Below are 60,948 nucleotides of genomic sequence, written 5' to 3'. Positions count from 1 at the left end.
TCCCTCCTGTGCTTGGCTCCAGCCAATTTACAAGCCAGGAACTGGCCCTGTGACTCCCAGAGCAGGTATATCAGTCTCACAGCAGCAGCTCAGTCTGCTCAACATGACTCCAGGGCCAGGACTTACTACTGCCTGACATTGGCAACAGTCTTAGCCTGCTCCAGCCCTGCTCCTCATCCTATTCCAGCCCTGGTCTCCCTCCAGCCTTGCTCCACCCACGCCCTGGCCTCCTGAGTCCAGCTCCAACCACTAGGCATGACCGCCTCCATCCCCTTTGCTGACACCATCACTTCCAGAGGGAATGGCACTGAGGTTGTTGGGGGAAGAGGCATTCTCAGGTTGCCAGGAGCCATTGTTCTATTTACCAGGACAGTCCCCCTGAGCGCTGGAGAGGACTAGAGCTGCATTAGGACACCTGAAGTGCAGCTGCTGGAGAGTCAGCAGCATCGCCCAGTGACAGCCACACTTGCCTCCCAGCCCGGGAAGCCCAGAGTGTAGACGTCTCTCAGAGCATCTCTGCTGGCAGGAGACACTGGGTGAGAAATGGAGCCCCTCCTGCCCAGGAGACCCCGCGTGGGGGGAATTGGGCTGTGTCTGTACAATGTCTAACACCATGGGGCCCTGATCTGGGACTGAGGCCTCTGGGCACTACAGAAATAATAAGGGGAACAGCAGGGCTGGAGGATTTACAGGCGCCATTTTAGGAGGGCTGGTTGGTTTGAGCCAGCAGTGAGTCCCATATAACACAGAGCTGCGGTAGTGATGGAAGATCTGTTTCGTCTTCCCTACCTAGCACAGTTCACAGCTTAGCCCTGACCAGCTGCAAGGATCTTGGCGGGCCCTGGTATGGTTGTAGCAGCAAACTCAATGTTTGGGAAAAGTGAGATTTGTGCAATAGGCAACGTAGTTCCATCTGGGCACCAGCCAGCTCCTCTGCCCCAGAGAGCTCTCACAGCTCACACTGAACGAGGGACGAAGGGGCAGGAGGTTGGAAGAGAAGGTGCCAGCCTGGGACCCACGAGACCCATGGTCATTTCCCAGCTCTGCCACAGATGCTCTGCGTGGCCTCGGGCAAGTCCCTCTTTCCTGTCTGTACAGTGGGGGTAGCAGCCAGGTCCTGCCCCGCAGGGGGTGGTTAGAATAAATGCAATCGAGGTTAGTCAGTGCTCAGATGCAAGGGGGAGGAGGATCAGGCTAGTGCCTAAGACAGACCGAAAGCAAGGAGGAGCTACAGAGCCGGTGGTGACAGGGGTTTGGCCTTTGACAATCTGCTCTGGGTTCCTGGGCTGTCAGACCCCAGCCAGCCACTGGCATTGCCTGACCTCCCTGATCTATGGTGGTGCTGCTCTCCCTGCGTCGAGAAGTTACTGCCTCCTTCTGGGCCGAGACCCGCACAGCAATCATCTCCTGTGGCTGCTGTGGCACTGAGCAGCGAGCAAGGCCTAAGACTCAGTTGTGCGGGGGGGCTGCTATTAAAGCAGCTTCTGCATAGTTGCAGCGGTGGGAGAGGAAGCAGAGACGGGACCGTTTTACATCCCACAGCCAAGGCACCCAGCAGCTTGGGCAGGTGCAAAGAGCCGCCCGCGTGGGCTGGGAGGTGAGGGTGGGAGAGTTTGTGAATCCCCATTCTGCACTGTAGCGAGAAGGAGGAGCCGGGATGGAACTTATTCTCCCATTTGGGGGTCTGGAGACCCCCTGGCTACCCCAAGCGCTAATCCTGGCTCATTCCCAGGAAGCTGGGAGTGTGAGTAGTGGAGCTGCCAGCTCTGGGAATCTTCCTTCCCAGCATGAGATTGCCTTGGTGGGGAAAGCCCACCCCAGGAGCCGGCATTTGTTGGCCTCTTCCACAGAGCGCTGGAGTCTCAGCCGCTCCAGATCTGGGAGAGGGACCAGCTGTGAATTTGGAGCCAGATCTGGGTTTGGATCTGAATCCACCAGCGCTGGCGAGTGTACGGATGTGGGGAGCTAGCTCCCGCCTGTGCCAGGTCACACAATGCCACTCCTGCCTCCCCAATTTCCTCCTGGTGTTGCACCTCGCCCCCTGCACCTGGCATGTCAGTACCCAGCGAGGCCAGGAGCCAAGCACCCCCTGGAGCCATCTGTAAGGTGCTGAGTCCCTCCTGTGCTTGGCTCCAGCCAAATTACAAGCCAGGAACTGGCCCTGTGCCTCCTAGAGCAGGTATATCAGTCTCACAGCAGCAGCTCAGTCTGCTCAACATGACTCCAGGGCCAGGAACTCACTCCTGCCTGACATTGGCAACAGTCTTAGCCTGCTCCAGCCCTGCTCCTCAGCCTGCTCCAGCCCTGGTCTCCCTCCAGCCTTGCTCCACCCACGCCCTGGCCTCCTGAATCCAGCTCCAACCACTAGGCCTGACCACCTCCATCCCCTTTGCTGACACCATCCCTTCCAGAGGGAATGGCACTGAGGTTGCCGGGGGAAGAGGCATTCTCAGGTTGCCAGGAGCCATTGTTCTATTTACCAGGACAGTCCCCCTGAGCGCTGGAGGGGGCGAGAGCTGCATTAGGACACCTGCCGTGGAGCTGCTGGAGAGTCAGCAGGAGACATTGGGTGAGGAATGGAGGCCCCCAGGGCAGGGGCCATTCAGGAGACCCAGTGTGGGGGAAATCAGGCCTGGGATTCTCTGCAGCGGCTGCTGCCACACAGGCCTTGGAGCGATGAGCTGCGAAACCCCCACAAAGCGCGGCCCCTGCCACAGAGCTCTGTAGCACTGGGACCCCGTACGCGTGAGCTGCAATCCAGCAGGGCCTTGGGCCAGCCCCCCCCCTCCCATTGCCCCCCTCCGGGAGGCCAGGGCACGGTTCACAATTTAGCACTGACCAGCTGCAAGGATCCTGGCGGGCCCTGGTAGGGTTGTAGCAGCATTTTCAATGTTTGGGAAAAACGAGATCTGTGCAATAAGCAACATCGTTCCATCTGGGCACCAGCCAGCTCCTGTGGCCCAGAGAGTTCCCACAGCTCACAGTGAACCAGGGACGAAGGGGGCAGGAGGTTGGAAGAGAAGGTACCAGCCTGCCTGTGGCTCTCCTGCCTTCTGCTCCTTCCCCTTCACAGTGGTGTCTGAGCAACTCCTGCTGCTCACAAGCCCGCCCCCAGCTCCCCCACCCCGCAGGCCTCCCCCACCTGGACCTGCCATGACCCCAATATTCCTGGGAGAAGGGGTCAGGGTAATTTCCCTGGGTGGGAAGAATCCTGAGTGGTTGGATTCAGCCTGTCTGCTGTGCAGCTTGTGAACCAGCAGAAGGAGAGGCGGGAGTGACCCAGGGGAGGCCGTTTGGCCTGCGGGATGGGGTGCTGGCCTGGGAGTCCAGAGACCTAGGTTCTAATCCTGCCTGTACTGCTGGCTGACTGGGTGACGCTGAGCACATCCATTCCCTTGTTTCCCTGCTGGCTGCCTTGGCTAGTTCGAGTCTGAGCCCTGCGGCCCAGGGATTGTCTGCAGCACCTGGTGCAACAGGGCCCTTATCTCAGCTGGCATCTGTAGGCGCTGGTGGAACAGAAATAACTGGGCTGGCCCTGATGCTGAACAGGGCAGTCGCCTCTCATCACTCACAAGCAATGCCTTGTCCTGGCTTCTTGCAGGATGGCTGAGGAAGTCCCCAAGGGCCCCTCCAAGCCCATCCGAGCCTGGGAGGGGACGAAACTTCCCCCAGGGAAGTAAGCGGAAGAGCCCGCAGCAGCAGGAGAGGGGTGTGTGCCTCAGCCCTTCTGTGCTGGTGAGTGGTGCCTCCTGGGTCGGTGGGTAGAGGGGGCTGTAAAAATGGCAGGGGTCATTGCCCTGCATTGCAGTGGGGCTTGGCCCCTCTGGGGGTTGGGGTTGTAAGACCAGGGTGTCACTGGGGGAAAAGACTCCATAGACCTTGTACTACTCTGGGCTGCCACGGGATGGAGACAGCCAAACCCAGGCAGAGGGGTAATGGCTCCTCCTGGTGGCAGCAACTCTGCAGCCTCTACAGCTGAGGGGGGCATTAGGGGCGGCAGCAGAAGCATCAGGTGGAGACTGACTGAATTGCCCACCCCGATCCGTCACTCTGCAGGGTGGGAGGATGTTTTCCACCAGTCGAAGGGGATGCTCGGTGCATGGTGGGTTGTTAAGTCTAAGATTGCAGGGCGCCAGTCAGAGCATGAGATGACCCCTGATGTTGCAGCCCCATCTGCTGGCTCCTTTGCAGGGGGGCCACGCATGTCGCAGCACAGGGCGTTTGGGGGGTGGTTGATGATGGGAGCCCAGGGCCTGCCCAGATTACACCTGGTGGCTCTGGCTGGCTGTCGATGGCAGGAGAGGCAGTTGGAACAGGCAGGCCGTGGGTCCCCGTATCCCATACAGACTGGGCAGCTCTTCCCTCTCCCGCAGCGGGGAGTAGACTGATTTGCTGCCAGTTCCTCTGCCCCCTCCAGCAATGGCCCGGAGAGCGGGGACACCACTCATAGCCTGACATCATCCTTCCTTCCAAGTGTGGCTCTCCCCCAAACCCCAGGCTGAGTCTGCATGCTGGGCGGGGAAGTGAGGTGGCCGCTGGGAACCAGGGCTGTGACTGGATCTTGGCTGGGCTGGGCTGGGCAGCAATGAGGTGGGGAAACCAGGGATCGCTGTGCCAGACCCTGTTGTGCCTCAGGGCTGTTACCCTGCTGGGGCGGGAGTGGGGGGCAAGGGTTTCCTCTAAGATCTCTGTCACCCAGCCTGCAGCTTGGCAGCCCCAGGTATTACCACTGCTCTGTCTTTGATCAGATTCACCATCACCTGCTAACACCTCCAGCTTTTTGGGGCCAGACTCGGAGGAGAAAGAGGCCCTGAACTGCATCGACGGCTTTCTCAAGGGCAATGAACAGGTACTGAGAGCCCTCCTCTGATCTGTCAGCTTGTGCCCTGTCCACATGCACCATCCACCCTTCTCCGGATGATACATGGTCTCTAAGGCCTGACGGGACCACTCCTCCTGAATAACACAGGCCAGAGACCTGCCCCCAAATAATTCCTGTTTAAACTAGAGCATCTTATAAATGTCCCATCTAGAGTTACAGAAGATCACACACCATGCCCCTTGCTCAGTTGTTCCAATGGTCTATTACTTTCTCTGTTAAAAATGTATATTTCCAGTTTCAATGTGTCTTGCTTCAATTTCCAGCCCCTTGTGGACTTGTGCACACTGGATTTGGCCAGTCCCCAGTGCGATGGGTTGCCCCCCTTTGAGGTGCCACCTGATGTACTGGAATACCACTGAGCCAGCCTGTTCTGTCAGCCTGGGCCCCCTTTACCTTGTCTTGCTGGGCTAGGCTCACAAGCTTCTTCCAGCCATGCACACAGGCAGGGCCACGCCCAGCTGCAGAAAGACACAGACCCTGAGATCAGCTGTGGGAAGACTCAGCTGAAGGGGCTTGTCCCAGTATTGTGCTGCCCACCTCCTCTGGAGTACAGACCCAAAGGTTTCATGAAATTCACCCCCTCCCTCGATGTGGAGAGAGGTATGAACAACTCTTCGCCCTTCTCCACCGGTTACTAATTGCACTAACTGGGTTGTGGTATAAAGAAGAAATAAGATTATTAACTTCAAGAGGTAGATTTGAAGTGGTTATAAGAGATAGCAAACAGAACAAAGCAGATTACCTTAGTAAATAAACAAACCACGCAAACGAAGCTTTACACACTAGATAGATAGGATATACATTTGCAGATTCTCCCCCTGAGTGATAAACAGGTTGGCAGATACTTAAGGCACAAGCTGTCTTGGCTTTGCAGCTTGGATTTCCGAGGTTTTCTTACACAGGCTAGGAATCTCTCTCCAACCTGGGACCACCACTTCTCATAGTTCAATCTTTGTCCCTTAGGTGTTTCCAGGTATCTTATTGCAGGGAGTGTGAGGTTCCCCCCGCCCCACAGATGTCATTGTTCCCCTTTTATCTCCTCTTCCCACCTGCTGGAAAACTCTTTTGCTGTGACCTGGGTCCAACAGGTCCCATTGTGTCGCGTTATCTCGGAGAGGTTTCTATTGGGGTAACCCTAGTGCTTGTGTGCATTTCCTCAATAAGCCAGTGTTTGGCTTTTTTACTGTTGTACCTGAAAGGCTGTTTTGAACCTCACAATGTGTTTCAGGAATGCATACATAGCTGAAGTTCATAACGTCACATACAACGATAGCACATACAATCCAATGAGACATTAATGTCTAGGAGATCAAGACTTTTAGAATGATATGTCACAAGACATCCCTTGTACCAAACGTATCCTAATTACATGACAGTGGCAAATATTGGGGTGTCAGGGTATCACACCCAGATGTTCCTCCCACACTATCACGCCCCCAGTAAGGCTCTCTGGCTGCTTAGCCCCCATGTTGCAGTTCCTCTTTGGACACCTACCCCTGAGATCTGCTCCCTCTCTGGTCTGGTATCACACAGCACTGCCCTGCCCTCCCCAGATAGTCACTTCTCTTGCCAGATGAATGGCCTTCTGGCATTCGGCATATTAAAGCCTGAGCAGTGCTAGGGGGGAGGCTTTCTGACATCTCTCCCACTGACAGCTCCTTTCCATGCTAACCTTCGTGTTTGTGTCTAATCTCTGCGGGGCATAAGACGAGGCCAAGAAACTTAAGTTCTTGGATTGCGTCAGCACCTTCAGCAGAGCCGTCCTCACTAGGAGCCCAGAGAGAAACCTGGCTGCTTTTCTCAGCAAAGCCCTCCTTGTGGAGAAGATAAAGGTGAGTAAAACACACACTGGGGCTGTGTTACTTGGCGTGTTTAGTGATTGGCCTGGAGATCTCTGCAGATTTGTCTAACTTCAACTGCCAATCATTGGATCGTGTTAGACGTTCGTCTGTTAGACTGACGAGCCCATTATCAAGTATTTGCTCCCCGTGAGGTACTTACTGTCATCAAGTCACCCTGTAAGCTTCTCTTCATTAAGCTGAACTGATTGAGCTCCTTGAGTCTCTCACTATAAGGGGGGTTTCCCAGTCCTTCAATCACTCTTGTGGCTCTTCTCTGACCCCTCTCCAATTTATCAACATTCTCCTTGACTTGTGGGCACCAGACCTGGACACAGGATCCCAGCAGCAGTCGCACCAGTGCCAAACAGAGAGAAAATAACCTCTCTAACAACTGGAGATTGCCCTGTTTATACATCCCAGGATGACATTATCCCTTTTGGCCCCAGCGTCGCACTGGGTGCTCACGTGCAGCTGATTACCATGACTGCCAAGTCTTTTCCAGAGTCACTGCTTCCCAGGTTAGAGCCCCCCATGCTGTGAGTGTGGCCTGCATTCCTTATTCCTAAACATAGAACTGTATCGAAACATGTATTGTTCCCTTGCACCCAGCTTCCCAAGTCACCAGGTTGCTCTGTATACGCCAGTCTCCCTGCACAGAGCCCCAACACTGCGCAGTCAGTGCCCACTAGGGAACTAGCAACAGATCTGCTCTGGAGATTTGGAAAGTCTTTGCTGACCAGCGCTATAAAGTTTTTTCAGAGCTTACCTCCCTTCCCTGAACGTGGGACAGCGTGGGCTGGTGGGTGGTCCAATGGGCTGGGGCTCGGTTCTGTAGTGAGAACTTGGGCAAGTCACTTCCCACTCTGTGCCTCAGTTTCCCTCCCATGCCTAGTCTTGTCAAGTTAGCTTGTGAGTTCTCTGGGGCAGGGACTGGCTCTCACTCTGTGTGTGTGTGCAGCACCTGGCACAAGGGGGCCTGATCTCAGGTGGAGTCCCTGGGTGCTAATGCTGATGGAGCCTTTGCAGTGCACTGGTGCATGACGCTGGGGCACTGACCACAGGCCCTGCACTGCGCTCCCCGGCTGGAGCCCTGCACACCATCAAGTCCACAGTAGGACGACCTGGCTGTCGAGCCCACGTGTTGCAGGCCCTGCACTTTGCTCCCCAGTCGGAGCCTGGCAGGAGCTCGGAGCCCGGCTGGCATTTCCTCACGTTGTCTCTCCAGGAGCTAATTGATCACGAGTCCGTCGACTCCGTGACCGGCGTGGTGCGTCAGCAAGTGATGCTCGCCATCATGGAGCTGAGGTACCCGGCCTGCCCTCCCAGCCCCAGCCAGTGCTGTGTGCAGCCAGACACGCCAGCCTCTTGGCATGGCCAGTTCTCCAGGGCGTTCTCCCCTCTGCTCCTCCCCCATCTTTTGATTCCCCCGGGCACGTGGCACCAGGTGATGGGGCTGGTGCATGGGCGCTGGCAGAAGTGGGTTGGTGGTGGAGGACCCTTCGGTGCCTGGCGACCTCTCCAAGTGGCCTTATGAAGATGTGGGGGAGGGAGTGAGGGGGTTCGGACTGGTCCCCTCTGGGACCCCGCAGGCGATGGCTCTGTGGGGAGAGGGACAGTTGGGCACTGCTGAAGCGGAGCGACTGGAATCGCCGCCAGCTGTGCCAGCTGCGTCACACCGGCAGCTCAGCAACTCCCTGTGGCTGAGAGGCTGGGCAGGCTGAGCCCTGGCACGTGGCACTGTCTGTGCCATGGGGGGCTGTCTCTCAGTGCCACTGGCATCCTGCTCTGAACTTCCCAGAAGCCTGCCCATCAGGCATCCGGAGGGTGGCGGATGCTGCGGGCTGGAGCTCAGCTCTCGCAGTTGGCTCAATAGGTTCCCCAGGAATGGGAAGGGGAGGCGGGGCAGGCGCTGGAGTGGCTCTCCCCACTGGGCACGGGCTTCCTGAGGTCAGGGCAGGTGACAGCATTGGCCATGATCCCGTCTCTGCTGGGGTCAACGGGGGTGGTGGTGATTTGTGTCAGCAGTGGGCCTAGCTGTTCCTCACTGGCTGCCGCCCGCCATGAGAGGCGTGGCTGTGTCCTGCAGGGGGCAGCTCGAGTAGTCACCTGGCACCTCATTGCATGTGCTGGGGTCATGCTCTGGCAGTGGGGGTGAAGGGGTTAATGCCGTCTGGGTGGTCCCCACCTTCCTGTCTCCCTGTGCCCTGTCCACCATGCTGAGAGTAATGGGCAGGGGCAGGTCTTGGATCCCTGCCTGGATTCTGCTCTGCTGAGGGCTGATGCAGCATCTCTCTGCTGGCCCAGACTGTGCAGCCGCAGTCCAGACAGCTGTGGAGGGAGGGTCCCTTGCCCGCAGCGGGGCAGGACTGGCAGACTCCTTTGCACTGTGGCCGCTGGGTTCAGAGGCGCTTTGGTGCCAGTAGATTCTAGTCTCCCATCCATGCCGTTTGTGGGATGCTGTTTTATGGCAAAACACAGTGATCTCCACCTCAGCCTGCTGGTATGAGAGAAGGCAGCACCAGCTTCCTCCACCGCCCCCTGGCCTATTCTCATCTGCCACCCCACAGTTGGAGCCCCCGCAGGTGTTTCCATGTCCTGGGAGCCTGAGGCCAAAGTTCGCGCATCAGTCTCGCCTCAGCCCTCCAATCCGCACGTGTCTCTTCTCTTAGCAAAGTGAAGCCACTGCTATGGGGAATGGAACAATCCAGCTTGCTCACCACCTGATTCTCCAGCATCTTCTCCCTGCCTCCAGCAGAGACCATCCAGGGCATGGAGGCTGCTCTGAACACCAAGGTAAGCCCCAAACCGGCTGTGAGGAGCTGCCCCAAACCGAGTGGGAATCCTGCCAGTCGCTCGTGTACCTGTCCCCTGTTACCTGGCACTGGCATAAGAGTGTAATGATCACAGCTCCTCGGCAGGACTTCAGCTCAGGAACTGCGGCAGGAAGGCACAGGCCCCACGGCCGCAGAAAAATGAGTAACTCCCTCATGGGGTAGCAGTGGTAGGCATTTATCCTTCATATGCACCGGCAATCAGTGGGGAACAGACACTCCCTTCACAAGCACATTCATCCCCAGTGCGTGCCTGGGGGCACAGGCCTGAGATCGGCTACTTCAGACCCACACAGGCCAGGGGAACTGAAGCTTGGCTGGAAATCTTCCCTCTCCCTCCAAATCTGGAATCCTTTCGGACTCTTCCAGTGGGTTAGACTGTGTGCAGTGGCCTTCCTGGGAACAGGAAAGGCAGGTGGGGTCCTGTTGCCAGGAGGAGTTTGCAGTAGGTCCCCTGCGGGTACAAGTGAGTGCGTGAGCTGGAATACCAGGGGCTGCCATGGCCTGGGGCGTGTCACACGCCAGGGCATTGGTTCCTCGCCTGGCTGGGTAACGCCACTTGCTCTGGTTTCTCCTCTGCTCTGCACGCAGACTCTGAAAGCCATGGATGAGATGCGAAAGGCCTTGGTGTGCGAGGATCAGAAGCCCAACCTTGTGGTGCTGCAGAACATCTTGGAGGTCTGGAGGCATGGGGGCAGGAAGGGGGCTAGACTTGTAGCTGGGGTGGGGCTCGGGGACCAAGGCTCCTTTTAATCCCAAGCATGGGGCACCCCCGTGCCTTTTGTTCCTCAGAGTACTTTCTATACAAAGGTTCTTGGGCTGGAGAACCAAGTGCCCCTGCTATATCTGAGAGATGTCTGCATGGAGGGTGGGGGGTGGAGGGGTGTGGGATCTGCTGTGATCTCCACTGAGCCCCCATCTGACCCTGGCATTCGTGCCCTGCCCTTGGCTGTACACAGGGCCTTGCCTCCAGAGCTCATCAACACCACAGCTGAGCTGCCTGGGGGCGGGGTGGGGTTGCAGAGTGACGGCAAATCTCTTGCAGCCCTTCTCAGCAATCACACTGGGATCCCTGGGCTGTGGGTCTGGAGCATCATTCATGGACCCACCCACTGGCCAGAGCCCAGAACTAGATTTCCCCCAACATTCTAGTTCTGGGGCCACAGGAAGTAGATTCTGTGGGTGGTTTGTGGTCCAAAAAGAGGGAAATGTTCTTGGCAGAGACTTGGTCTCCTCGATCCTGGAACCTGGGAAGAGGGAATCACAGAAGGCCCGGGCTGGAAGGGATCTCAAGAGGTCATCTACTCCACCCCCTGCACTGAGGCAGGGCCAAGCATTCCTAGACCATCCCTGAGGAGTGTTTGTCCAGCCTGTTTTTTAAAACCTCCATGATGAGGAGTCCACCACTTCCCCCACTGATTTAGTTGGGGATTGGTCCTGTTTTGAACCAGGGGTTGGACTACGTGACTTCCTGAGGTCCCTTCCAACGCTGAGATTCTATGATTCCCTAGATCGCCTATTCCAGTGCTCAGCCACCCTTAGAGTTTTTCCTAATATCTAACCTAAATCTCCCTTGCTGCAGATTAAGCCCGTTACTTTTTGTCCTACCTTCAGGGGACATGGAGAACAATTGGTCACCATCCTCTGTGTAACAGCCCTTAACATATTTGAAGACTGTTACAGGTGCCCCCTCTGTCTTCTCAAGAGGAAACATGCCCAAATCGTTCAACCTTTCTTCATAGGTCATGTTTTCTAAACCACTGATCATTTTTGCTGCTCTCCTCTGAACTGGCTCCAGTTTGTTCACATCTTTTTTAAAGCGTGGTGCCCAGAATTGGACACAGTGCTCCAAGCTAATACACCTCAGAATGACATTTCCCTTTTTCACAACAGCATCACACTGTTGATTCCTATTCAGTGTGAGACCCATGATAACCCCCAGATCCTTTTCTGCAGTAGTGCCACCTAGCCGGTTATCCCCCACTTTGTTTCTATGCATTTGATTTTTCCTTCCCACGTGCGTTACGTCACATTTGTTTTGACTGAAGTTCATCTTGTTGACTTCAGACCAACTCTCCAATTTAGCAAGCTTATTTTGAATTCTAATCTGTCCTCCAAAGTGCTTGCAACCCCTCCCAGCTTGGTGTCATCCGCGAACTTTAAAAACATACTCTCCTCTCCGTTAACCAAGTTGTTAATGAAACTATTGACTAGTACTGGATCCGGCACACCCCTGGGGGAGCCCACTTGAGACACCCTCCCAGGTTGCAAGTGACTCAGTGATAACTCCTCTTTGAGTACGGTCTTTCAATAAGTTGTGCGCCCACCTTATAGTAATCTCATCTGAATCATATTGGCTTAGTTTGCTTATGAGACTGTCTGGTGGAACTGTGTCAAAAGCCTTACTGAACTTCACATCCATCATCATATACTGCCTCCCTGCATCCACTAGGCAAGTAACCCTGTCAAAGAAGGAAATTAGATTTGTTTGGTATGGCTTGTTCTGTACAGATCCTGGGTGGCTATTCCTTATCACCCTATTATCTTCTCTAGGTTCTTACAAACTGTTTAATAATTTGTTCAGTATCTTTCTGGGTACCAAAGTTAGGCTGACTGGTCTCTAATTCCTTGGGGCCTCCTTTCTGAAGATAGGTTCTGGGTCTGCCCTTTTCCAGTCCTCTGGGACCACAGCCCTCCTAAAGGTTCAGACATTACTTAGCCTAGTTACATCTAGGGTGAATATCATGAGGCTCTGGCAACTTAAATACATCTAACTGACCTAAATTGTCTTTTACCTGTTCTCTCCCTAGTCTGGCCTGTATTCCTCCCCCCTTGTTGTTAAGCATCTTGTCGCCATTAACCTGTTTAGCAAAAACTGAAGCAAAAAAGGCATTAAACACCTTGGCTTTGTCTGTGTCATCCATTATTTGCTCTCCTTCCCTGCTGAGTAGTGGCCCCACACTTTCCTTTGTCTTTCTCTTGCTCCTAATGCATTTATAGAGCTGCTTCTGATTGCCTTTTATTTTCCTTGCCAGATAGAACTCATTTTTGCCTTAGCCTTTCTGATTTTCACCCTATGTGCTTGTGCTATTTTTTTGGTATGTCTCCTTAGCAATTTGTCCCAATTTGTTTCTCTCAGTTCCTGCTCCCAGGGACCACGTCCAAGGACGTGCATGGGCAGCTGAGGGCAGTGGTAAGGATCAGCTGGCTGATCAAACTCATCGCTGGGCATCACAAATTCAAGGTGAGCAGCCTTTGACCCTGGCCGCCTCCTAACTGCATTGAGCAGCCTCATGGTGCAGCGCTTCCTGGCAGGGAAAACCCGGGTCTAGAATAGTGACTCAGCAAGATCCTCGGTAGGAGTCCAGTCTAACAAGCACTGATGTCGACGGGTCTGTCCTCTGACTCCAGTGTGCTTTGGGTTGAGTCCCATAATTCTATCTCCAAGGACTCTCTCCGCTGTTCCCCTAGGACCAAAGTCTGCTCCACAGGGCCAGTGCATTTACACAGGATTGCCCTGAGAGCACCCTCTGAAACCAGGTGTCTGTTCACCCCCTTTGTCAGTTGTCCCCAAGATACTTTGGCATCAGCTCCTGCCAGGCTGCTAGATGAATGCCCCCTGCTCTGGGTGCTCCATCCCCTCTGTGGCAGGGCCTCCCCTCTGGCAGCTGGAAGGGGGCGCTTGGATGACGTGCCCCCAGAGGCTGGGGCAGCGGAACAGAAGGAGGGAGGTGGGAGGGGACAGAGTGAAAGGGATGGGGGGGCCAAAGCAGCCAGATCAATGGGGAGTGGGTGTGGGGAGGCTGTGCAGACAGCAAGAGAGGAGCACAAGGGGCTTGGTGCGATGTGGGGAAGAGCAGGGAGCCAGCGCAGGGGCTACAGGAGGGGCAAGGGAAGGTCTGGCAGGAGGGGGAGATGAGAGGACAAGGCTGCAGGAGAGAGCCAGCAGGAGAGAGCCAGCAGGCTGGGCACGGTGCAGAAAGTGTGGGCTTTGGGGAGCTTCAGGATGGAGTGAGAGAGGCGGGATGCAGAGCAGAGGAGTCCAAGGTGACCCCAAGCTCCTGGGCCTGAGGTCAGTGGAGGGAGGAGGGTGGCAGAAGGGGCTGGGATGAGGAGCTTGCCCTTGAGATGGTGACTGGATGTTAGTTCATTCGTTACCAGGGTTCTCACTTGGGGGCAACGTTTGTTGACTTTGCTACCCAGATTTCCCGTCCCTGCTGAGCTTTCCTCAGCCCCTGGTGTTGGGCCCCATGGCTCCTCCTGCTCTCATTGTCCCCAGTGTGTCTACGCTGGGCTCTGCCTCCCCTGGTTCTAACCCATTGCTAGTGCAATGGCAGGGGGACACACTGCACCGGCCCTACAGGAACAAGTGACTCCCTTTGCTCCCTCTCTCTCCATCAGGGAGTGGAGGAGTTCAGAGTCCTGGGCCAGCTGGTGGGGTGTCCCACTCTGTGCTGTGCTGAGCAGGAGCAGGAGATCTTCCAATGGGTTGTGGATGGACTTCACCACCTCTACTCCTTCATGCTGCAGCAAAAATGTAAGAGCACTGGAGACCCTTGTCCTTTCTAAATACACTGACATGGGGTTTCCAAAGAGAGAAAACATATTAAAGGAACACTTCCGCCTTTACTGCATCCTTTTAAGCAGTCTCCATCTAGTAATGAGCCTACACCATTGCTAGGATTTCTTTTGTTCCTAATACATTTAAAAAAAAACCCCTCCTTATTATCCTTAGTCCTACAAGCCATGGAGTTCCCCCTAATGTCTTTAGCTTCCCTTATCCATATTCTACTCTTCATAACTTACATAAGAATGGACATACTGAGTCAGACCAATGGTTCATCTTGCCCAGTACTGTGTCTTCTGATAGTGGCCAGTGTGCCTCATGCTCCAGAGGGAAAGAACTGAACAGGGAAATTTTGAATGATCCATCCCCTGTCATCCAGTCCCAGCTTCTGTTAGTTGGAGGTTTAGGGACATGCAGAGTATGTGGTTGCAGGCTCTGATCATCTTGGTGATATAAAACTTGGTAGCTGTAAATTGTAAAAAAAACTATTGAAAAGGGCTTTGTGACTATCTGTGTTTCTGTTTGAAGGTCTCAGTGGCCCTTAAGTGAGCTAAAAGTTTTAAAGGAGCATCTTGGTTTGTTTTCAAGGAGCTGTATGTCTGTTAATAAAAAAAAAATAGTTTGTGAGAACCTAGCTCTTATGTCTTTGTGTAAAAGAGACCCATTTACAGCAAAAAACTGAAATGTATGTTGTAGAATCATGTGGGGGGAAAAAAACCCTAAAAATGTGTTTACAATTAAAAAAAAACCAGGGATGGTTCAGACATGTGTTTGAGTACAATAAAGCTGACCCATGCTGTTGAACTGAATGGTTTTAACCACACCCCCACTGAATAGCCAGGGTGACTGACATTACCCAGCCTTGTTGCCATCAGGGTTAATCGTATTAGTAATAAGAAATTAAATTTGACAAGGGTACACCCACAGTAAGGGAGGTGGGTGGGTGAGGATGGCGAGATTTAATATGAAAGGATATAAAACCTCAGGAGTTGGTAGACGCTATTAGAGAGTTAAAAATATGACCCCAGGAGTTGGTAAAATTCTATTGGACAGTTTAAATATAACCCAGGAGTTGGTTGAAAGCTATGGGTCACTCTTTCTAGCAACTCAAAGTAATTAAAATAATATATTTACAAAAATAAACAAGGGTCTAACCCAAAACTGAAATGTTTCAAGGGTTCACAAACCTCCACCATCCTTTAGAACAAACATTTGCGCTAAAGACAATCAAACCTTTAAAAGCTCTGGGTATTTGTAGGGTGCTTACTATGGTTGTGATACACCCATTTCATTTCAAAAACAACCCCCAGACTTTAAGCATGAAAGAAACATGTTTAAAAAACAAACAAACAAGCCCCAACACTTTCATTGATATCTTAAAGAGGCGCAACACTTGGGTACAGTAACGTTAAGGATTGTTGTGTACGATGATTCACTGTTTAATATGGTAAGAAGGCCCCAAAGAAAAATGTATTTTAACTAAAAAAAAAAAAAAAAAAAAAAATTAGCCAAAAGCAGCCCAGTTGTACAGACAACTTAATTCCCCCACCCCAGATCACAAAAGGGAATGTTGGGGGGGGTCCTAAAGTCCTTAAGCATCTATTAATTCAGAGTTGTGGTATCGAATCAACCTGCTAACTACAGCCTTTTGAAATCTGTTTGAAACCAAGAGTTAGGATGGTATAAACCTCAGTGCTCTTTCAACAGAAACGATCTTGAATTGAATTGTTGCTGGCCTGCAAGAGGAGGTATGCTCCCTGTTTTTAACTCGAAAATATATATTATAGAATGTCACTTTTTGGCCATGCTGTCCTTACTAAGTAATGGTACCTATCTTTATTGCAGTGTGATCTGTTGTCTTTGTGTAAAAGAGACCCATTTACAGTAAAAAAGCTGAAATGTATGTTGTAGAATCATGGGGGGGGAACCCCCCCCCCAAAAAAAAGATCTGTTTACAATTAAAAAAACCAGGGATGGTTCAGACATGTGTTTTGAGTATAATAGAGCTGACCCACCCTGTTGAACTGAATGAATAGCCAGGGAGACTGAGATTACCCACCCTTGTTGCCATCAGGCTTAATCGTATTAGTGATCAGTAATTACATTTGACAGGGGTACACCCACAGTAAAGGAGGTGGGTGGGTGAGGATGGTGAGCTCTGATTAATATGAAAGGAAATAAAACCTCAGGAGTTTGCAGAAGCTATTAGACAGTTTAAATATAACCCCAGGAGTTGGTTGAACGCTATGGGTCACTCTTTCTAGCAACTCAAAGTCATTAAAATAATATATTTATAAAACTAAAAATGGGTCTAACCCAAAACTGAAATGTTTCAAGGGTTCACAAACCTCCACCATACTTTAGAACAAACATTTGCGCTAAAGACAATCAAACCTTTAAAAGCTCTGGGTATTTGTAGGGTGCTTACTATGGTTGTGGTACACCCATTTTATTTCAAAAACAACCCCCAGACTTTAAGCATGAAAGAAACATGTTTAAAAAACAAACAGACAAGCCCCAAGACATTCACTGATATCTGCAAGGGGCTCCACACGTGGGAATGGGTACAGTAACGTTAAGGATTGTTGTGTATGGTGATTTACTGCTTAATACTGTAACAAGGCCCCAAAGAAAAATGTATTTTAACTAAAAGAAAAAAAAATAGCCAAAAGGAACCCAGTTGTACAGACAACTTAATTCCATCACCCCAGATCACAAAAGGGAATGTTAGGGGAGGGGGGCCTAAAATGGTTTTTAAAAGTTGATTTTTAAAAGCAGTTTGGTTTTTATTCTGGAAAAAAAAAAGTTTGTTTTTAAAATGGGGTTGTTTGTCTTCTTAAAAGAGTTGGCTTTAATGATTAAATTGTTAGTAATTCAGGGGCCTAAGCTAGACATAAGTGTGGGTGTTTAAAAGAGTATTTTGTTGCAAACTGTTGGTTTGGTGTTTTAAACTGCTGGTGTGTGTGTGTTAAAAAAAATATATTGCTGGGTTTTTTAAAAGAAAAGTTTCGGGCTGCAAACTATTGGTTTGGTGTGTTTCAAACTAACAGGTGTTTCTGGGAAAAATGTGTTTTAAAATGGATTTTAAAAGTTGGTTTTCAAGCAGTTTGGTTTTTATTTTGCAAAATGAGATGTGTTTTTAAAAATGTTTCTGGGGTTGTTATTTTTTTAAAGTGGTAGAAATAAACTCAAAATCTGTGTTCGTTGTACAGCCTGAAATGGATTATTTTGTTTTAAAGCTATGACTTTTTAAAAAGGAAAAACACCCTAATGAGTATTTTATTTTTCAAGTTTACAAGACCGTTTCATCATAATAATGTTTTCTGCTCCACAGTACGATCAGAACATGAGAGATCCTCAGGCCAGAGGGTAAACAAGCAAAAAATAAAAAGGGAAGAGACAGCTGAAAAGGAAAATTCACCAGCCTCAACGGCGGATGGATGGATGAAGCCCAGTAAATAATATTTCGCTTTTTGGTTTGGTTATTTGATGAGGTTGTGTATTTTAAGTAAATACATAGGTGTGGGTGAGAAAGATGGTAAAATGTAAGCATCCTGGTCGGAAAGCCAAGCTGTTACCTGTCTTCTGTTTAAAGTTTTACTATGCTTTTTGGCCACTTGAAAAAGAGGGTTCACCCAGCCAAAGCTCCCAGCTTCCCCAGGGTGTAATATCTTTTCTTTAACAGAGCCGTCTGCGTAGACATGACATGACTGTTACTGTTACTGGGACCAAAGTCTGCTCTGCAAGGTCAGTGCATTTACACAGGATCGCGCTGAGAGCAGCCTTTGAACCCAGGTTTTTGCTCACCCCCTTTGTCAGTCACCCATGGGATGCTTTGGCATCAGCTCCTGCCAGGCTGCCAGATGAACGCCCCCTGCTCTGGGTGCTGAGTGCCATTTAGTTGCTCCAGCTGCTCCATCCCCCCCATGTCAGGGCCTCCCCTCCGGCAGCTGGAGGGGGGCACTTGGACGATGTGCCCCCAGGGGCTGGGGCAGGAGATAGGCCTTGAGTTATATTGGCCCGTGGTGCTCCTGCTCCTTGAATATTCATGAGGGTGGGCCCGGCTCCACCAATGTTGGGGCCCCGTGCTCTGGGGGGCCCCGCGCCATGGCTTGGCAACGTGGGGCCCTCTCACCTCGGGGGCGGCTCCTCCCCTCCCCCCCAGCTCCCCGCGTGCTGTGGAGAGTCTGGGCCCAGGCAGGGCAGCTCCGCATGTTGCCTCCGTCCCCGCCCAGCACTGACCCTGCTCCCAGCCCAATGGCCGGGAACCACAGCCAATGGGAGCTGCGGGGGGGCGGCACCGGAGCTGCCTGGCCACACCTCCACACCAGGGCAGGGGAGAGAGGTGCAGCGCAGAGAGCAGCAGGAGTCTGTCACTGTCAGACAGTGATGGGCACCCTGGGGCTGGCATTAAATGCAAAGTACAGAGGGGCTTCCTGGGGGGACTATAGCAAGCCCCCACAGAGCAGACCCAGGCTGCAGCTCACTCTGTCCGTCAATCCCCGCACCACACAGAGACCCACACAACCCTGTGCGCCGCCCCCCCCCCCCCCCCCCCCACCAGCCCCTGTGCACCCACCACCCGTCTCTGGACAACCCCCTCTTTGTGCCTCCAGAGACAGCTCCTCTCCCCACCATCCCGCTCCCTACAATCTCCCCCTTTGCCTCCCCCTCCCTTCCAAGCCCATTGGCCGGGAGGCTCCCAACCTGTTGGCCACCATGGCTAATGGGAGCTGCACCTGACTCAGGGTGCCTGCTTGCAGATGCAGACCTGCCTGGCTGGGCCTCCACAGCATGGGAGGGAGAGCCACAGGTGAGGAAGCCCTGGTCATCATCATCACAGGCCCAGCAATTCTCTGGGTATTTAATTTCACTTAGGCAAGTAATTCAGTCTACTCTTCCTTTCCAGACAGTTTGTGGCTTTTCCTGGGAGAAAACTTACAATTTCTTTGCAAAGAAGTCCATTGATAGTTTTTCACTTGAGAAGTATATTTTCTGGTTGTTCATAAGCTCATTTATTTTGTTAACTCAGTTTCATAGGCAATTTTAAAAGTCACTTGAATTGTACCTGGTTTTTTCCATTGGTCCAAAACCACATGGAAGATGTGTAGATTTTTATTTCTGTGGGCCAAACACCCTATGTAGAAATGTAAATGTCAAAGCTAGAAAAGAAGGGGAAGGGTGTCTTCAGGTCATTCATTCTTCTGGGCATTCCATTCTATTGTTCCCTCCTATGGTGATAGAGATCAGTGTTTCCCCCCACAGGGGAGATGCAGAAGACTGGGTCAACCCTGCAGCAATTCTGCCTCTATCCCTGTTCTCTGTTCGTTCCCTCTACCAGCCCCTTTGGCCTCCCTAGGATTCCCCCCCTACCGTTACTCTCTCTGTCTTCTTTCTCTGGAGCTTCTCATGAAGTAAAGTCTGTCATTACAGGTTCTTATCTCTGTTATGTATTTAATTTAGATGTATTTATTAAGTGTTAATTAATGCACTGTGGGAGTCCCCCTTCAGCCCTCTGTGTAAATTGATCCCCTTCTTTCCATATGTTTTGACCATAGGGTTTTCTGCAGCCCTAGGGCAGCCAGCAATAACCTCTGTACCTTTGCAATGGGGTGAGGGAAGGGGACTATGGGTTCCCTATTCATGGGATTTGCAAGAAGTGTTATCATTACTCAGGGTACCAAATGTGTTTAAATGATAAAGTGCCTTGTAAACTCCCAAAGCAAGCTCATTTTCATTTCTCATGTAATAATTCATATACAGTATACACACATTTTTCATTAATTATGAGATTAATTTGTTGTTATTAATTATTATTATTATTAGCTAGATTACTGTTTTTATTTTCAGTGTGGAAAATTGTGTGCTATTTTATGGGTTGAATGACTGAATGACATAATACCCTCCCCCCCCAGTGTTTGTCACTAAGTCCGGTAATTTGTCAAGTATCCATCATGCAACATGGTGGCTACCCCTGCCCCATGCTTCAGAGCCCTGGGGGGATAGCAGGGGGCTTGGTGTCCCCCTGAAGCGTGGGGCCCCCCAAAGCAAAGAGCCAGGTGCAGTTGCCCCGGTCCGTCCTATGCACAGGACGGCTCTGCTTGGGCACCAACAAAAATTATACAAACCTGTTGCCCATGAAAGAAGGAGGAAGGTGCGAGGGGACAAAGTGAAAGGGATGGGAGGGGTCAAAGGAGCCAGAGCAATGGGGAGTGAGTGGGGGTGGGTGGAGGCTGCGCAAGCCGCAGGAGAGGAGGTCAAGGGGCTTGGTGCTACTTAGGGAAGAGCAGGGAGCCAGTGCAGGGGCTGCAGGAGGGGCAAGGGAAGCTGTAAATAAAAAAAAAAATCTATTGAAAAGGGCTTTGTGACTATTTGTGTTTCTGTTAGAAGGTCTCAGTGCCCTTAAGTGAGCTAAAAGTTTTAAAGGGGCATCTTGGTTTGTTTTCAAGGAGCTGTATGTCTTTTACATCAAATAAAATAGTTTGTGAGAACCTAGCTCTTGTCTTTGTGTAAAAGAGACGCATTTACAGCAAAAAGCTGAAATGTACATTGAAGAATCTTGGGGGGGAACCCCCCCTAAAAATGTGTTTAAAATTAAAAAAAAAACAGGGATGGTTCAGACACGTTTTTGAGTACAATAAAGCTGACCCACGCTGTTGAACTGAATGGTTTTAACCACACCCCCACTGAATAGCCAGGGTGACTGACATTACCACCCTTGTTGCCATCAGGGTTAATCGTATTAGTAATAAGAAATTAAATTTGACAGGGGTACACCCACAGTAAGGGAGGTGGGTGGGTGAGGATGGTGAGATTTGGTTAATATGAAATTAAATAAAACCTCAGGAGTTTGCAGCCACTATTGGACAGTTTAAATATGACCCCAGGAGTTGGTTGAACGCTATGTGTCACTCTTTCTAGCAACTCAAAATCATTAAAATAATATATTTACAAAACTAAAAATGGGTCTAACCCAAAACTGAAATGTTTCAAGGGTTCACAAACCTCCACCATACTTTAGAACAAACATTTGCGCTAAAGACAATCAAACCTTTAAAAGCTCTGGGTATTTGTAGGGTGCTTACTATGGTTGTGGTACACCCATTTTATTTCAAAAACAACCCCCAGACTTTAAGCATGAAAGAAACATGTTTAAAAAACAAACAGACAAGCCCCAAGACATTCACTGATATCTGCAAGGGGCTCCACACGTGGGAATGGGTACAGTAACATTAAGGATTGTTGTGTATGGTGATTTACTGCTTAATACTGTAAGAAGTCCCCAAAGAAAAATGTATTTTAACTTAAAAAAAAAAAAAAAAAAAAAAAAAAAGCCAAAAGCAGCCCTGTTGTGCAGACAACTTAATTCCCTCACCCCAGATCACAAAAGGGAATGTTAGGGGAGGGGGCCCTAAAATGGTTTTTAAAAGCAGTTTGGTTTTTATTCTGCAAAAAAAAAAAAATTTTTTTTTTAAAAAGGGGTTGTTTGTCTTCTTAAAAGAGTTGGCTTTAATGTTTTAATTTGTTAGTGATTCAGGGGCCTAAGCTAGATATAAGTGTGGGTGTTTAAAGTATTTTGTTGCAAACTGTTGCTTTGGTGTTTTAAACTGCTGGGGGGGGGGTGTGTGTGTGTGTGTGCGCACGCATGCAAAACATAGGTGTGGTTTTTTTTAAAAAAGTATAGGTTTGGTGCGTTTCAAACTAAAATGGATTTTAAAAGTTGGTTTTAAAGCAGTTTGGTTTTTATTATTTTCTATAAAATTAATTTATTGTCCTAGCAGAAATATTCATCCTCCACATTTATTGCTACTGGGGAATTCTTTTCACTCTTTGTTTAATTTCAGGTGTGAATTATGAGGGAGAATTTCTCATTTATCTCCTTGGATTCAATGAAGGTTACAAATCTGAATTAGGTTTAGGAACAACCTTGTTGCTCATCTCAGAATGTTCTCTTGCTGGTTTTCCGCTTTTACCACATGCCTGATAGAACATTCAGTGTAAACCCCCTCACCATCAAAGAGCCGGCCATACCCAGAGTTGGCCCTCCCTTGTCTCTTGGTTGTTTGTATCTCAGCCTCTCCCTGTGATGAACCCTGGAAACTGCACAATTCATCTGGCAAGAAAAACTTCCACTATGGGGAAGACTTTCAGAAAGGATTTAATATGAAAAAGGCAAAATTCAAGATGAAGACATTTATAGGCATAAAAAAGCAGGAAAATTCAACCCCCTTCAAATGGTGGAAAATTACACAAAGAAAGTTTATGAACCTTTTCCAACTCCCACTAGTATTTCCTGCAACTTCACACAAATCTTATAAAAACACCTGCTTTGTCTGTCTGTCAGGCAGGGACTGTCTCTAGGCATCATAGCGGATGGAGCATTTCTGAGAGAAAAAGGCCAAGCATTTATATCATCACAAGGTTATTTTTTTCCCAGAGTCACCATGTTCCACATCATCATAACCTGTGTCTCCAGGAAGCGGGAATGGGGTTTCTCTGTCCATCCCAGAGACAACTTCACTCCTTAGCGAGAGCAGACTCCACCTGAGAATACCAAGGGAGACACATACAGTCAGTGGATCCACTCTATGGTGATGGGCAGCAGCAGAGCAAGGCGGAGTTTACAGCAGTGGTTCTCAAACTTATTTGATCACCCCCCTTTTTTGTGTCCATTATAGTTGATGCCCCCCACCCCCACCACACAAGTACATACACTGATTTAAAAAAAATCAACGTGCAACTCTCACTAAATGTGAAAAGCAGTCGGGCATTGAGTCACAGAGAGCCATTTAAGTACATAGCTCCCTGGCTGCCGAGCTCTGGAGGCAGCACTACCGCCAGCAGCAGCGGAGAAGTAAGAGTGGCAACACCATACACTGCCATCCTTACTTCTGCACTGCTGCTGGTGGTGGCGCTGCCTTCGAAGCTGGGTGCCCGGAAAGGAGCCGCCGCTCTCTGCTCTGGCTTCTCATGCCGTCCCAGAATATATTTCATGCACCACAGCTGAGAATCTCTGCTCTACAGTAATGGTTAGGAATTGTTCCCCCTTCAGTCTTCTGGCGGGTCTATGACAAGTTCTAATCCATCATCTCTGTAAATAGTCTGGAAATTAAAACCTTTGGTTTCCAGACCAGCTAACACTGCCAAGTGAGAACTCTATTTACCTGTTACTTCATGTAGAAAACCCAAGCACTTATCAGCCAGGAGCGCTTAGTTAAGAAGATCATAACTCACTCTGCCCTAACAATGAACATAAGCACATTCCTCTTATCAAGTACTAAGCAATGCACATCTCATCACCACTGCACCTCTTCTGGGGTGGCCGATGGTCTCCTTGCTCATGGAAAAATCGGGAGGGGAGGGGAGATTTTCGCCAAGGACAATAGGCAAAGCCCAACTTTTACGCTCTTTAACATTTGTGTAGCAGTAACAGGACTTTGGCTCATAGGATTCTGCCCAAAAGATACACACGCAGTGAAGTGGTGGGAATCCAGCACATCCAGGGCGTGGCAGCCACACAAGGATTGGAACCTAGAGGCAGAAGGATCCTAGGTATCTTGCTGGTTTGACCACGAAGTACCACCCAGCAGGGACCCTGCTGTTCCTCCCCCCATGGCAGGCACTGAAGCCTCTGCTCTCAGGGAATGGAGAGATGAGAGAAGGTGAGATTTTCTCACAGGCATTGATTTGTCCAGAGCTGTTCCCTTGCTGTGTACCCCACATTCCCAGCCCTCCCACCTGCAGAGACAGTGCGAAGTGTAAATAGTTCTCCACTCACCTGTCTGTGAATCCCTGTGTCTGTCACTCGCCCCAGTGCCTTGCTCATCATTCTGCCCTGAAGCAGGGTCACCTTCAGAGTCAGACACTTCTCTGGCATCATCGTAAACAGCCCCTGGGACATCTCCAGGCAGGGCAGGGGCATCTGACGTGAAGATGTGAACTAATTAAGAGAATAGTCACAGTGGAGATGGAGTTAAACTACAAGCTGCAGATGCACTAGCCTCACTGGTCCCTGGGGATCTCTCAGGGCAGTAAGAGGAGCCCTCTCTGGAACCCTCCGACGGGGCATTTAACGTATCACATTGATTTGATACATTTCAAGAGCCAGTTGAGAGGATCCTAGAGCTCCCAGATGAGGAGGGGGAGTTCTAGAAAGAGGTGACTGGGATCTAGCCATGGGCCTTTGCGTGTAAAATCTGCATGTCCCACCCATCCCCCTGTCACAGTCAGGGCTGGCCTTACCATGAGGCCAACTGAGACGGCCACCTCAGGTGCCAGACTGTGGGGGGCGCCAGTAGGACCCAGAGTGTAGAAAATTGTGTCTGCTGCTGGTGCGTATGTATTCTCTCTGCTCTAGATGCACAGAGATGGTGGAGTGCTGTGCTGGAGGAAGGAGGGCACAAGAGACATAACAGGCAGGCAGGAGAAAAGGGGAGAGGGAATAACAGAAAGCAGCAGGAGCTGCAGGGAGAGAGAGAAGGAGGAGCCTCTTATGTACCTCTCTAGTACCCCCAGGAGCCTGGACTGATTAACACCAGCTTCTCAGGGAGCTTCCTGTTTCCTGCTGCTTCCCTGAATCCACTGGAGGAGAACAGGCAGTCAACTGAAGTAGTAGGAGCCAGTTAGGCCCTTAAGACGCTGATATCTTCCCACACTCAGGCCCTGCTACCAGCCTGCTTATTTGTCCCCTTCAATTGAGTGTTGAGAGCCACTATATCTGGCATAGAACAGCAATCATGAGTGAAAGAAGAAAATGCCCCTCTGGGGCAGCATTCAGAAAAAGAAAGAAAGCAAAGGAAGCTTTTCTATCTAAGCCAGAAAGAGCTCTCCTGAGATACATAGACACAAATGTTCAGGGTGAGCCTTCCGGCCCCAGTGAGGATGTGAGTGGTGAGGAGATGCCTGATCTTCCAGTTAGTCAGAGTGCAGGTGACCTGGCAGCTACTGCAGCACCCATATCTCCATCTCAAATGGATGTAACCGTGCACATTCCTGAAGAAAAGTGTAGATCAGAGTGTGATGGAGGCACAAGAAACAGCTGCTGCTGAGTTTAGTTCCTAAAGTCTAGATGATCCAGGACTGTGGACCCACTTGAGCAGTAGCCTGAGGGACTTCCTTGTACTGCATGGGCCACAGCAAGTGAAAAACTTCATGTTCCCCAAAGACAATGAAAATAGAAGTTTCCATCCAACACATTGCTAGCATGAAATCCCCAATGGTGACAAAGTGGAGAGGCCATGGCTTATGTACTCAAAAACCCAGAATGCTGCATACTGTTTTTGTTGCAAACGCTTCCAGTCTAATGTTCCAGCCACACTGGGTTCTACAGGAACAAAGGACTGGAAAAATCTGGCTAGAAATCTGGCATGCCATGAGAAGGCAGCAAATCACCAGAGAGCATTCCACAGGTGGAAAGAGCTTGAGATGAGACTAAGGTTTAAGGCCACAATAGAGAATCAGCATCAAGAGAAGATTGCATCAGAGTCTCTTTACTGGCAAAATGTTCTGAAAAAGCTCATTGCTACTGTGAGAATGCTTGCTACCGAAAACCTAGCACTTCAGATCAGCTGTACGTGCCAAACAATGGAAACTTCCCTCAAATTGTGGAGCTGATGGCTGAGTTTGATGCTGTACTCCAGGAGCATCAAAGAAGAGTCACCACCCAAGAAATGGACACTCCCTTGGAAAAACAATTCCAAATGAGATCATACAGTTACTGGCAACAAAAATCAAACAGAAGATTGTGGCAGATCTGAAGTCAGCAAGATATGACTCTGTTATTCTGGACTGCACACCTGACATCAGCCATATGGAACAAATGACTTTAATGGTGAGTTTTGTAACAACAACAGAACCTACTGAAAATGTCCCTGCAATGGTGACTGTCAGAGACCATTTTTTAGAATTTATTGACATTGATGATACTACAGGAGCTGGTATGACAAATGTGCTTCTTAAAAAGCTGGAAGATAGGGGAATTGAGATAGCCCTGACCTCTCATGTCAGCTACGATAATGGTTCCAACATGAGAGGAAAGAACAGAGGAGTGCAGACACGGATCCGAGAGTTAAACCCTCAAGCTTTTTTTGTCCCATGCAGTTCTCATTCATTGAACTTGGTGGTCAGTGATGCAGCATCAGCTTCTCGTGAGGCTGCTGAATGTTTTAATGTAATTCAAAGCATCTATGTATTTTTCTCTGCATCAACTCATCGATGGCAAATTTTGAAGCATTCAAACGCATCTGGGAACATCCTCTCTGACACTGAAACCACTGAGTGCCACATGATGGGAAAGTCGAGTGGAGGCGATAAAGCCTATCAAACACCAAATTGGGAAGATAGATGATGCCACAGTTGCCATTATGGAGGATAATGCTATGACAGGAACTGTTCGTGGAGAACAGTGGCAGAGGGAAATGGAATCACCAGAAACATACATAACTTCCAATTTCTGTGTGGCTTAATGTTGTGGCATGGCATACTGTTTGAAATAAATGTTGTAAGCAAGAGACTCCAAGGTGTTGACCTTGATATAGCTGGAGCAATGGAACAACTGGACAAAGCAAAGTCAGACCTACAGTCTTACCGGTCAGATGAGGGATTTCAAAACATTCTGAAGAGTGCACGGAAATTGGCAGAGGAACTTCACACTGAAGCTATTTTCCCAACCATTCAAGAATGCAAGAGTCACCGAAGAAGAAGACATTTTGATTACGAGGCACGGGATAATCCCCTAAGAGATCCCAAACAACAATTCAAAGTTGAATTCTTTAACCATGTGCTAGATTGTGCAATACAGTCAGTTGAAGAACGTTTCATGCAGCTCAAGGAACACAGCAGTCTATTTGGGATGTTGTATGATATTCCAAAACTCCTCACTATACCTGAAGAAGACCTACACCAGCAATGCAGGGCACCTGAGACAGTGTTGACACATGGTGACATGCGTGATAGTGATTTAGGTGATGAACTGAAAGCCCTTTCAAGATACATTTCAGCAGGATCAGCTCCAAAGGCTGTTCTGGAATATATGTGCACAAATAAGAGCACCACCCTCTTTCCAAATGCTTTTGTTGCTCTGCGCATACTTCTAACACTTCCATTAACAGTTGCCAATGGAGAACACAGCTTCTCCAAGCTGAAAGTTAATAAAAACACATCTACACTCCACAATGACACAGGAGAGGCTGGTTGGCCTTGGAATCATCTCAATAGAGCATGAGCTGGCCCAGACTGTGGACCTTCAGGAAGCAGTTCAAATCTTTGCAACCAAGAAGACACAGAAAACACCACTTTGATTATTCAAACAGATAAAAATGCCAGTGTTTACTATGCAGAGAAGAAAAGTTACATTTGCTGGTCAGGCATTTGAAAGTTAAGTGTTACTTCAAAAATTTTAACAAGGCATTTTAAGTTTTTAGTTCTCCTTTATTGGGGTAGGTAGCAGAGCAGTACCATGAGAGGAGTAGAACAGGAAGAAGGCAGAATTGAGACCTTTCAAAGTTTTGGCCCAAGCCAGGGGGGCATCATTTGAATTCCCCACCTCAGGTGCCAAAATGTTGTGGGCCGGCCCTGGTCACAGTGTCTATAAGTTGCTATAACAGAATCCCAGGAAAGGTGGTCAGGGAACATTGCAGCCTTGATGACGTCTCTGCTTCGATGTGCCCTCTTTACAGATGGTGAGTAACCCTAGTGATCATGTCAGTGAGGGTCACAGGGCAATAACCTGAAGCAAGTACCATGTGGGCAGCTCCTGAGCGAACTGCTCCTTCCATCCCTGCAATGAGCCTCTGTTATGACTTAGGGCATCACACACTTCCCTACCCCTGGGCCTCCACACAGCTCTTGTAATGCACCTGGTCAGTGCCCCCAGCGTTACGCCAATAGAAAGTACTGGTGCGGAACTTTGTGGTTTTCTTAACAAACCCCTATTGTCCCTGTTGGGAAACATATTTAGATTTTGTCAGTGTGACGTTGCTTCCAGAAGGCAGATTCACTGCTCACCTCGGCCATCTGGAGTCCGGGGGACGTCGTTCAAGGCAGGCTCCTCCACATTATCGTAATCCAACTGAGACCCTCCGGGGGAAGCTCCCTCTGGAACAGCAAACAGCACATTCAGCCCAGGGCACCAGCAGCATCTCTTCAGTGCAAGTAGCCCTTATAACTAGAGCTGTGTATCGTGGCATGTGTGAGGGGAAGTCAGAGGGGCCCAGGGTGAGAAGGGCACAAGTCATAGAACAACAGTGAAACAGGAGTCCCAGAAATAACAATGGGCCAATCCTGTCCCTGCAAAATCCAACGGCAGCTCTTTTATGTGTTTCCGTGGGAGCAGGATCTGGGTTGTGCTGAGATAACAGGTTGGAACACGGGCGCTGCCAGGCCAGAACCGGCCTATGTGAATCCAGCTGATCTCTGCAGACAGGTTTGAATTTTTCTGTTACACTGGGGAGGGGGAACCTCCCCCCTGCAGGAATTAAAGCTCCCACTGGGAGGTCGCTGGTGTGATCCTTTGTGAGCTCCTGCTCTCCACTGGCCTCTCAGGCAGTCCAGGGCTCAGCTTGGCAGCGCTCCAGCTTCTCAGCAGAACTGGCTCATCTGCTCAGTGTCTCCTCCCCCAGCGACAGGCTAAACTCCCACAGGGCCAAATTCATGGACTCCCTTGAGAGCAACTGAGGTAGAAATGCCGCCCCATTTACAATTAGAGATGGGCCCAGGCCGGGAAGTTCACATCCAGGGGTTTGTTTCAGCTTTTTATAGTGACAGGTGCCAGCTGAAAACAGAGATCCGGAGCTGGGGTCAGAATCTGCAAATCCCTCCCTCCCTCAAACTTCTGGTGGGTTCGGATCAGTGAGTTGGACTCAACTTATCTGTAATTATAACACAGGACAATCTTCCCTCTCTCTCAGAGATGTGAGTTGAGCTCCACTGAGCTCTGACACCTTCATCCAAAGAGACTGACCCGTCTCCTCCAGCTCCACACCTGGGGAGGTCACTGAGAGCCACTCCCAGGAATGTGTGCTCAGGAGATGGTCACATGTTTCTATCCTGAGATTCTGGCAGAAATCCTGTTCAATGGGATTAGACCCCACCGTGTAAAATGGGAACCGTGTTGGGGGAAATGGCTGCAATTGCAGCCAGTGTCCTAGAAATTCTGTTCTCTGCCCCGATTTGGGTCTTTCGGCCTGAGTCTGCCCCTCCCCCATTACCTTGTTCTGATCCAGGGTCGTTTTCCCCCTCGCTGTCCCCGGTGTAATACTGCAGCTTCGTCACTGAGTCATCTGAATAGGAAGCTGGAGAAACGAGAACCAGAAATTCATCACAGTGACAGCAGCTGAACTGTGGGACTGGGAACACATCTGGGGCCAGGGGCAAATTTTTTGGTCTCAGTTTGGTCCTCCTTCCAGAGAAGATGCTGAATCACAGCGACTCTGAGCAGTGAGAGGCTGATGCAGACTCCCAAAGAGAAATCTCCATTTCATTATGGAAAATGTGACTGAGAGTATGATACAATCTGACCTGAAGGATGCTGGTAATTCACATACCCTGTGGGGTGAGTGAAGGGCACATCTTTGGCTATGGGTCCAGGGAAGTTCCACAATGGTCCTGTCCACCTCAGTCACAGAGAAGACTCCTCCTTCTTAAGGACAAATACCCACCTCCCCCATTGATCATAGAATCATAGAAGATTAGGGTTGGAAGAGACCTCAGGAGGTCATCTAGACCAAGCCCCTCCTCAAAGCAGGACAACACCAACTAAATCATGCCAGCCAGGACTCTGTCAATCCGGACTCCATGGTTAGGCTGTGTATAATGCCCGAGGAGTTTACACTTGTTACTTGGTGAAATCTAAGTATAGAATTCACAGCCAATTTGCGGTTTGTGCCCTGTTTCCTAACAGTCTGCCCTGAGCCTGGTACTCATGTACTTGAGCCACAGCAGGACAGCTGGACACAGGCCAGCAGAGGCCAAGAGCAGAGTCTGTGATTCACTCTAGCCATCTTGGCTGTGGTGCTGGGGGATGCCCTGAGCACAGCACAGCCCTTGGCAGAATGTTCCCATCTGACATTGAGACAAAATGGCACAAAGGATAAAAGGGCCAGGACTCAAAGTCATGAGAAACTCCTGGACTGATCTCTCTGTTCCGGGGGCAGGAAGGAGCCCACCCAGCAGCAGTGGCTGTGGTGGGAGGGGGCCACAGAACATCCCCTGCCCCAGTGCTCCAAAGCAGTTTTCAAATGATAGTTTAGCCTGGCCCCAGACAGTCACTTTCTTGACCCATAGCTGGTTACACTCCAAGGCTGAAGTAACAATAACCGTCCCTACAATTGGGACTTGCAGAGTATGGTGAGAAGGAAGCCCATCTTCAACCGTCTACATGAGTAACTGCTGGTCTCACCACCGCATTCACAGCTAGGGCTTGGAGAGAAACAGAATTCTAGTTTGCTGACAATTGTAAAACAAATTTAATAAATGATTTTGGGTTGAGCCAAAAAGGACTTTCTTTTGAAAATTTTGGCTAAGTTAAAAGTTAAAAAAAGAGAGAGAAAAATTCATATTGAATGAAACAATTTTGGATTTTTTGACATTTTCAAAATGTTTTTTAATTGTTTATTAATACAATAAAGGAAATGTGTAACTGAAAAGTAATTGCAAATTGAAAAAAAACCCAAAATATTCTGTGCAGAAAATATTGAAACAAAATTTATTATGTGTGTCTGTGTTCGGAACAATTTGATGAAATTGATGTGAATTTTAAAATGTTTCGGTATCTGAGTCTGTATTTTTTTTCACTGTTGTATTTGTGTGGTGAGGAACATGTGTAATCACTCACAGTCAGCAGCAACATTGAACTCTTTTATTTTGTTTGTCAGGAACTGCAAAACTACAGACCAACTGCCAATTAGCAAGGAGGAAACTGAACTGAACCCCGAGCAAAATCTCTTCCTTCTAGACAACAACTGGAGGGTACTAACAGCAGTGTTCCTGGTGAGTGCCTTCCCCTTCATAAAACTACAGTGCCCCCATACATACATAACACTCCTCCCCCCTTTGGCAACACAATCATCCAGCCATCATGCGTGCTCTCGCCTGCGCTGCGGTCTCTCTACAATACTCAGCAGGGCCGGTGTCTTTGGTGACTGCGATTCAGCACGAAGCCCGGCGAGACAGGAGCGTTGTCCCCTTCGAGTAGCGGTTTTGATGGGCTCAGAGAGTCAGAGGCTGCAGGCTGTACTGATAATGAAGAATGGCTCTAGAGGAGACACATCTGAAGGCTCCTCCTAGAGTAATGTTGCTCGGAGATGAGCAGCTTTTCAGCTGGTCAATGTGGTGATGCCAAACTTGTCCATTGGCAATCTGGACCTTATATGAGATGGAACCAGTGACCTCAATGACTGCTGAAGGAACCTACCTCCATAACTTCAACCAATACACTTTCTTGTCATGTGAAGGAACCGCAGGCTAGATGATAGGGAGGAATCCAGAGCAGGATCCTGCTTGTGTTCCAATTCCTCAGATAGGTCATGGTTGAGATGGTGAACCCATGTCTTAAGACATTGTTCCATGAGTAGCTCAGCTGGGCTAACTCTGGTACTTGGGCATGGAGTGATATGTTGTGTAATGAGGAATCTGGCAAGCCTTGTCAGCCAGTCTCCCTTGATGATCCTCATTATAGCATCGTTGGTTGTCTGCACCATCTGTTCAGATGGATCATTTGCTTGGGGATGGCATGGGGCAATGGTCACAGCTCGAATGAGGTTGCTTTTGGTGAAGTCCTTGGACTCGTCAGAGGTAAAAGCAGTTCCGTTATCAGATAGGATAGTATCTGGTGACAAATGAGTCATGAACAATTGACGCAGAGCAGTGATCATTGCGGTAGTACTTAGCATGACACTCCACTGTTGCATTTGTGGTGACATGACTGAAGGTGCTGGCTTGTTATTGGAGAGAATTGCTAGATGTGTCTTGCAGTCAGTACGAATCTCAAACAGACTGTAAATGTAATTGTGGAATTTCTTGTCTTCAGTAATGGCAGTGAGATCATCTTTATCAATTTGTGCATAGTTTCTCTTAGAGTATGTAGTTGATACGTGCCCGTTTTCTCTCTGGAAAGCGATGGCTGAGAACAGCTCCAACACCATAATGTAATACATCATAGGTAATGATCAATGGCCTCTGTTTGTCGTAGTGAATGAGGATCATCAGACATCAGTAACTTCTAGACATTCCTGAAGGCTTCTGCATGCTGACAAGTCCATTTTCTTGGAGCTCCCTTGTCAAGAAGGCAATGAAGAGGTTCAGTACTTGTTGCCTTTTTTGGAAAAAATAGTGGTGGAAGTGTTGGCTGGATGTGAGGGGTGTATGTACCCCAGAATGTGATCAAGCTAATTGCAACCATATCATGTGCATTCAGCCACTATGACTTAATAAAATAGAACCCCACATAGTTTTGGGTTAATTTGAATAAGCAGGCGTCTGAAGGCAAAGTCAAACACTAGCTGTACGCTGGCATTTTCTGCTAATCAGAATGGGAGGAGGGGAGAGAGAGTCAAAAATTGAGACTGAAAGCAAATAAGTGGAAGAGAACCTTGAATCTGGGCGCCTTTGATATAGAATCTTATTATAATTAAGATTGTTAGGAATGTTTGTTGATAAATAGTTTATTGATGTGAGGAGAAAGTGATGACTCAGTAGGGGTCACTATGATCTATGTGTTTTGTAAAAGTTAGTTATAAAAACGACTAGATATAGAATGTACTTTGGAGCAGTCCTCTGAAGGTGTCTGTAACGGGGTTGGCACCCACTTCTCATGAGTGCCCCCTTCTGGTTGAGCGTGTCTGTGTTCTTTAGTTCTGGTGACTCCTTTTTGTGGTTCTCAGGTGGGTTTGTCAGTGACACAACGATCCGGCTGAGTCACACTGTCTGCCTGTTAACCAGCATAAACCCCTTTCGGGTATAGAGTCCACCGAGGCCTATTTCAGTACCCCTCTGCTAGTGTCTCTCTCTAGCCCTCCCTGGGCTTTTGTCTTTAAGTAGTCCAGCCCTGGTATGGGGCTGTATCCCCAGGGCTTCCTCCCTAGAGACACTATCTTCCTGCAGCCCTCCCCAGGCTCAGTCCCTACTCAGTCCCAGCAATCAGCCAGGAGCTCCCTCAATGCTCCCCCAGTCCCTGCTAGCAAACCATTCATGGCACTGCTGGTCTTCCAGGCAGCTAAGACTGCAGTTCTTTCTTCTGCTCCAAGCAGCAACTAACTACTGCTCTGCTGTGTACCTCCTTTTATATGGCACTCGTAGGCCCTGATTGGCTGCTTCATCTGCAGCCACTCTAGCCTGCTTGGAGGACCACTCCACTGCTCTTTCCCTAGGATGGGTGTGGCAGAACCCTGAGGCCTCCAGCAGGAGGCTTTTGGGCCTAGTCCATCGCATCACAGTGTCCTAAGAGAGACATTTTTCCTGACACCTTTTCTCCCCAGCAGGAAAGCAACTGGCCACTGCCGACCGGCTGACAATTACTCAATACCTGCCAAGAATTTAGGTAAATGTTTGGGATGTTCTATTCCTTTTCCTTATGTCTCTGTGTGCTTCAATTGAATACATTGTAGTTTTAAATAAGAGCATGCTTACTTGTATCAATTTTCATCAGCTGGAGTGCTGTGTTCCCATTGAGTTATTCCTGACACTGCCTGGAGTGAAAAAGTTAAATTACCACTGCTGTGGGTTCTGAAAACCCTGGGTAACAGAAGTTGAGCAACCCAAGAAAAGTTTGAAGTTCCTGTTTGGATTTTGGATCATGGATTGCCTGTACCTTGTTTTCTGTTGGGTGGATACCAGATGCATTGATAGCCCAAGAAGATGACGACTGTAGCTCCAAATTCACATTTTTCCTTCTTGATTCAAATACTTGACTTTGTGAATCAGCACAAGACTTCTCGAAGTTGTTTGGCAAGCTCATCCTTGGTTGATACCATAATCAGGATGTCATCAAAATATACTTATAGCACCTGGAATTCTCAAAAGTAGAGTTCCCATGAACCATTGGAAAATTCCCAGTGCAATGGAAATCCCAAACTGGAGACAAAATTTTCGATGAGTGATCGTCGTCTGTGCATCTGCCGCATCTTTGTCAACTATCACTTCTTACATTTTTGGGCAAGAGTGAGTTTTGTGAAGACTTTTCCTCCAGCAAGAACAGGGAGCAGTTGGTTAACAGCAGCTCTGAGTAAGAGTGCTGTTTAAGTGCCTTGTTCAAAGTGCACTTATAATCTCCACAGATTCTCACTTTGCCATTCAGCTTGAGTATGGGTACTTGGAGTAGCCCATTTCATATCTGTAGCTGGCTCAAAGACTCCCTCTGCAACGAGATATTCTAGTTCTGTGTCAGTCTTTGGACATAGGGCAAATGGTACATTCCTGACCTTCATGTGTATCAGCACGACTGTCGGATCCAGGTGAAACAACTCTGGAGGTCCCTTGTAAGCTCCCAGTTCCTCAGAAAACACTTGAGCTAATTCATCAGTGATCTTTCTTAGTTGCTCTTTGCTGATGTCATAGATGCCTTGGATGTTGATTCCCAACTGTGTGAACCAGTTCTGGCCTAAGATGCTTTTATGTTGACCTTTTGTGATGATGACAGGCAATCTTGCATTGAAAGATCCATAGCAAATATTCACATTACAGCTTCGGATGAAGTCAACATTTTGTCCATTATAGGCTTTAAGGCTGCATGATGGATTTGACAACTTGGCAGGCCATTGTGAGAAAAACTGACAGAATGGGTCTTTATTGATGATCGACATTGCAGAACCAGAGTTGACTTCCATTTTGCACTCATGGTAATTGATAAGCACTGTTGCAAACATTTCAGAATCTCAAGATTCCTTGTTGTGGATGGCTTTACATGTAGTAAAATTGCTTGACATCATTGTTGAAGGAAGCATCAAGTATGTTTGATGCGCAAGGATGAGAATCCTGGTTATTGTCCTTTTGTTTCATGCTTTTAACCTTTGATTGGCAGACTCTCTCAAAGTGACCTTTCTTTTTGCAGAAATGCCACTTGGTGTCTTTGAATTTCCAAGCAGAGTGCTAATGCTGCCCCCCCTTAGCCTGAGCAGATGTTCAGGTGATTAATCTTGTCCAATGACATTAATGTGATTGAGTTCCCATTGTTCCGCTGAGTTTGTCGATGACGATGAGCTTTCTGATTGTGAAGTGTAGCATTCATGTTGGTTGCCATGACACAAATTTCCTCAGTGTGCAATGATGCTGTTTGGGTAGCCAAGGCCTTTTTCTGAGGGACAGTGAATGTCTAATTTGGCTCCACAAGGAGATGGCATTGAAGTGCTTTCTCCTGAACTCCACAGTCAAGGCGATCTTGCAGCATGTCGGTGAGAACAATACCAAAGTTACAATGTTCGGCAATGCGATGCAGCTTGGCAATATAGGCGGTGATGCCCTCGTCAGCTCAATGATTTCATTTATGAAATTGAAATCTCCAAACACTGACAGATGGCATAGGTGAGAAAAGTGCCTTCAGCAAAGCTACGATTTTGTCGTATGTCTTGGTCTTGGGCAAAGCAGGAGTAATGAGTGATCTTATAATGAATGTCAAATATCTTGGACCCACAGACTGTCAAGCGAACAGCCTGTTTTGGTTAGCGGTCACCTATCTCATTTGCTTCAAGATAAGAATGCCACAATTCAGGGTGACTTTTATGTTAAAGTCTTCAGTGTGTCCCAGCATGGTCATTTCAAGTCACAGGAGAACAACATTTTTCAGATTCCAAGGTGGTCCATTCAAACTGCAATGCTTACAGCTCATTTCTGAGATCACTATTTTCTACTAAGGTGGTTCTAGAATCCCGCTGCTTGTGTTTAATCTTCAATCAGATGTCATGCTCATGGCCAGAAAAGTTAAGGGTTGTATTTGTGTGGTGAGGAACACCGTGTAATCTCTCACAGTCAGCAGCAACAATAAACTCTTATATTTTGTGTGTCAGGAAAAGCAAACCTACAGATGAACTGGCCACTAGCAAGGAGGAAACTTCACTGAATACTGAACAAAATCCTTTTCTTCTAGACAACAACTGGCGGGCACTAACAGCAGCACCCCTAGTGAGTGCATTCCCCTCCATAAAAATGTTCTCCTTTGCATACATAACATTCACCTAAATTGTTCTAACCAAAACTTGCACCCAGCTCCAATCCCAAGCTCACATGAGCGTGCAGCTGCAGTGATTTAGCTCTGGGTCAGGGCCTCAGAAGGGAAAGTGACTTTCATATTTGCTCCCTGTTAAGATTGAGACCCACAGACCTGAGCGACTGAACATCTTCTGCTTCTCTCTCATCAGATTATAATCAATCTCCTCATACACGGCCTCAGAGAAGGGATCCAAGGGTCTTCTGGAACCTGCAAACAAAGGGCAGTATTGCATAGCGTCATAGAAACCAGAGATGGGAAACCCTATGGGATCATCCAGCCCCTCCCCGTAAGCCCAGTACAGGACTGGTCCCTACAGCACATTCTTACTGCTCTGTCCAGGCTAGATTTCAGTGTGCCAGGTGACAGGGACAACATCCCTTTCCACAAATCTCTTTCATAGTGGCTCCAAAGGCTAGTTCACTGTCAGGAAATTTCTTTACATTCAGCCAAAACGTTTCCTCTTTAATCTCATCCCATTATTCCTGGTTATTGCCCTTTGGAGACTCTTAAATAATTCTTCCCCCACACTACTGTTTACACCCATCTGCAAAATGGTGATAACACTTTATTTCTGTACAGTTTAAGACCAGAAGTGACCATTAGAACATCTAGTCTGACCTCCTGTAGAACACAGACCTCTATATTTCACTCAGATAAGTCTCAGTTAGACTAAAGCATTTCAGTCCTCAGGAGAACAAACTATTGTGTGCCACAGGCAGAGTACAGGAGGGACTGAGGTACCACCAAAGCCCAGTGTCCATGCAATGGAAGGGAATTGATTAGGTGAGAGATGCCAGATGATCCTGGAAGGCGATTCCTGCTCCATGCTTCAGAGGAAGATGAAAATCCCCCAAGGTTCCTTTTTTGCCAATCTGACCTGGGAAAAATTCTTTCCTGACCCAAATCTGGTGATCGGTTTGACCCTAAGCATGTGGAAAAGACACATCAGCTCGGTGTCTAAGAAAGAGTCTCCTCTGTATCATCTCAGAGTCTGTTCCAGCTCATCCAGCCTCCCTTCTCTAGCTGTGGCCAGTCTCAGATGCTACAGAGGAGAGCAACCTGTCCCACACAAATATGCAAGACGGGAGAGAGGGCCCAACTCTTTCCTGACCCCTGAAGATGACTATCTGAAGCCCTGAAGCATGAGGTCTGATGATATGTTGGGATATATTCGGGTTAAGTAAAGACCTGGGAAGCTGCTGGTGTGCTGACATGACATTAGGAGATAAGGGCAGAGGCAAGCAGTGTTTCTCCGTTTGATAAATAAGTTGCCCTCCTTTTCCCTTCCCTGTTGCTTGTTGAGAATTGATAAGCCTTGCAGCTGCATAAGGAATGTAGTTGTCTAAAGAATACCCTTTGTGTAAAAGAAGTGTTCTCTCCCCCTCCCTTTCTTTCCCAGCGACATAAACGAGCCCTGGGTCATGGCCCCTTCCTCCCTCCCCTGAGAACTGCTGATTAAGGGAACTTGTGTCAACAAATTACTGCAAAGAAATGTATTTTCAAGGCACAGATGTGTGTATAATCTGCGTAATGTTGTAATCAGTCAATAGGGGTGGGTATAATCATAGTATGGGTGTTTCTATTACTTAATAAGGGGTTTTGGGGTGTTTGTAATGGATGTAGGAGTTTACAAACTAACTTAAATAAAAAGAGTGTGCTGTAACTAATCCAGTGCTTCCTCGACAATTGGGTCGAGGGGAACAAGTACTGCAATAAAGAAGCCCGTCTACTCAACCCGCCTCTGGGTCAGCCTGTTCATTCTTCTCTAACATTATAGGCATTGCCCTAATGCTAAACTGTGACTGTTATGTGTATGTTAATGGCAATCCTGTTCTCTATCTGTCTCCCAGGGTGCTGGTAGCTAATATTTGTACAGTGTTTTATAGATGTAAAATCCTCTACGAGTGCCAGTTTTCAGTACAATACAGTATAATGCTCCTTTCCAGCATTTCTCCTTCCTAAGATTCTGCTTTCCACTGGATTTCTCTCTACAGAGCTATTCTTCCAGTTCAATTTTTGTAATCTTTTTTGTCTGGCAACATTTCCAATCTATGTAGGTCCCTTTCCATGATGTCTCTCCTCACGGATATTCAGAACACCTCCTGTGACAGGTATTGCAACCCCACGCAGTATCTTTGGGAACCATTGTGTGAAATCTGTGAATGGTTTAGGTATGATTGTGTTTTACTCCATGGATGAGGGTTACCACAGGTCCTCCAGGAAGAAAAAACAATGGAGGATTATTGAGGTGAATCACTGAGATCGTAAACAATTCAGAGAGGTCCCAGGCCTTGGGGCAATTTGCATGGACTGGTACAAACTGGGTTACCAGAGACCAAGAGACAAAGAAAGACTTTTGGTAGAAAATGCTGAGTTTAAACAAACTCAGGGTCTTTGTTTTCATTCAGGAAATGAACAAGATCTTCTGCACACGAGAAAGGCCAATGCTGAATAGTTTGAAAGGACATTGCTGCACCAGGCTGCCCATGAGGAAGATGGGTGATTTCTGGCAAGTTCAGTAAGTGTGGAGGAATTTTGTATTTTTTGTGTGTTTTCTCTGTGAAGCTTTTATCCGACTAATAAGGTGCAGTCAGCTGAGAAGGAGCTGGGAGGCAATTTGTAACTGCTGGCGATACACTGCTCATAGCACGTGGAGAGAAAGCACAGCATGGGGCTGGCCTTTAAGCAGCCTGGCTTCTGGGGATATCACAGTGGAAGGCACAGGGCTGTGCAGCCTTTAGACCCTGGCCACAAGGAGGTGGGATGGGGGGTCCTACCCAGAGACAGGTGATGACTGGAGCTTGAGGTGTGATTTGGGACTCCTGGAGTGCACCACAGGGAGGGAGTGGGGGGGTGTGGGGGGGTTACCGGTGCAGTTTCCATTCAACTGTGATGCTCCCTCCCTAGTATCATCTCCAGATTCCATGGCTGGAGTTAATGAAATATTTCAGTTAATGAAATATTCAATGAGAGAGGAGTTAGGCACCCTCGGCCACCCCACCCCGCCTGGTATCGCCCCTCACCCTGACACCCTGCAGTCCCCCTGCTATTGCAGAGGCATTTCATACAGTGACACCAGTCAGGACCCACCTCTGCGCTGTGCCCTGGCACTTTGCACCTGCGCCCCCAGGATGATTAAGACCAGGCAGAGCAGGGCCCCCAGGATAATGCAGACGACCACGGGCACCGTGACTCTCCCACTGTCAGTCAGAGAGCGGCGCGGGGGAGCTGGATGGAAATGAACATGCAACAGAGAGAGATTATCCTGCTCAGCACGGCCTGCAGCTCCCACCTGGGTGTCATTTGCCCCTAGATTTCACAGGCCATGGAAAGGAGCTCCTTCCCTCAGGCTGCAACTTGCAGCTCATCCCCTGTGACCCCCGCACCAGGGAAATTTAACCCTTGATGGGAGAAGGGGGATGGTTTACCTTGGGTATTTGGTGAATCTGTCGTCTGTGTCACACCTGCAAAGGAAAAGGGAGGAGAGTTGGAGTCTGGAGTGAGGGAGAGGTGACATGTTTGTTACCAGGGGGAACCTCACCTCTGAGAGTCCCTGGTTGTCTCCAGCTGTCACTTCCACAAACTCCCTCACAGCAGCATTGGTCCTGTATGTTAGTGATTTAGGGCCCAAGTCTCTTGTGCAATGATGAGGCCACTGCTAATAAGCAAGCACACTGGGGCCTGTGAGGGATGCAGGGATTATGCTGGCTAATGTCTTACCCAGTCTAGCCCAATAAAGGTTCTACCCCACAGCATCCATGATGCACCTGCACACAGGAGATGGGAGGGCCTGGTCTGTGACCAAGTGGGAGGTGGGTGGGCTGATCCATCCTCCTCCCCAGAAATTACAGCATGTAACAGAAACATCTCCTGTCACTCACCTGAGCAATTCACAGCAGCATCTTCCTTATGGTCACAGTTACTTTCACCCCAGGGCTTGGAACAACAATCCCAGAGAGACGACTCTGTCCCTCTGCAATTCACCTTGTCCACCCAGATGGGACCAGTCCCCTCGCCGAATGCAGCCTCGCCCGGGGAAGATAGAGCCGATCCACAGCCCAGTTGTTGACACACAACATTAGCATCCGCCATGTCCCAGGAGTCATCACAAACTGTTCCCCAGGAGCCACGGGACCAAACCTCCACTCTCCCCGAGCATCTGTCCTCTCCTCCCACGACACGTAACTTCTCCCGGTCTGGAAATGGAGAAACCTCACATGTTACTGGGACAGCTGGGAAAGTCCTTAGGGACTAAGAGGGAGACACAGAGAAGGCAAGATACCTGTGCAGCTTGGAGAGTTCGGGCATTCGGCAAAAAGTGTCTGAGGTGGTTTCCCTTTCCTTCCTATGGAGAGAAAGCTGAGGTGAGTGGATTGGGCTGTATGTGCGATGCAGGTTCGAGTAGGGTTTATCGGTATTTCACACCCCTAATACCAGCGCTTTGTAAATTGGCTGAAAGCCAAAATCTGGGTTATGGAATAATTAATTAGCTACTCAGCTGTTACCCTGGATTTTGCAGTCTTTAAGCAGCTCCCTCCTGGTGGGTGTGTGTCTTTATGTAAGTGGCAGGACAGTATCTGATTCTCCTCTGGCTCTCCCCGTGGACAACCCCCCTGACCCTTCTGCCCAGAAATTGGAATGGAAACAGACACCTGAGCTGAAACTCACCCTCATTACCGCAGGAACCAACAGAAGAGGGAAAGTAATATTGAGAGGGGGCTGTATAGGAGCTGCAGGTCTGGACTTTCCCACACGGAAAGGCAGTGTTGTCCAGTGGTTATGGTGCTGCACTAGGACTTAAAAGACTGGGGTTCTATTTTTGACTCCACAAGAGATCTGCTGTGTGACTTGGGCAAGTTACTTCATCTCTCTGTTTCCCCTCCCACTTGTCTGATCTGTCTCGACTGTACACTCTGTATGGCAGGGCCTCTCTCGATTTGTGTTTTGACAGTGCCTGGGGTATTGAGGTCTTTGGGGATTTTAGGTGTTACCATAATAAAAATAATACTTGAGACACAGATCTATAGATGAACTTCACGGCCCAAACCTCTGATTGTTATTCCTTGGAAGATGTTTAACCAGAAAGCATGCTAATGATGTTCTTTAATGGGTAACACTTACTGGCTCTTATTAGAGGCCTGAGCCAATGCTCATTAAGGCACCATGGGTGACCTTGGGTCACTTCATCTCTCTGTGTCTCCATTCCCTGTCTGTAAAATGTGGGTTATAATGCTCTCCTGAAAGGCTCTGTTGCTGTGTGAGTGAGACTTGAGAGATCAAGATTCTGATGCCAGTAACAAGGATTGTGAAGGGCTTAGAATTTGTTCATGCTAATTAACCACTGAAACAATTTACCAAAGGCTACGGGGAGTCTCCTTGATATGAAGTCATTAAATCACGACTGGATGTATTTCTAAAAGATATCCTCTGGCTCCATTAAAATTTACTGGCTTGATGCAGGAATTACTGGCTGATATTTTATGGCCTTTGATATGGAGGAGGTCAGATTAGAAGATCCTAACAGTCTCTTCAGTACTTAAATATCTGTGATTCCATGACTTCACTGGGTGTTAGATTAGGCCCTGTCAAGGTTCCTCCCCCAATCTGAACTCTAGGGTACAGATGTGGGGACCTGCATGAAAACCTCCTCAGCTTACTTTTACCAGCTTAGGTTAAAACTTCCCCAAGGTACAAATTAATTTTATCCTTTGTCCTTGGAATATCCACTGCCACCACCAAACTCTAACTGGGTTTACTGGGAAATGTAGTTTGGACACGTCTTTCCCCCACAAATCCTCCCAACCCTTGCACCGCACTTCCTGGGGAAGGTTTGGTAAAAATCCTCACCAATTTGCATAGGTGACCACAGACCCAAACCCTTGGATCTGAGAACAATGAAAAAGCATTCAGTTTTCTTACAAGAAGACTTTTAATAGAAATAGAAGTAAAGGAATCACCTCTGTAAAATCAGGATGCTAGATACCTTACAGGGTAATGAAATTCAAAACATAGAGAATCCCTCTAGGCAAAACCTTAAGTTACAAAAAAGACACACAGACCGGAATAGTCATTCTATTCAGCACAGTTCTTTTCCCAGCCATTTAAAGAAATCATAATCTAACACGTACCTAGCTAGATTACTTACTAAAAGTTCTAAGACTCCATTCCTGTTCTATCCCCGGCAAAAGCAGCGTACCGACAGACCCAGACCCTTTGTTTCTCTCCCTCCTCCCAGCTTTTGAAAGTATCTTGTCTCCTCATTGGTCATTTTGGTCAGGTGCCAGCGAGGTCACCTTTAGCTTCTTAACCCTTTACAGGTGAGAGGATTTTTCCTCTGGCCAGGAGGGATTTTAAAGGGGTTTACCCTTCCCTTTATATTTATGACAGGCCCTAATTGTGCTTGCGGTGAAACGTATGTCTTTGTAATCTCAATTTCCATGTTTGTTATTAACAGGCCACAATACTATTTCTAGAACCTCAGATATCGAAAATAAGTTTATACCATTGCTGAGAATGTTATATAGATATATCTATATCTAGATTGATGGATAGATAGATATTATTATTATATTTTGTTACTTTTCAGTAGATCTTTATATCAAATACATACACATTTATTTATAATATATATACATGGGTATGTATTTGATAAAAAGATCTAGTGAAAAGTAACAAAATATAATTATATCAAAATCTTTCAGTGAGCTAGACCTGACTGTTGAGTGTGTGTGTGTGTGTGTGTATATGTTTGCTATTTACCTTCACAATGAATGTGAGTTTCTTCTACTCTGTTACACGATAGTTGTTTCCAAGGATCTGACGGGCATTGCCAAAGGGAGCTGTGCTGCTTATCGCACCGAACACCATCCACCCAGGTGGGGCCAGAGCCGCTTCCATGTGTAAATTCCTTCAAAAGTGTCCCTTTGTCTCCACAGTCCAAGTGTTTGCATATAAGTGCCATGGTGACGGCATCCATAGGACTGTTGCAAACACTGCCCCAAGTACCACTGTAGAAAACCTCCAGTCGCCCAGCACAGTCGCTGCCATTCACCAGTCTGAGATCCATGAATTCTAGGAGGAAATGCACAAATTGAGTGTGAACATTTATGATTCCGAAACACACTGGGATTTAAAGGCTAAAATCCCAGAGATCGCTGACAACCCTGCCCATTCTTCTACAGAAGAATCAGAAACATTCTTCTAGAGACCAGTGACAGGCTCATGAGCAATGCAATTATTATTTAAAAGACACCATTTACCAACAGTTGCAAACAGTGGTACCCAAGATTCAGAAATCAATGTGACATTTGCAGTACCCCTTGGTATTACCTGTTGGCAATGCTGACTTTTTAATGGTGACCACTGCAAGTGGATAGGTAGCGGGGAGAGTGAGAGAGAAAAAGAAAAGAGAGAAACTTTCTGACATCCTCAGCTCACTCCTCAGACACCCATGTACTTCATTAAGTCCCCGGATTATCAGACTCACGGGAGCATTAAGAGAACAGACCTGAGCAGAGAACTCCCGCGTCCTCTTTGTGTCTGCAGTTGTGCTGGCCCCAGCCCCCGGAAGGACAGTCCCAGAGATTGGATTCATTTCCAGAGCAGTTCACATCATCCAGCCAGATCTGCCCGGATCCTTCCCCGTAATGAGCAGAGACAGTTGCATTGATGGCAGGTCCACATCCCAGTTGTTTGCAAACGACATTGGAGTCTGACAGATCCCAGGAATCATCACAGACCGTCCCCCAGCTGCCATTGTAATAAATCTCCACTCTCCCGGCACAGCGACCTGCCCTATTCACCAGTCTGATCTGCCGGCTCCCTGCAGGGATAGATCCCAGCTGTTAATGTGCAATATAATGTGAACTAAACAGCTTCCATGCAAATCAAGGATGATGCTACAATTCCTGAGACACTGAAAAATGTGTGTCTTTAACAAGAAACATAAAGAGAAGAAGTCAGTAGAATTAGGAAATGCTGAAGACTTTGTGAAGAAACTTCTGATAAAAAGCTCTTAACCCTGAACCTTTAGTCATCTGAGTCATCCTTAAGGGACAACTCTTGAAAGTAAGAACTGCGAGTGAAGCTAAAGCTTTGCAGAATCAGCTCCTACTTGGAAAACGTGAACATTTTCAAAAGCTCTTCTAAGGATGCGCAAGAAATATCATATTAACTAACAAATTTATCAAAAATTCCAATTTTCTTTTAAATTGTTACAGAGTTGGGAGGTTCCAGAGGCTTGGAGAAAATCAGACTTTTGGGGACACATTTATTTTCCAAATAAAGGAAGAAAGGCAGGTGGATACATGTACCTACGATAAAGTCTCAGACACTTAGGCCTCTGCTCTAACGCTGCTGAAGTCAACAGCAAAGCCCTCCCTGCCAGAATGGGAGCAGGAATGGGCCCTTAGTGTGCCGTCGTTACCCTGCAACTGGAATGGGCATGAACAAGGATTTCAGTGCAGTAACAGTACAGTGCATGATATAGGTGTTTATTAAAAAATCTGTTATTTGAAGAAAGCCATTGTTTATATACACCTTCCCCAGAAAAGAACCATAAGACCATAAGAGCTGCCAGTCTGGGTCAGACCAGAATCCTGTCTGCAAAAGTGGCCTGTTCCAGAGCTTCAGGGGGAGTGTACAGAAGAGGGCAATTATGGAGTGACTCACTCCTGTCCTCCGCTCTTGGCTTCTGGCAAGAGGCTTAGAGTTGTCCAGAGCATGGGGTTGCATCCCTGACCATCTTAGCTAATAGTCATTGGTGGACCTATCCTCCAGGAACTTATCCAGTTCTGCTTTGAACCCAAGTATACTTTTGTCCATCACAACATCCCATGGCAATGAGTTCCACAGGTTAGCTGTGCGTTGTGTGAAAAAGTTCCTCCTCTTGTTTGTATTAAAGCTGCTGCTTATTCATGTAATCAGGTAATTCCTCAGTTTTGTACTGTGTGAATGGCTAAATAACACTTCTCTACTCACTTTTTCCACACCATTCCTTATTTGATAGACCTCTGTCATATCACCCGATGTGTCTCTTTTCTAAGCTAAACAGCCCTAATCTTTTTCGTCTCTCTATGGACAGAAGCCATTCTGTACCCTTCAACATCCTTGTTGCGCTTCTCAGTACCTTTCCCAGTTCCACTATATCATTTCTGAGATGCGGCAACAAGAACTGGACATAGTATTCAAGGTATGGGCGGACCATGGATTTATATAGGTGCATTGTGATAGTTGCTGTCTAATTTTCTATCCCTTTTCTAAGAGTTCCTAATATACCGTTCGCCTTTTTGATCACTTCTCAATTTTCAGCAGTTTTCAAAGAATTATCCACAGTGACTCCAAGATCTCTTTCCTTGGTCGTAACAGCTAATTTAGAAGCCATCATCGTATATGTATAGTTGGGATTATTTTTTTCCAGTGTGCATTGGTTTGCACTTATCAACAATGAACTTCACCGGCCATTTTGTTGGCCAGTCACGCAGTATTGTGAGATCCCTCTGTAACTCCTCGTAGCCTGCTTTGGACTGAACTATCATCTCCAAACTTTGCCACTTTACTGTTCACACCCTTTCCCAGATCATTTATAACTACGTTGAACAGCACAGGTACCAGTACAGATCCTTGCGGGGACCCGCTGTTTATGACTCTCCATTGTGAAAAGTGACCATTTATTCCTACCCTTTGTTTCCAATATTTCTACCAGTTACTGATCCATGAGAGGACCTTCCCTCTTATCCCATGGCTACTTAACTTCCCGAACAGCCTCGGTGAGGGACCTGTCAAAGGTTTTCTGAAAACCGAAGTACACTGTATCAACTGGATCACCCTTATCCACATGCTTGTTGACTTCCCCAGAGACTGGAGAGGCATGGCTTCCCTTTACAAAAGCCTTGTTGACTCTTCCCCATCAAATCATGTTTATCTATGTGTCTGATAATTTGGTTCTTTACTGTAGTTTCTACCAGTTTGCCTGGTGCTGATGGCAGGGTCATCGGCCTGTAATTGCCAGGATCTGCTCCAGAGCCCTTTTAAAAAATCAGCCTGACATTAGCTCCCTTCCTGTCATCTGATACAGAAGGTGATTTCAGTGGTTGATTACATACAACAGTTAGTAGTTCTGCAATTTCATATTTGAGTCCATTCAGGACTCTTGGGTGAATACCATCTGGTCCTGGTGACTTATTACTGTTTAGTTTATCAATTTGTTTAAAATATCATCTTATTACACATCAATTTGGACTGTACATCAGATTTGTCACCCAAAAACGATAGCTCTGATGTGGGGTCTCCCCGACATCTTCTGCAGTGAAGATTGATGCAAAGAATTAATTGAGCTTCTTGCAATGGCCTTGTCTTCCTTGAGTGCTCCTTTAACACCTCTGTCACCTTTGTTATCTAGTGGCCCCACGGTCTGTACGGCAGGCTTCCTGCTTGTCACGTACTTCAAACAGTTTCTACACATAGTTTTTGTGTCTTTAGCAATCTGTTACAATAGTGATGTTCAATCAATAGCAATAAAAATATTATCATAGAATCCTTGATTCCTTTTTCTTTTCAGTGAAGCAAAATGATGTACTCTTAAGATTATGACATAACAATACCACATTATAACAAGAAGTTTTACTTAATCACCAAGAGAAATAGGGTTAGGTGTGACTTCCTTTTCCTGTTAATAATCATACAATCTAATTCTGATATAGCACAGCTCATCGGTAGATCTCAAAGCACTCTACAAAGGAGGTCAGTGTCATTATCCCCATGTTACAGATGGGGAAACTGAGGCACAGAGAAGTGAATGACTTGCTGGAGGTCACCAGCAGGCCAGTGGCAGAGCTGGGAGGAGACCCCAAGTCTCCTGAGTCCTGTTCCAGTGCTCTGTGAAATAGGCCATATTGCCTCCCCCTCTTTTCTTTTTTTGATTCTGGACGCCCCAATATTGAAGATTTTAAGATAAAAAGCCACTGTGTTTACTCTATTTACTGACCTGCTCAGAAAATTCTCTCTTCTGCCCAATAAATGTTAGGATGGAAATCAATATTTTTCATTGTCAGAATTTTCCATTATTCTTTCAAAAAACAACACAAAAGAACCCACCACCCCAAAACCCATCTGATTGTTTTTGAGGCCAATGTGGGGGTAGGGTAGAGGTTACTGCTGTGTACCCTGAACTGTGATTTATTAATTTGACTTTTAAGATGGTGTCACAGTGTCAGAGGGAACAGGCAGCTCCGTCCCACAGGTGGGTATGGTCACAAGAACAGTGGCTTCCCTCCATTAAAGCTGGCTGGGGCTGACTGCAGGACAACGGAGCAATCATCATGGGGATGTTCTCCTAGATGTCCTGGCTGGCCAACCGGGAAAACTAGTCTGATGCAGAAGGAAGACTTCACCTGGCCCTGTAACACAGACCACTGACCAATATGGTAATTGAGCCCAGACACACATAGGGAGGGTGGGGACTTCCAGCAAAAGCAGCTTCACAGAGAAAGGGGAACAGAGTGGGATAGGCAAACTGAGACCCAGCTGGGTCTCCTGAGAACCTTGGTTCTTACAAGAACACAGGCTCATTCTGTTCTTTTCCTGTTACTCCCCAGGGAAGCCCAGCTCACTTAATTTGCAGTGAAGCATAGATTAGATGAGCGGCAACACAAGTGTGGGGTGTTTGTTTTTTTTTTAAACCCTTTTGACCTAATGCATTCGTCCAGCTGCTGAAGAAAGCACTTTGTTCTGAGGACTCTGTAGGTCACTATCACGGGACACAAGTTCCCCAGAGGAAGAAATGCTGGTGCCTGAAACCCAGTTGGACCTGCAGGGTGATAAGGGGTTGGTTTGCACAGGGTAGTGTAACCAGGCCAGGCCTAACGGAGGAAGAATCTTGAGATTCCAGCCCAAGACAGGCCAGGGCAAGTGGGCCAAGGCCTGATGTGGATGCACAAAGAGACACCAGAAAGGGGAGAGAGGTGCAGCTAACTCTGTAACCGTGACAATGTTCAATGAAAATTAAAAAAAAGTTTGTCAAAATTTCCAGAACAAGGAAACGGTTTAACACCAGAAAAAGTTTTGATTAAAAATGCAAGACAGGCAGACAGAGAGGTTGCTGTAGTGCATTAACCTATCCTGTGGCTGTGCTTTTCTCTGTACATAATACTATATTTTTACAACAGAGTTCGAACCTCAGATCCACAAATTTTCAAGGTCAGATGAGATCACAGCACAAGTTGGGGTATATACAGGCCCTAGGACAGGTCATGTTCCCACTGAACAAGGAAAGGATGTTTGCAAGATTTCATTGTAAGTCACCTGAGCAAACGACGCCAACATCCTCAGCAATTCCTGCCTGCTCTGCCTCAGATGTGGAGATGATGCAGAGCGTCAGATTAGTCTCGTTTCCTGCACACTGGACCCTTCTCAGCCCCACAGGGCCCGTTCCTCGCTCAGACTTAGGGGGGTTATAAGCTTTCTCAGCAGCTCCACACTGGAGCTCCCTGCACACCACACTGGCATCGTTCATGTCCCACTGGTCATCCAGCACTCTGCCCCACACACCACGGAGGGAAATCTCGACTCTCCCATCGCACCGGCTCTCTCCATTCAGCAGTCGGAGTGATTCAGAATGACCTGGGCTCAGGAGAGATGGGAAATTCAATGAATAACACTCCCTGTTACACATTAGAAATAATGCATTCTACACAAGAATACTATGCATGCTCTGCAAGAAATACTTGCATACCATGCACAAAAGTATGGAATGGTACTGGGGCTCCTAAGTTACTTTTGAAAATGGAAGTTAAGTCCCTAAATCACTTGTCACTTATGAAAATTTTACCATGGGCACCATCCACCCAGTACAAGGAATGATGCAGGAGCTGAGCGAAACAAATAGTTTGAGAGCCTGCAATTAGACTGTATCATAATGTGTATACAAAAGGGAGCAGGGAGAATTAGAAAAGCACAAAAAACTTTCCCGATGGTATTTCCTAAATTTGGAGTATTTGACTTTGACTAAATAACATTATCCTTTTTTATTATTATTATTTGACATCAATATTAGAGCTAGTTGAAACTCCCAAATTTTTTCTTGTGAAGTATTTCAAATGCAATATTTCCGTTTTTCTCAGGAAAACCACTTCTGAACTTTTTTCACCTGCAAAGATGTGATTTTTTTTTAAAAAGGGGATGGGGGAGAAAGTTCTGCTTTCTTTTTGGCATGCTACCAAAAATATCCTCAGGAACTCATGTGAGAGAAGGGAAATAGTTATGATCAGCTGTTTTTACTTCAGCCAAAATGGAAGGAATTTCACTGAAGTAATGGGAGGCATTTTCCTGGCCCCAGTACTGACCCCTTGCAGAATTGCAAAGGCCTGCTGCCAGCAATAAAGGCATGAGGGCTTCTCCAGAAGGTGGCGAGAATATTTTATAATAGAAAATGTGAAGCAACTTCCAGAGAGGGGACCACTCCCCCCGTAACTACCAGAGTAATGATTTGAAGAAGGATGGGAACAGTGGGTTGGTGACATTTATTAAACTCTAAGGACAAATTCTGTCCCTGCTTTACTGCCCTATTCTGGTGATAATATATTTAATTTTATTTTATTTGTAATATATTAATTATTATTATACGTGGTTTAGAATCTAGTGCCCTCTCCCCTTGCTGTGTCCTGAGGTTCCCCTACTCTGGGACAGCACCACACACTGAGGGGCAGGTGTCCTTAATCCAGCATCTCTCTTGCACTTACCTGAGCAAATCACACCGGCATCATTGTCGTGTGAGCACGGAGAGGCCCCCAGGTCAGTAACAGAGCAATGGCTCAAATGGGTTTCAGTCCCTTTGCAGTGAAATGTGTCTGTCCAGACAGAGCCAGTTCCCTTCCCAAAATACCCTCTTCCTGGGGCTGATTCAGCGAATCCGCAGTCGAGCTGATGACAGAGAACGTTGGCATCTGGTAAATCCCAGCGTGAGTCACAGAGGGTTCCCCAGGCACCAAGAACCTGGATCTCCACCCTCCCTGAGCATGCTGTGCTGCCGTTCACCAGCCGGAACCCTGTGTGCCCGGGGTAGAAGAGAGAAGGGGTTTAGAGAGGGAGCATTTAAGATATTTTATAGCAAATAGTAAAAGAAAGGAAAGTCAGGGGCACTTGATCCCTTTCTCATTATCTTGGCTTGTTTGGGGTTTTGATCCAACCCTATCAAACCCAGATTCCTACACAGTTAGATCAGTACATTGCTTCACTATAATCTAGAATACACAGAATTGGGATTTTAAAGACATTGTGCTGAATTCTTACGTGAGCATATGACACCAGCATCATTTGTGTGTGAGCATGTCTGATTCACTTGTGATATCCTGGGACAGGAGAACAGGAGAGACTCATTCCCCACACACTGGAATTCTTCAGTTAAGATCAACCCTTGTCCTTCTCCAAAGTGACCTCCTCCTGGGGTAGATACAGCTATTCCACACTGTAGTTCATTACAGATAACATTGGCAACTTGGAGATCAAAGTGTGCATCACAGACTGTGGTCCATGTCTTTCCATGTTTTATCTCCACACGTCCTGAGCAGGCACCGTCTCCTCCAACCAGCTGGGGCTTAATGTGTCCTAGAAAGTCAATGAAGGCTGAAAATTATAAAGGGGGCTTTGGGAGTTGGAGTGCTCCACTGATATAAAACATTACCTAAAAGCTCATTCTGGGTCAGTGGCAAAGTGAAGGCACCAATACAAATAAAAAGGCAATATATTTTAAAAAATGGAAATAGTGGGAATTAGAGCAAATCAATGTACATTAGAAGTTATGATATGAAGAAAACTGATAAGAGACGCTAAAGACATCTGGATAAAATCCGTGATTGGGAGAACTATGAAAAATAAGGAGTTTTTTTAAGTATATTAGGAACAAACAAACAAACAAATCCTAACAATGCTATAGGCCCATTAAAAATGGAGATGGTAAAATTGTTAATAATGAGGCAGAAAAGGCAGAGGTGTTCAATACACATTTCTGGTTTTGGACAGCAGCAGGATATCTATTCATATCTGTGAAGAGGATGAATCTCTCTCCAATCTATTGCTACCTAAGGAGCATGTTAAATGGCATTTATCAGGGATCAACATTTTTTCACATCAGCAGGTCTGAATAGCTGATAAAACCACAGAATAATAGAAATGTAGGCTTGGAAGGAACCTCAAGAGGTGATCTAGTCCATCTCCTCACACCAAGGGAGGTTTAAGTATACCTAGGCCACCCGGACAGACATTTGTCTAACTTGTTGTGCAAAGTCACCAATGATGGGGATTACACAACCTCCCTACATACCCTGTTCCAGTCCTTAATTATCCCTATAGTTAGAAAGGGTTCTTTTTAATATCTAATTTGAATCTCATTTGCTGAAATCTAAGATGATTGTCTAGTCCTACCCTTGGTGGATATGGACAACAATTGAGAAACAATTTTTCAGTTATTTCAAGGCTGTTATCAGTTCACCTCTCAGTCTTCTCTTCTGTAAACTTAAAATGTCCAATTCTTTCAACATTTCCTCACAGATCATGTTTTCTAAACCTCTTACTCTGTTTGTTGCTCTCCTCTGGGCATTCTCCAATTTGTCCTTATCTTTCTTAAACAGTGATGAGCAAAACTGGACACGGTACTCCAGCTGAGGCCACATCAGTGCTAAGTAGAGTGGGAAAATTACCTCCTGCGTCTTACATATGACATTCTTGTTAATACAATTCAGAATGACATTTCCCTTTTTTACAACAGCATCACCCATTTCAGTCTGTGATCCACTTTTACCCCGAGATCATTTTCTGCAGAACTGCTGCCTACTCAGTTATTCCATATTTTGGGGGGTTTTGCATTTGCTTTTTCCTTCCTAAGTCTAATGCTTTGCACTTGTCTTTCGTGAAATTCAATTTTCTGATTTCAGACCAATTCTCCTTTTTATCTAGATCATTTTAATTTTAGATTTAGTTGGGGATTGCTCCTGCTTTGAGCAGGGGGTTGGACTAGATGACCTCCTGAGGTCCCTTCCAACCTATGAATCTATGATTCTATGATTTTGAATTTTAACCCTGCCTTCCAAAGAGCTTGTGACCCCCCTCTCAGCTTTATGTCACCCACAAATTGTGTCAGTGTATTCTCTACTCCATCATCCAAGTCATTTATGAAAATATTGAATTGTACCAGATGCAGGACAGTGTTATTTTTTATTTATCCACAGGAACACAGCAACCACAGGGAAAAGAAGAAAGCAACTGAAGGCCTACAGGCCTATGTCTTACCTAAAGCTCAGCTTTTCCCTCAAAACCTGGACTGACTCAGCTTATCCCAGGAACCCCTGCCTCTGGGGATTGTGTTTCAGTCTCCTTCCCTGCAGACCCTGCCTCACCCCCTCTGTTCCTCAGGCCTCCCCTGTTAACAATTCCCAAGCTCTCTGTTTAAGATTTCCCACCTCAGGGGCCCATCCCAAGGAAGGGGGCTTGTGCTCAGCTTGGCCAGATGCAAAAGCTCAAAAGCCCTGACACTTGTATTGTCAGTTAAGTACCAGTAACTGGGTTCTATGAAACCATTGTCTGCCGTCCTGGGACATGTGGGGAGCTCAGACGGGGGTTGCCCTTTGAACCCCTGAAGGAAATGTGAAAATAGCAGTAAAAGGACCTGAGGTACATGTAATATTCACAGAAATACAGATATAGCCCATGTTCTTTGCAGGGGTCAGAGTAGACAAAGAACTGAATGTGAGCTCCCAGTGTGATGCTGCTGCAAAAACGGCGAAGGTGATCCTTGGATGTATAAAGAGGGAGCAATGAGGACAGCTGGCTGAAATGCAGGATTTTCAGTATACAGGAAATGTCACTATTTTAAAATTTCCTGTGAATTGGAAATCCGGCTGAAAGTTTGTTTTGGAAACTCCAGCTCATGGTGTATCCAAAATGAAATTTGCTCCCAGGAACCCCAAGAGATGCAGAGTTTCACCTCTGTTAACATCAGGACAAGCATGTCAATTTCTCAGAGCCACTGCTGGGGCTCTGGGGCAGCCTCATCATGTGACCTGCCCTGGACTGGGAACCCCTGGGCTTCCAGACTCCTTGGCCAACTGGCAGACGAAATAGGCAAATAGCCCGGTCCGGGACATTCTGCAAGGCAGGGCTGCCCCAGAGCCACAGACCCTGGGACACCGGAACCCATCCTGGGACTTCCAGGATCCCTGATGCAGACCCTGGAGCTGAGCCTTGGTTAGAGCTGGGACTCCCAGGGCTTGCAGGTTCCTATCCCATGGCAGAGAGCCTGAAAGCATTGGCAGGGCTACACTGGAGGTAAAGACCCTAGAAAGACTAGGGTCTCCAATTCTGGAGCAATCTGTATGGTGGGGCTGCCCCAGAGCTGCAGATCCTAGAAGACTGGGGTACCCAGCCCCAGGACAATCTGCATGACAGGACTAACAGAAGCCACCAGGGAACCTGGCAGGGAACCATGGATATTTCCACCAGATCCTGCTTGTGGTTTCAAGAAAGTTCATTGAACCTGATTCACTTTCACGATAAATGTTGAGTTCAACAAACTGGCATTTTCCAATGAAACTCTGGTTTGCCAGATAATTTCCAATGAGCTCAAGTAGGGAGGTGATTTTTCCTCTGTGTACAGCACCGGGGAGACAGATATTGCATCTGCTTTTAGTGTCCACATTGTAAGAAGGATGTTAAATAATTGGAATGGGTGCAGAGAAGATCCACAGTAATGATTCCAGGGCTTGAAAATGTGCCCTGCAGTGAGAGATTTAAGGAGGTCAATCTGTTTAGCTTATCAAAAAGATGACCGAGACGTGTCTTGATTTCAGTGTTTAGATACTTTCACATGGACAAAACACTGCATAGTAAAGGTCTTCTCAATCTAGTGGGGAAAGGCATCACAAGAACCAATGGGTGGGAGTTAAAGACAGACACGTTCCTATCAGGGGCAAGGCATGCATGTTGCACAGTACTAGTGATGAAACATTGGAACAAACTACCAAGGGAAGCAGAACATTCTCCACCTCCTGAAGTATTCAGAACAAAACTGGGTGCCTTTCTGGGAGAGATGCCTCAGCCAAACACAAGTTCAGATGAAGTACAGGAGTAATTGGTTTAAATTCTATAGTTTTTGTTACCCAGGAGGTCAGACTAGATCTAATGCTCCCTTCTGGCCTTAAAATCTATTCAGCTATGAATCAGAAAGAAAGTTAAAGTTTACAGAGTGAAGCACTCAAACATTCAGAATGCCAGACTTGCACTTGCCTGTGAAACCTTCATTAGTGCCTTTTGTGACTGTGCGTGCAGGTTCATTGTCCAGAACATGAACCTGGCAAAGGCATGGTTGGTGTTGCAAAAACACAAACACTCATGAGAAGTGCTCGGCACTGGCACTTGCATAAACACCTTCCAGAAGGGTGGGACCAGAACACCCTGACACAGGGTTATGGTGTAAACACACTCCCCAAAGATGATGAAAGGAAAACATTTACTCCCTCCTAAAGATAAGGTCAGGGTGACAGGGTGATGGAGAGAGATGTTTTGGTCAAACCAACATGGACAAGGCAAAAGGTGGTAACTAGCCACGTCAGAGGGGCAACGTGTAACTTGATTTTATCACAGTACAAAAGACAGGTCACGGGGGGGGGGGGTGGGTCTTTTTCTGGCCTGGGTGCAGGAGGTGAGTGGGGAGTGGAAAGTCTCGCCACTCACTGAGCCAAGCCCATGGTAAGGGGCCTACATGTGCCAGTGTAACTGTAGACATTGACCCGGGGAGCTAGTACCGTCCTTTGTCAGCAATAAACCTGAACGAGCCTTTGCCACTGAACCGAGTCTGTGGTCTTCTTGGGCAGTCTGGTCGAGGCCTGCTGCGTCAGCTATCTGCGCAGAGCTGAAAACACACACAGAGAGAAAACACGCACAGCCAACAACTGACAACACCTGGGAGGTAGGGAACTGTTGTTATCCCCATTTTACACATGGGGAACCAAAGCCCAGAGACACTCTATGGCCAAAAGTATCAAAAGCGTCCACTGATTTTGGGTGCCCAACTTGAGATACCCACGTCCTGGCTTTTCAGAGGACTTAGGCTTGTTTAGCACAGCTCCCACTGCCTTCAGTTTACAGTCGTGCGTGCTCAGCACTTCTTCATGGTCTCAAGGGGGGCACCCATAAAATGAGGAACATACAATTAATGACCACCTGTGAAACATTTGGTTTCAGGTACTTGCCAAGCATCACATAGAAACTCTGTGGCAGAGGTAGGGATAGAATCCAATTCCCCAGGGCAGCATTCACCTGCCTTAACAAGAGACCCTCCTTTCTCTTCCTGCAATCCCCTGCCTCACACACAGCACGCTTCACAGTTTCTGCAACAAATGAGGCAGGAGTGCTACAGACAACCTCATCGTTCACGCCACAGCCCTGATTCAGAGCACTGTCTATTCTGTGGAGAAAATAGCATGTTATCAGGTAATGAAAGACAGTATCTTAATGCATACGCACAAGTGGGCCAAACTAGAGTTGCAAAGACAACTTTAATTCTGCCATTTCCTTATTTTTTACAGCTCAACTCTGCAAAATTAATGTTCCTTAAAAATAATGTTTTCTGCATAATTTCCTAGATTTTTGAAAAAAGAAATTGAAAAATCAGAAGTTCCAAGATGCGGAATCATTTTGACACCCACATGGATCGTCAGCAGGGTTGGAACCTTTAGATCTGCCACACAAACCTCTGCCACTTGTGCTAATGGAGTAACTGACAGCAGTAGTAGGTTGTCATCCTCTGCGTGGACCAGCACTAGAGGGGAATCAGAAGATTTTTTTGGAGGGTTTGACAAATATTTGCTGACAGCAGGGGAGTGGCAAAACTCAGGGATACTGGGTTCTATTCCAGGTCTGGAGAAGTGTGTTCTCTATTGGTCACAGACCCCTCTTCCCCTGTTCCCCTAAGACTAACCCCTTGAGCCCCCTCCCCTCCAACCTGTCCCAGTCCTGTCTCTTCCCCATCCCTTGCTCTGTGTCCCAGTCCCATTCTTCTTCTCTACCCAGTTCTAGTCTCCACTTCTCAAGCTTCTCATTCCCAGTCTCCTGGACAAGCCAGTCTTAGACTTCACCTCTGGCTTCCCCTGCCAATTTCCCGCCTGTTCTCTGTTCTGTCCCTCCCCTCTGGGGTCCTCAGCTGATCTGTTTCTCACACTTATCCCTGCCTTGAGTTGTCCTGTCTTCCCCAAGTCCCTGTTTCTCTCCCTGGATGCTTCATCCAGTCTCAGGGTTTCTCTCTACACACACTTAGCTTGTGAAAAACTGGGGTGTAAATTTACCTCGCACTAGCCTGCTGCACACTCAGTGTCCCTGTGGAGCCTGCTGCTGCACACGAACAGTCCTCTAGTGCTTGGAAATGGGAGAGATCAAAGCACACAAGGGAACTGCTCAGGCTTCTCTTCGCTCCCACACTAAATCAGTGCCATTGTATCTATGCAGTGGTGCCGATTTAACGCATCTGGTGAAGACGCATTACGTCGATGGGCGAGCGCTCTCCTGTCCACATAATTAGTCCACCTCATCGAGAGGCAGAAGCTCTGCTGGCGGGAGAGCGTCTCCCGCTGACATAGTGCGATGCAGACACTGCTTTAAGTCAATGTAAGTTACATTGCTCGGGGGGGAAGGCGGTATTTTCACACCCCTGAGCGATGTAACTTACATCAACTTAAGCTGTAGTGTAGACAAGGCCTCAGTGATTAGCCACACCGTCCACATGGACACTCGGTGCATGGCAGAACAGTGCAGGGTAGATTTACACCCCAGCTTCCCACGCACTAAATGTTCATGTGGATCTGCTCAGTCTCCCACACCCCACCCTGGCTACTTATTCCAATCTAGTCACCCAGTTAGTCTTAGACTCCCCTGACACCCTGGTTCCTCATCTGGTCTGTTTCCTCACCCACCTCCAGTTCCTCCTCATTGGTTCCCAGTCCCAGACTCCTCCCCCAGTCAGTCCCAGTCTCCCCCAGGTCCCCAGCTCTCTGCTCAGCACGTCACAGTCTCTCCCCACCCACTCCCTGTCCTAATTGCCCTGCCTAGCCAGTCCTAGTCTCTTGCCCCCTCCTCCCAGTCCCAGTCTTCTTGCCCAGCCAGTCCCCATCTCCCGCTTTCTCTCCCAGACCCAGTTTCTCTCCATCCACCAGCCTCCGGACTCAGAATATTGCCCCTGCATCCTTATCCTCATCTGCTTTCCCCTGCCACCCCGGTCTGCATTCAATTCAGGTAGCTTCCTCCTCACACTGCCTGGGCCCAATAGGTGGATACAGTCTCCCTCATCTCCGTTCTGGTGCCTGGCGCCACTCTGGCCCACAGCAGCCAGGAGCACAATTTCAGCATAATTGTATTGGTTACACATCTTGCCACTGCTGCAGCCCCTCTTCGGGGACCGTCACCTTCTTGCAGTGAAGGGGCTTGGGTGCTCCAATGGTCCTCAGAGCTATGTTGTCGGGAGATTAATTTTTCTTCAAATTTGGTAGAATAAGAAGATTCCGGAATACTTGAGAAATGCCAACATTGTTACAATCTTTAAGAAAGGAGATAAGTTGGAGTGTGGAAATTATCATGGCATTGACTTGCTGTCTGCAGCAGGGAAAATTCTTGCCCATATCCTCTTAAACCAATTACTTCCCCTTGCTGAGGAAATATTGCCGGAATCTCAGTGCAGTTTCAGATCATCCTGCTGGATGACCAATATGATCTTTGTTGCCCACCAAATCCAGGAAATGTCTTGGGAGCAAAATCAGGACCAGTACCTGGCTCTCATTGATTTGACAAAGGCCTTCGATTCTGTCAATCATGAAGCCCAGTGGTAGGTGCTGGCCAGATTTGGCTGCCCTCCAAAATCTATTAAGGGCCTAAGGCTTCTTCATGGTGAGATGGCTGCCACCGTTCTCTGTAATGGCCTGGAGATGGATCCTTTCATCGTCAAAACTGGGGTTAAGCAAGGATGTGTTATTGCTGCAACCCTGTTCTCCATGTATTTAGCTGTCATTTTGGTCCTTGATAAAGACCTCCTCCCCACTGGAGTTGACATTCAATATAGAATGGATGGGCTGTTTATTAGTCTTTGACATTTCTGCTCAAAGTCTAAAGTCCTCAGGGTTGCCATTACTGAACTTCAAAACGCTGATGACTGTGTCATCGTCACGCACACTGAGAATGACCTTCAGTCCACACTGGATTTTTTTGCACACACTTACCGAAGCCTATGGCTCTCACTCCATATCAAGAAAGCTAAAGTGCTCCATCAGCCTGCTTCAGGCCTTGCACATGAGCCACCACAAATCACCATCGAGGGATAGATTTTGGAGAGAGTTGAGGACTTCTGTTACCTCGGTCGCCAACTTTCTCAAAATGCAAAAATTGACAGTGAGATCTAGGACAGGATCCAGTGGGCAACTGCTTCCTTTGGGAAACTGCTCTGGCGCATTTTCACTGACTGTGACCTACGGGAGGAAACCAAGATCCAGGTCTATGAGACAATTGTTATTCCTACACTCCTTTATAGACGCAAAACCTGGGGACCTATCGACAGCACCTCAAGAGTCTGGAGAGGTACCACTCATGATATCTCTGGAAGATCCTTTGCATCAAGTGGGAAGATCGCTGCACTAACACCAGCATCCTCATTGAAGGTAATGTCACCAGCATTGAAGCAATGATCCTCACTCACCAACTCCGCTGGGCTGGACATTGTGTGCGGATGCCAGACTCTCGCCTCCCAAAACAAGCCCTCTACTCTCAGCTCACCCATGGTCAGAGATCCCATGGTAGTCAGAGGAAACCCTACAAAGACACACTGAAAGTGTATCTCAAGAAAACGCATCACAAGCTGAGAGGAGCAAGCAACCAACCAACCTCAGTGACGCCACATCCTCCAACAGGCAGTGGCCCGCTTTGAGGAGAAGTGCCTTGCTCTCGAAGTTGAAAAGAGAGAGGGAAGGAAGGAAAGAAAAAGAACTTTCTCCCAGCAGGCAGCTGACCCGTCAGGCAACATCAGTATGTACTGCGGGCAGATCTATGGTTCCAGGATCAGACTCCTTAGTCATTTCAGGACCCATCTGTAAATCTGTGGTAGAGATCATCCTCGAATGGAGGGATCGCCCATGATGGTGATGCTGCTTCTGCAACTAATGAGGCTGTGGGCCTACAGACAACAGCCTCTGTCACTGTGCATCCCTGATTCACTCCCTGGGCACTGTCCAGCCTGTGCACTGACTGAGGCAAGGACCTTGGCAGAGGAGAATGTTTTGGCAAAGTTTGATATTAATCCAACCAGAAATGAAAACTGAAACTGGACGAGAAGGGCTTGTTGCCGGCACAGCGTGCCTGAGGCAAGCAACAGCAGGGGTTCATTGTCCGGTGTGTGTCACCCGATAATCACAACGGGGTGGAGAAGTAGAAAAGTTTATTTGGAATTCCAAAGAAAGGTACAGGGAGAGAAATCTCAAATCCTGCACATCAGAGCAGGTCATTACACACACTTTTATATTCCTTAATGCTACTACACTACACATCAACCAATCAAAGCTTTGCACAAATGCTCTGCCTTCCTTATATGGGTTACAACAATGTTTGTTTCCTGCAACCTCTAACAAGCATTCCTAGCAACTTAAACAACCAGCACATCCTGTCTGGCCTTGTAACAGTCTCCTCCTGTTATGTTTAACTTGGCGTCAGCAAACCTTACACTATAAGGCGTTATCTGCAGCTGCAACATTGTTTTAAGAGCAAAAGAGCTTACGCAAACCAGCCAGGCCTGAGTTCCATTAAGGGGGGTTGACAAGAAGCCCTTAGGCCTAGAGCAGGGAGACTTCCTCGACCCTTATGGCCTTCCATCCCCTCGACTTAAATAGTGGCCATGCCCTGGGGTCCTCAACAGGGTTGAGAGAGATAAAATGGCTGAGGTAATAGCTTTTATTGGACCCACTCCTGTTGGTGAAAGAGACAAGCTTCTCAGCTTACACACAGCTCTTCTCTGTCAGATCAAACGTTTGTCTCTCTCCAGCAGAAATGGGTCCAATAAAAGATATTGCCTCACCCACCTTGTCTCTCAAATATCCTGGGACTAACACGGCTACAGCAACACTGCATATCAGAAGACGACTGTCACTTTTGGGAAAGTTTTCTAGTATTCTATCAGGTCAGCATCTCTCAAAAATCGCTTGGTGCAGAATCATCACAGCTCCCGTAAGTGTTTGTTCTCAGTGATATCTAGTACACAGTGCAGTTTGTTGACAGACGACTGGTTATTTCTGGAATAATTCTGAATGGGCCCAATCTTGAGTCCTTTATTCTGTTTCTACTCAGTCTGTATAAAGCAAACTCACATTACAATTGTGATGTTATTGCCATGAACTGTGACCGTATAGATCATTGTCTAGGGGAAGGTTGTAGTTTGCTGGTTATGATTACGCTGCCTGTATGTGTGTATCATTTTTGTATTCGAAGTTATGAATATTGGCTATGTACTTATTTGATTCTAAGTAGCCTCAGTGAAGCATTTGGTCGGCTTCTGGAGAAAGGACTATTCTCAGTAAGTGCCCAATCAAGAAACACTTAACTGACAATGGACTTTG

General features: G+C 47.6%; 1 protein-coding gene and 1 long non-coding RNA gene across 2 annotated transcripts; one reads left to right on the top strand and one right to left on the bottom strand.

Annotated features, from left to right (window-relative positions):
• The first annotated feature begins 12,718 nt into the window (after nucleotides 1-12,718).
• Nucleotides 12,719-17,670, top strand: LOC141975127 (uncharacterized). The gene is made up of 3 exons (XR_012635871.1): nucleotides 12,719-12,798; nucleotides 13,956-14,091; nucleotides 17,456-17,670. It is a non-coding gene; the product is annotated as an uncharacterized LOC141975127 (long non-coding RNA).
• Nucleotides 17,671-22,535: 4,865 nt separating this feature from the next.
• LOC141986218 (antigen WC1.1-like) lies at nucleotides 22,536-48,989 on the bottom strand. The gene is made up of 12 exons (XM_074950523.1): nucleotides 48,620-48,989; nucleotides 43,827-43,955; nucleotides 43,079-43,390; nucleotides 40,602-40,664; nucleotides 40,201-40,515; nucleotides 39,748-39,783; nucleotides 39,410-39,547; nucleotides 36,431-36,526; nucleotides 29,328-29,411; nucleotides 28,126-28,215; nucleotides 23,896-24,043; nucleotides 22,536-22,665 (listed from the first exon to the last, which is right to left on the bottom strand). Exons 1-12 carry the CDS (start codon nucleotides 48,987-48,989, stop codon nucleotides 22,536-22,538), a joined length of 1,911 nt encoding a protein of 636 aa, XP_074806624.1.
• Between the last annotated feature and the right edge of the window lie 11,959 nt (nucleotides 48,990-60,948).

Source organism: Natator depressus, chromosome 1, assembly GCF_965152275.1.
Source record: "Natator depressus isolate rNatDep1 chromosome 1, rNatDep2.hap1, whole genome shotgun sequence".
Taxonomy (NCBI): Eukaryota; Metazoa; Chordata; order Testudines; family Cheloniidae; genus Natator; species Natator depressus.
Note: the sequence above shows the minus strand (reverse complement) of the source record. Positions and strands in the feature narration are given on the sequence as shown.

What these genes read in the sequence shown, in the direction of transcription:
- LOC141986218 (XM_074950523.1), bottom strand. Translation starts at nt 48,989, where the DNA reads ATGTGTAACAGGGAGTGTTATTCATTGAATTTCCCATCTCTCCTGAGC. An exon ending in AGATTCACCAAATACCCAAG is followed by an intron (nt 39,548 to 39,747) that starts GTAAACCATCCC and finishes ATTTCCATCCAG; the next exon opens with CTCCCCCGCGCCGCTCTCTG. An exon ending in GAAGATGTTCAGTCGCTCAG is followed by an intron (nt 29,412 to 36,430) that starts GTCTGTGGGTCT and finishes TCGTTTCTCCAG; the next exon opens with CTTCCTATTCAGATGACTCA.